Below are 70,301 nucleotides of genomic sequence, written 5' to 3'. Positions count from 1 at the left end.
TGTGCTGTTTGGGCACAACCAGGTAATGGTGAGGAGCAGCGGGGACGATGTCTCTGAAACACACCAGCTCCTTGTTCTGTCGGAGAGGATGGAGAGAGACACAAAGCACGCGTTAACCTACGGGCCTGTGAGTGCAGTGCTGTTGAAACGTGATGGTGTGTACACAATAGGAAGTAGCAGGAAAAATGTCCATGTGTGCATAACGGCACTTCCTCTTCCACTGAAATAAAGTTGCCACTGGGAGGAAGAGTGTAGCCCACCTGGTCTCTTTATAATAATAATAATAATAATAATAATAATAATAATAGTAATAATAATGCTAATACTATTAATATATTCCCTTTGCAATAAGAACGCAGACACGACATGTTAAGTTTAATCAAAGCTTCTTTAAGTGTAACAGCATACCGCATCGGTGAGCGCATAGCGTCAGCTGGGCTACTTTTTGTTACCTCTTTGATAACTTCCGTCTCTTTGTCTTGATTGTGGGCTATCAAACAGAAAACACAAGTTTGATCAAGTTTTGTTCCAGGACTTGAACCGTAGTGGAGTTCCGCCATATTTAGGATCTGGGATCTCGTGTTGAAAGGTAGAGTCGGTAGAGTCTCCTCGCCTCGCCGTTTGTAAACAGTCATTTAGACGCACAGACGTGCCGAAGATTGTCTATTTTTGCGAAGATCCTCCCACGAAACACTGTAGCAACCATAAGACTGTATAAGAACACAATCTTTTACTGGCATTTCAACAAGAAATGAACAACACATATTATAGAGAAATACATGTAATCCATTTAGTTACCTTTTAATAAATGGCAAACTTCTTGTTTGTGATCTTAACTATTACAGCAAGCAGTCAACAGCCGGAATACTGACCTGTGGGGCGATAACAGCTGATGCAAACATGGCTTAAAGGGTCAGTTCACATACACTATCTCGAGCAAGAGAAGTGTAAGTTACATTTTAAGAACAACTCGGTAATTGTTGTTTTGTGACTTGAGCCCACACCATTGCCTACTACATACACGGTACTATAAAGATAACATATAATCAGTCAAAAATACATTTAGATTCAATATGGAGAATATACATTTAAGGTCTAACAAATTAAACTGCAGTGCCTGAAAACAGAGGTGGAGTGAAACCTCTTCATCTTCACTGCAGCTTTTCAGCTTCATTATTCATTTTCTGTTACATCAGGGTCTCTTATGGAACGTGAGTACAGGCAATTCCAGACTTCCTTCACTTGTCCTACAATAACAACAGCATGACAGCATTTGGTCTCTGGTAATATTCAAGACAAATCATTTACATGAATATTTGTAGGACATTAAATCACACTGAAGGGCAAAACAAACCAATTAAATTAACATGTTGAGGTACAAATTTACTAATAAACACAACCCATTATCATATATGTATATACTGAACATTTATTTAAGTTTAAATGTGTTTGCTATAACAACACAATAAATAGATCCTTAGTGATAACACAGCAGTTTTGGATTCACATGAAATAATACTCAACTTCACAGTTACAACACAAGACAACGAAGCTCATTTCCACATGAAGCGATAACTGGTATTAGTGAATAGTATGGCAGGTATCATAACAGTGGTGTCACACATGCAGTCTTGCAGTATCGCATGTTCATGCACTACAAGCCTGTATCAGATACACAAGATATAAATGGACATTTCTTTTCCGTGTTAGTAGATCTGATTTTTTTAGTTGGTGGCATACCAGAGTGCAAAAACAAACCGTCCATTTCAAAGTAAAGCAGAGGCCGACATGTGGTTGGACAGGAAGCTTCCCTCCTGTAGTGGTGATCAAATAACAATCAGTAACAATTTGACATGGAAGCAATGCTCGATTACACCGGTCCACAACGCAGCGCTGACCGTCGATTAATCCTGTAGTGCAAAGGGACGTCACGTTAAACCTCGACGTGTGAGATATGAATTCAATACTGACAAACAGTCATCAATAGTGCTTATTGGGTCCAATCAGAAACAGAAACATTTAACACAACATTTCTATAAAAGTACAACTATTTAAAAAAGAAACACAACTGAGCATTTTTTGTAAAAAATAACAGAATGTAAAAAAAAAAAAAAAAAAAAAAAAAAAAAAAAAAATCTAAAATATTTTATAAAATATAATGAGCTCACAGCAACTGTGAAATTCAAACACAACATATTTGGTCATTGCAAACCTGGCTTTACTACTTGTTTTAGATTATACGGGGAAATCAACACATACAACGTAGTTGTGAGGAAATGCAATGGAACGTTCTCATTCAGGTCATCTAAAACTCGACGATAAGAGAAGAAGACGGCCCTCAGAGAAGTGCAAGACCTCCACTGTAAACAATTACAACATGTCCCTCTGAACCCTTATGGAATGCTGGAGGATCCCAAAACATCTCCCTGGAAAACTCCATTCCCTTTAAGTTTGAAATTCATTCGAAAGATTCTAAACTTCACTTTGTCTTCAGCACATAACCCTGTACGTTCCCATAGATACTAATTACATCATTATTTCTGCACAAATGAACCAAATGCATTATGGGATCCCTTGTTCTTTCATACAGACTTAAAATCTTTCCGGGATAACCTCAGCAGTAACATCAGCAGCCTTCTTCTTCTTCTTCTTCTTCTTCTTCTTCTTCTTCTCTCCTCATGAGCTAATGGCAGTCTGCATGCTGGGAAAGCTGGAGGCATTGACGGATGTCTAAGGCAGCTAATGAACTGAGAGCAACCACATTTTCTCACACTTCCACCTTTGAAGGACGGAGGACCCAGACATGAACTAGGCCAACCTACCTGTGGGTCAGACCCACCTCAAAACAGTACTTTCCAGTCAACGTAACAACCGCACTCGCTTCTCTCGCGAAACATTTAGTGTCAATGTGGGACAGCTAGGTTCGCCTCCAAGCGGTGCGTAATAGACTTGGAGTTGTTTGAAGCTGGGAGTGAGTGCAGGAGTAGCTGGGGAGCAGGTGAGGCTACTCAAAGGTCCAGACCTCCACACTATGGATGTTGAAGTCTTGCTGGACGGAGAGCGGCTGGTTGTTGAAGGTGGCGCATTTGGTGGTGGTTCCTCGGTACAGCTCGGCGTCCAGCCACAGACCCAGCTGACCGCTGCAGAGGAGAGAGGGCGGCGGGTTACAACGGTGGAAAACAGGAGGACATTATCGAAGGGAAAAGCCTTTGTTCAGATTGTGCATTTGTGAAACACATTAGCTCGCTGTTTGTACTTACCCTCCTCCTCCCATCTGAAGAGAATCAGTGTTGCCCTTCACAAAGTAAGAGTTCTCCCCCGTCCAGCGGTACACCTAAAAATCAAGAGCAAACAATGTTTGATATTGTCATTTGTGGAATAGAAACAGGAACCCGAAGTGAGTTCTTAAACCGACTCGATACGAACCTTGATCTCAGGACAGAAGCTGTAGAGGAACGTCTCTCCGGTGCCGTAGCAGTGTTCGCTCACTCTGAAGGGGTGAGTCGAGAAAGCCCCGAATATCTGCGACACGAGTCAGATTCAGATTCGTGATGGAAAGAAGTACCATGAACAAGCTTAAAGTGTTTCAACTAGTAGTTCAAAGTTTTAGGAATATATGAAATGAACCCGACGGCATACATTGTGATTCATTCACTATGTTGTGGCATCAGGAGCTCGCATGCAATGCATCCTGGTACATGTAGCAAACAAAATGCAGTCATCTACCTGGTTATCCATGTCTTTGATGACCAGCAGCACGGGACTGTCCACGTCTGCCAGGCTCCTGTACAGAGTCTTCAGGCTGGTCCCATGTTTGACGGTGCTGTAGGCCAGTCTCCAGGGGTAAATCTGCACACGGGCCGGCAGGCGACTGGCAAGCTGGAGGGCGAGCACGTCATCAGAGTATCAGGCTGACAGATCAGTAACTGAATTTTTCATGTGGTTAGCAGCCAGAAACAAGCGACTGGTTAAATCAAGAAATGACCTTCTCAATGTGCGTGTCCTGCAGCAGATCGCTGGTATCTCGGAGTATGGGCAGAGCATCCAGAGACAGCTCTCCGTCACAGCTGCTGAAACTCTGCCTACGCTTGGCCTCGTCAATGGTGATGATCTTGGGGCAAAACAAGTGTTTGAGAAATCAATGACACAAAGACAAAGCAGGAGCATAAATGAAGCTCATCTCAACACGTCAAAGGTCTCGAGCAGAGTTCAAAAACATGGCATTACTGTTTATGACTGTAATTCTGCTGAGCTCACCTCCCAGCTGCAAGATGCAGGGTCACTGAAGAAGTTGTCAATCATGTCCAGCTCCTCTTTCTCCACCACAACAAAGCCCTGCTCTCGAGCCTCCTTCCCGTACACATCCGGGGACCACTGCACAAAAAATGCATAGAGGTGGTCCACCCTGGAACACACACACACACACACACACACACACACACACACACACACACACACACACACACACACACACACACACGATTGGTCAAAAGCCTATTGTGAGCTTACACAAACTGTAATTCCAGAGAAGGCTCGAGTATCGTCCACCATCGTTGTCTCACCTTTCTTGTGGCACAGCAAACCAGTACTCCGGCTGTTTACCCCGGCCCCCAAATGAGTGGGCGGGACTTAAGGTCCTCCCGGTGGCAAAGGACTTCCTCATTGGCTTCCCCACTTTGAAGCACAGGAACATAGGTGGGATTTTACTCTTCTCCTCTGAGGAGTAAAGCATGTCTGTAGAGAAAAGGAGCATTGTCACATTGAGAAGGAGAGTTTGATTCGTTGAATGCTACACTCCTAATCATGGGTTTGTAATTCCTACCTTCTATTGGAGCCTGTATCCTCTCCAGCAGCCATGACTTCACTTCTGCCTCATAGCTTTTCTTCCGTCTCTCCTCCTCACTGAGTTCAGCCCCACCTGCTGGTCGGTCTGGGCTTTGTTTCTTTGGATTCGAGTCCCCACGAATCTCAGAAGCCTCCTTCAGACTTAATTTCCTGTTTTGGTCGACAGGTGCGCCGATTATTTCGTCGTGTGCACCATTCAGCAGCTGTTCGGTCCCTTTAGGTTTCATATCTTTGGTCTCCTCTTGGTTTGTAGGTCTACCACACGAGTCGCCCTGTTTTTCAGTCTCCGAAGAGAATCGTATTGACTCGCCGGTCTCAATGGTGCTGTTCTGAGCTTCGCCCTCATCCTCTTCATCATCGAGCTTCTCTATAGTTTGAGAAAGAATCGTCTCGTCCTGAAAGTCTCCCCAGCCCGGGCGGCTTGGTCCTAGTTCCGGCAGGTCCCTGCTGACGAGGCTCCGTGTTGTGGAGGACGTCGTCTCCTCGGCCTCTTCAGCGCCGCTGACAGTCGGCTCCAACTCTGTGAATCCTTCGTCTGACGGAGACTTCTCTGTCTGCTCGCCCTCTGTGCTCACAGGTATAAAGAAAATGAAACAGTTCTTTGGAGAGTGAAAAACCTAAATGTGAGAAGTCCTAACCCAGAGTAAAAACAGACTTGGAGTGATTTGATTTATTGCTAATCGGAGCGTGGACTCCCTACAGCCAACCCCAGTGGAGAGAACACATGACGGTACCGGCTTCAGAGAGCGTCGAGTCGATGTCATCCAACACGATCGGTCGCTTCGGATCAAGAGCTTCGTAGCGGCTGAAGGGGTTGAGATCCCGCTCTGATGGCAGCTGCTCCCACTCGCCGGGCCTGTACACAGGACATAAATCCTGGGGTAGGTCTCTGTGGGGTCACGGGTCATCACACAAACCGCACCGCAAACCAGGATGAAAACGAAAAGAGGAAAAAAACAAAAAAGACAAAAAGTCCAGACAGAAATTATAAATGACCAGAATGATACAAAGCAAAATGACACATGTGATGTAAAACAGCAAAATAAAACTATTAATGAGGCACAAACCAAAAATACTGAAATGGAAAAATTACAAAACTAAAACAAGTAACAAGATTTTAAAGTAGACAAGATCCAGCGGAAACAAAGGTACTTCATAAAGAGAGAGAAGTGTTAAAGAGTAAAATGTTAATCTGTGAACATAAAGGGCTTTGTACACTTTCACTCATGAGATGAACAAGAAAAATAGAAACTGGAAGGAGGAACAAGAAAGGAGGAATCAGAGCTGAGGACAGAAGAGGAACCGCTACAAAAGAGGGAAGCGAGGAAAGCGAGACGTTCCGGAGCTCTTACGATGGCAGAGCGTCTTTGAGCTTCATGCGCGACACGTCGTCGTACAGCGCCACAGAGACCACCTCCTCCATGGGGCAGATCAGGCCGTACTCCTCGCAGCCGTGCTCGATCACCAGGGGGTCCGACTTGTGGGGGTCAAACATGATGTTGTTGGGGGTCACGATCAGCACGCCTCCCACCACGCCCTGCAACAGCGAAGTATCGCATCACGTTACCAGAGTCATTTAGGAAATGAAATGTTTCAGCCTTGGTTTTCCAGGCTTCTTACCATGCCGTCAGTGAAGTATTTGCAGCTCATCTTGATGAACTTAACCGTTGCCGGGCTCTCGTCCTCCGAGTTTGGGGAGAGCTCACGCCGGAGGGACTTTGTTGACATGCAGTCTGACGGGCCGTCCTGAAGGAAGGTAGAAGGACAGACCAGAGACCTGGATGTCACGCCGACTACTGAAGAGTTTCATCACCGCGTGTTTCAGCTCTCATCAGCCTTTAAGGCACCAGATCATGATATATTTATTACTCACTTTTCAAAAGTGCCCGAAAGTAGCTTCTTCTCTTGACTATCAAATGCTGGATGATGAAATTACTGCACTTAAAAAAAACTGCTCCCTCATACTGAATTTGTTATCCATCATGGAGGGTATCAGAAATTACATTACGAGAATAATAAAATTGCATCTGAGCCAAAATAATTATTTTTTAACAACACAATAGCAGCAGCCAGTGTAGACGGACAATTTTGGACAAAGCTTGAAAACACACAACAAGAGTTGGATGAGTATAATCAATAGAATTACACCAAATAAAGATCAAAAGTGGATTTCTATGTTATCAATGACTTTCTGAAGGCATGTTGAGAAGAGTTTCATAGTCGGATGTCGGTTCATGTGCCTTTTAACAACGTCTTTTAGAAAGATGTCCCCAAGTCGCTCCTGTAAACTACTGCATAAAGAATCCCTCTTTACTTACGTGTGACGCGTTCTCCGACAGCCCATTTGTGAAGCAGGGATCAGAGGAACTGTGAGACTTTAGGTCAGCTTCTGACTGGCTCACATCAGGGACGAACAGCTTCTGTAACAACGACGATGGAGAGCTAACGGTGAGACGGCGGGAGGAATCACGGAGCGGTGGCCGGCGCTACCGCCGAGGTTCTCACCTGACCGGGGTAGACGCTGCGAGAGAAGAGCTTGTTCAGCTGGACCAGCTTGTTAGGCGTGACGTTGAACTTGAGCGCGATGCTGGTGAGGGAGTCATCGGGTCCCACCTGTAGCGAGAGACAAACTCATTTGAACCGTTCTGCTAATAAGTCAGTATGTTATTTAAAATGTGTTTCCACTGCAGTGGCACTCACAATGAACTCCACTGTCCCTGGTGGTCTCTTCTTCTCCCTCTTGGTCTGATTGTTGCTTTTGCAGCCATCGTCTAGAAGGGAAACAGAAAAAGAGACGCAGACTGAGGATGATCACACAGGGTCTAGATACACTTTCTAAATAAACGTCAAAAATGAAAACGCCATCCATTGAGGGCAGTAAAAAGAAATGTTTATTCCTAAATACCCTGTGGTTCATTGCCTTTTGAGTCAATACCAGTGACCGGTTGTCCCCTGTCATCATCCAGCCTGAAAACACGGCCCACACATTCTGAAGCAGTTATCATAAACACACACACACACACACACACACACACACACACACACACACACACACACACACACACACACACACACACACACACACACACACACACACACACACACACACACACACACACACACACACACACACACACACACACACACACACACACCCTTGTAGTAAACAAGGTCCACAGTCAGCATTTTCTTCTTGCCAAGAACACAGAAGCTATTAGCGTACCACTCCCTGAATGCTAAATTACACTGCTGCCTCTTCAAGGAAAGAGGACATGACGAAGCATTCGACAGCCAGACTCTGGCTGCTCTGCTCTGGACCGAGCATTAGAGACCAGACTGATCTAACGTACGCGGACGCATATATATATATATATATATATATATATATATATATATATATATATATATATATATAACCTACAGAGTTATGTTCTACACTGCAGGGAGTCGTGTTTGATTTGATGGGCTGCAGGTAACAATACTGTGGTCTTATTGAACACATAATGCAGAGTTTACACAGCTGGCTGACCCACTGCATGCATGACTTTAGTCAATTATTACAGTCTGTATGAACGGGGTTGTGGATGATTTACGCTGCAAACAAACCCAGAAGCACATGACAGAATGGTGTATAATGTAGCGTACACTGAATGCAGGTCAGATTAAGTTTATTGTTGTGCAAATATTAAACTATAGATGACCTGACAACTAGCTTATTGATCCGTCACAAAGAACGTATTTCAGTCACTTAATTAATTCAATAGCCTACTGATAAAAAGATATCAAAAATAATTTTCTTTCACATTTAAGAGTCGCAATAATAGCAGAAATTAAGGACTTCACAGCATTTTGATTGTGATTTAACACTTGCACCAACTCTCATGACTCAACCTTTGAGAGTACACCACCTTACATGTCATCAACTGTAAACCAGTACAATGTAAAAAGGTTACACAACTTCCTGTTTAAAACTGCTGAGGTTGTTCCCAACACAGAGAACCCTGTGTAGTAAAAGAGCAGGAGAATAAACATCGACATGATACCACCAGTTGACATGGGACTACAGGGGACTACAGGGGACTACAGGGGACTACAGTGGACTACAGGGGACTACAGGGGACTACAGGGGACTACAGGGGGCAATACAACCAAATAAAAACTTTGACGTGTTGTCGGGGCGTCCATGTATTTCAGTGCAGGTCTTACCCGAGGCCGCATGTGGCTTTGCTGTTATTCTCTGCAGGTCTGTCTTCTTGTTCGGGTCCTTGTCATTTGGGATGTCTGGACAGGAAATCACAGCTGGGTTCTGCTCAGTCACATTCTTTTCCGATTGGCTCTGCTTGAGCTGTCTCCGCCTCTTCAGCCTGAGGGGACGGTCATATATATTAAATGCAAGTAAAATTAAGAAACATGAGTTTAGAAGACTTATGTCATGACAACGTTTACAGGTTGGGCTAACACACTTCATGTATGAACATGTGCACAGGCCGCGGATGGATCACCGAACGGGCCTAGAGAGCAAACCTTCAGGACGCCCCCCTGGCCTTCACCTACAACATCCCGACCAGGAAGAGACTCAAAGAAACATAAAACGACTACAAAGATACACGAAGAGACCAAAACATCTCAACACCAAAGAGATGCAAAACAGCTGCAAAGAGACACAAAGAGACAAACAACCATGAAGAAAAGGGGACAAACAACTACAAAGAGACAGAAAGCAACCACAAAGAGACACACAATGACCACAAAGAGACACACAATGACTATAAAGAGACACACAATGACCACAAAGAGACACACAATGACCACAAAGAGACACACAATGACTATAAATATGTCCGTTGTGGATTAAGACCTTCTGTCCAGGTGCTGCGTTTGTGCTCAAAGTTATTGCATTGAGCTTTAACTTTTCTCTCTCTTTACTTTGCCGGGTCAGCTGTGTTTTCATCTCAGGCTGTACCTTCACCCCTATTAAATCATTGATAGTTCAGGCAATGATGTAATGGCATATCTAGGCGCTGTTGAGGTTCATTAAGGGGGAACTGCGGTGCAGAGGAACCAGGGGTTAGTGGTGCACTTAAGGATAGTGCTGACCCGATGAGCCCCAAAGAAACCTTAAGTGTTGATATGCGTGTGTTAAGAAACGATAAGACCAAATTGATTTATCATCATCATCATCTTTGAGTGATAGGGACAGTGCAGCCCTGCGAAGCCCCAAGCAAAGGAAGAATCAAAGAAAAAGGTAAGAAGTGTTTTTAAGTGTTTGAGCGCTTTGATGGAAAGGCAAGAGTAGGTCGATAAGGCTGCGGACAGACACGGCTCAGGCCTCCCTCCCACTTTAACGGAGCAGCTCACATCTGGTAGTGATGAACTCAAGAATCTGCATGCACAGTCTCAGCAGCACAGCTGGTTTCACTTTGGGTAAGGCGCAGAGCATCTCTCAAGCCTTCGTCTTAACATTTTTCCCTTTTCTCTGACCTGTTTGTAAGCAGCGTATCCAGAACCAACATAATGACGGAGAACGTGAAAAACGAAAAGACAAAAACAATCCAAAAAACAACGTAGACAACGTAACATAAATAATCACAGCACTCGAGTCAAAAGGCCCACCTGGTAGCAGGAACCTTTTCTGTTTTGTAACATGAATGTTTACATGATTTGAGATAATTATGGTTGTTTTGGTTTACTTGTCATTCAAATGTGTTCAAATTGTCGATGTTTCGTATATGTGCAGTTTTGATACAATCTTATTATTGGATGCAACGTTGATGTAACTTTGTTGTTGTTGTATGAAAAAACATTGTTGACCATATGCATTTGATTTGAATATGGACCCAAGGCAACAACTAGTGTGAATCCCCCCAAACAATAATAGACAAACAACTTGGACAACACTGCATTGATTTTGTTCTTTTTAGGTCTAATTTGACTTTGACACCATGAGTTCTGTTGTTTTGCTGAATCAACGTTATCAAGCAGACACTTCCTTCAGGACATCTCTGTAGAGCAGGTCTCATTGAACCTAACCACTGGTGTGCAGCGTTTGGATTCACTAAAACATATAGTTTAGCACCACATGACGCATGGTTGTGGTCTCATTAGACGATAGAACCTCTTCCGACTTCATTTGCAGAGTCCCACATATCGTTAATAAAAACAATAACCAGGATGTCGTGTTTCTCCAAAAGATATATGTCGGAAGTATTTTTTTTACGTTGTTCAGTTCAGTGTTGTTCAGTGTCCAAAAACTGTGATTACATGAGAAGGGTTTCACTTTTGTAAAGCAGTAACAACATGAAAGTGTCACGTTTATGCTCCACATTGACCTTTTCTTCCATCCGTCAGGAAGCGAGGCAGCATGTGGTGCAGCGGGCAGGAGAGCAGCGTGTTCTAGCAGTAGCTGTGCTCAGAGATAAGGAGGATTCCCCTTCCTGACATGTTCTCTTTGTGCCCGTCTGTTCTGTCTATTGGTCTGCACGAGTCTCACTTCTCCACCTCTCACCTTTCCACTGTTGTTTCGCTGCTCCCTCCTGCAGGTACGACCACCGACTCAGCCCAAAGCCTGCAGTCCCGTTAGGATCTAATGCACACTGCTGGTCAAGTAATTAGAGAGCCACTGAGATGTGATGCCTTTTAAAAAAAAAATGAAATAATGTAATATTTCCAACATAAGCCAATCAAATCAATAAAACACAAGACAAATTGCAGGTTTGTCAGCACAGCCTGAACAAGTAACCCAAGACGAGAGAGAATGAAGGCCATTAGGCTCCACTGCATTACCTCACATCGTTTATCACAAGCCTACACTCAACAACTCCAACACTGACAGCACTCAGACGACTTCTCATCCAGCGATCAACTCGTTTATCCATTTTAAAAGGTGACCTTTGGCCTTTATTTACATATGAGCTGTTCGTCAATTGTAGGCTTAAGACAAGAGAAATAAGTGATGTCTGTCTGCCACGCTGTGAAATAGTGTTCATGTAGAACCGGCAGGAGGGATGGAATAAATCAAGCAGAACGAGAACTCTAAGTGTATTTGAAGGATATTTAGACACATTCAAGCCATATTACCGTACAGTGAGTACACACCATTACATCATTCACTCAGCTCTCTTAAAATAAACACCTGTCAGGAGTTATTAATTAGTGGATCGTGCAGTTCTATGTCCCGTCTCATCCGTGAAGACGTCACACAGATTCCTTGTCGTTTCTACGCAGCGCGGCTGTGACGAGGCTCTCCACACACATGTCCTGCTATCCGGTTCCACAACGCTGCCAAAATCACATTTTACAGTCAACATCATCCCTGTGGGTCAAGAAGCTTTGACGCATGACTGGGATTATATGAGGCTGTATTGGCTGGGTGCAGCTCAGACACAGGTGACTTAAACAGCGCCAACACATGCATTGAAAAAGGGTGAAGAATTGTTAATTAGTGAATTCACCTTTACAGCAGATTGTCAAAGTACAAACGACAGTGCAGCACAATGGAAACGCCACAATGTCCGACTCGGAAGACTTTGACTTTACAAGCATATGATACCTGGACTGAGTTACACAGATACCTAACTAAACCTGCATGGCATCTTAAAGAGAGGTCAATATCTATACTCATTATCTGTACTCATTTAATGGCAAATGCCATGTACCACCTTAAGGTGAAAGCAATCTGTCATGAGCACAAGAAACATGCTGAATGTTGGAGCTCAACAATACTTTTGCTGCATGAAAAATGACCTCGAAAGCCAAAACACAAAAAGGCACACAACGAGTCGCTTACCTGGCGAAATATCCCGGCTTCCTGTCTCTCTTCTCCATCAGGCCGGGGTCCTAAATCTGCACGCAGTGAAGCGCATCGATACAAACATCCACCCTCTACACTCCCACTCAGTGCGTCCACGCCAGCGGACTTGAGGAAGATCACCTCTCACGCTTCTTCTTCCTCGTCCTGCAGGAGGAAATGAGCGAGGGGATTAGCAGGCCCGCCCTCCTCACTCAACAACATTCAATTCAATGTGAAAAAGCAATAACTGCTGCTGAAGGCTAATCAGCCCAAAGGGGGAGGGCGATGAGAAGCATGACAATGGCTGACCAACAGCAACAACACATCGGCTCCTAGTTCACGTTGCCACAGCATGCTTCATTACAGCAGTGTGTCTATAATCAGCTGCTTCATTACGACAGTGTGTCTATAATCAGCTGCTTCATTATAATAGTGTGTCTATAATCAGCTGCTTCTGGTCGGAAGTCCCGTTGACGTAAACACGCAGACCGTCCACGGCTCCACTATCTATCAGCTAGCTGCAGCAGGATGAACGCCGGACAGAAACATTCTAAACGCATGTCGCACATCCCCGAAGAGGAGAAATCAGGCTGCTGCACTTCGTCCATGTGTCGCGCTAACATGTTATATAACAGGTAAATGGCGAACCTCAAGACGAAAGGCTACATTCGAAGCAACGTCGCCCCACCTAACGTTACATTCTTCAGTCTGTAGCAACTTGCTCAATTAATTGCTCTGCCTCGGACCTGTTTCGTGGCGTGCAGCGGTGACAACAGACAGACAGCAGCGATGTTGAGTCAATCTGTTCGACCGCGGCAGGCTTAAGCAAACACAGGCACAGTGAGCAAGGTCCAGATTTACAAGTGATTTAACAGCTGCTGCTAACTAGCTAGCCACGTTGTTTACAGGACAATAGCAACCTGGTGGAGATGCTATTGTGATCGGTTTCAGCTGTTATCCGGTCTCTTAAAATGACGCTATCTCCTTCCTGTTCGTGCAATCTGGACCAACGCGGACGCGCAACACTGATGTACGACGACGCATTCAAAACGCGAAATGTGACAGAAAATAGGTGGCTACATTTGCCCCACTTACCTTGCGTTCATCCTCCAGGAGCTAGCGTTGTATCAGAATGAAGCTCCCCTGCACGGCGCCCTCTGGTGTCATGTGTACTGTACAAACACGAGCCCACCACCGGGCTTTACCGTAGACCGTGCACGAGCTAATTAACGTTAGCTAAAGCTAATTTCAGGTCAAGATTAGTTGAAGAGTTGATTGTTGGTCGATATTACACTGCCAGGTGTAGAAAACTATGCAATAGCACATTATATTTTTTATCTGACCATAAGGGCGCTATCAGTCCCTGGTGGTCTAGTGGTTAGGATTCGGCGCTCTCACCGCCGCGGCCCGGGTTCGATTCCCGGTCAGGGAACTACTTTTTCTGCTTGCTAGCCAAAATTTGCGCCCATATAATCTTAAACGGAGCTCAACTGACCGCTTTTATATTAATACGTCACAGATGGACCACTCAGAGAGCTGTATTAGGTCAATCAACCAACTCAAGTTGGATTAATTTATTGTTTTTTTAGTAGCCATTAGCTTGCAGAAAAATAGTAATATCTGCGATTTTTTTGTAAAAATAAAAATTATACTTTTTGCAATGCCTTACTGACATTGCAAATTACTTACATTACTTACTTGACTTTGCCACCACCTGACCGACTCCTAATTCTGCCGCTTGGTGGCGACAGTTCACAACAAATGCAACTAGAAACAAGGGTCTGACCATGAGAAAGAAGTCATGTTGTATCAGCTACAACAGTCCGCAGCCTACATGAAATATATCTCATATTAAAACAGCCTCCACCATGAGAACCCTTTAACATACATGGGCTTTTTTATTTATCTTCACAAGTCAAAAAGAACAAAAAGAACAACATTGAAAACTGTCCGTGTTGATTGAGTAAAGAGTAACGAGAGTAACGCATTTTAATACTGAGAAGACTGTGAGGAACAATTATTAAATGTCTTTTACATTTGCTTTGAATCATGTTTTAAATTTACAGTACATCAACCACAACTCATAATATATATATATATATATATATATATATATATATATATATATATATATATATATATATATATATATATATATATATATATATATATATATATATATATATATATATATATATATATATATATATAATCTAATAATATATCTAAAATCTAATTAAGATATAAATATAATGCAGTGATAATTCCCACTCACTCCTTTCATGAAAGCTTAGTTGTGAACCTGTTTGAGATAGAGACCATGAGATAATGTGTGTTTGTGGAGCTTGGGTCCCAGAGAGCCCTCTTAGGTGGGGCAGACAGAGACCCCCGCTGCAGGCCCTCTCATTGGACGAGGCCGGAGTTAACCAGTTCCTGGCTGGCTATGTATCTTTGCAGTTATTTTGACAGGCGTTATCATTGTGAGAGAGGAGATAAGTTGTCTTAGGGATCGCCATGGCGCCGGTGTGTCCCTCCTCCGTCCTGCTCAGACTCCCATCAACCCCTCTCCACCCCCTCCTCCTTCCCTACCCTGCTTGGAGCAAAGGATTGTTGGGGACTGGTTGGTTGGGAGAAGGGTTTTTGTTGGCAGGGACCCCGGGGCTCTGGGTATCATCGTCCCCCTCTAGGACCACCGAATCGTCATTTGACTCAGCAAATGGACCATTCTATTAAATGTTCTCTCTTGTTCTTTGCTCCTTTTTCCTTATTTCTAATATGTTTCTTGCCAGGTTCTTCGTCTCCTTCCTGGACGCACAGACATGGCTTCCAAAGCTCAAAGATACAACATTAAAAAAGGAAGTAGCACAGTTTAGCTGGATTTAAAGCACTACAAAAAGCCAGGGATGAGCTCTAAACTTGTGACTCTTTAATGTGTAATGTTTTCAAGATGTTACTCAGACAGGGGCTATAAAAAAAACAGTCTATGTCCACATCAAACCACGAGCATACAGTACTCATTTTAGACACTGATATTAGAATCTTTACAGCACTGTCCCGTCAGGGCCCACAAGCAGCTTGGTATAATACTACTGCTACACACACACACACACACACACACACACACACACACACACACACACACACACACACACACACATGTATACGGAGGACTGTATGTGGCAGAGGATGTAAAGAAAAGAAGAAAGGCACAAAAAAATAGGAAGCACACTTTCAGGCCATAAACCTTGATGTTTGTATTTGTGCCACTGCCATGGCATAATGTGTTATTGTTTATGCCTCATAGTGCCATATCCAGCACTCATTTGGATAGTATCTCACTCGTGTCTGCTGTTGCAATAGGACACTTGAACAGTCAGAGTGACTTGTTTTGCCGTGTCAGCGCAGGTAGAGACTCTATCTTGCTTGTATCTCGTAGGACTGTTGCGATCACAGCGGTCTGACCCAGAACAGGCCTTGGAGAGATTTGAAATCATTTTACTCAGACGTCATACACTTCTAGCTTAGGCTACAGCCGCTGATAACTTCAAGTACACTGTGGCAGCAGGAAGCTGCACAACCTAAACATTGAAAAAGGACATGTCACACAAACGATAATTGATAGGAATTATGGGAGCCGTAATTCTCTTCTATGAACCACACCTGTGGAAAGAAATGCAGATTTGCAGCTAGATTTTAGAAAATCTTCCATCAGTGTTTTTATCTGTGTCTTTATGGGAAGACGACTTTTAGGAGATTAAATCTGTGAGAGAGAGAGCTGTTCCCTTTGAGGATGGAGAGCACCACTTAACAGTCTGTGACAGATGTAGCCACACAGCTAAGTGAATCGACTCACAGAGCTAACGTTAGCTTGCTAATGTATTCCATAATGGGATACGGTCAACACAGCTGACATGTCACATGATTTAAATGCTGTTTAATATCAACTATACAGTATCAAATATCTTTGATTATATTTCACATAAACAACACAATGTACATTACATTACAAAACCATATTCTAATAACTCAAAGACCAAATAACAGAGTTGCTAACAGATGTTTAAAAGCAACCGATTTAAGGTTGCTGAAGACCAGAAGACATTCTCTTTGTTCTAACAACACAGCCTCACAGCAGGTCGTGGAACAGTCACACCATTTTAATCTTTTGATTCATGTAGGCAACACTAATTTTTAAAATTAGCCAGGTTAGCTGTCTCTAGACTTTGTGCTAAGCTAAGCTAATTGACTGTTGATTATAGCTTCATATCTACCAGACGTGAATATGATACTCTCAACAAATTGTTGGCAAAAAAGTGACTGAAACTAAGCAGCAGCTCCTGAGAACTTGTATATGACGCATCACGAGCTGCAACCGTCCAGATGTGACGGAGACACATTTATCACTCCCTTGGTGGTCTATGAGAGTCCAGAGTAAGTGAAAGACCACCTTCTAGGTTACCATGTGACGCACACACACACACACACACACACACACACACACACACACACTCACACACACACACACACTGGCTACTTGCACAAGTCATTTAACGAAGACGGAGAGGGGAATGAAAGTGATGGAGACATGGCATGAAACAGCTCCATACTGTATACCATCCAGTGCCACTACACCCACTGTCAATCTGCCAAGTCAGCTGAGGCTCTGCAGCCATGACCTTTGACCCGGGAACTACGCGGTGGGGGAAAGGTTATCAATGTCGGGGTTTTTCCTTCTCGAAGTTAAACGTCCAGACGGTGCAGGAGCCACACCTCAAGGTAGGAGCAGACGGTGAAGGAAACCTAAAGGAGAGATGGACATCAAGCTCTATATCACCCTCTGAAACGCACGCACACACACACACACACACACACACACACACACACACACACACACACACACACACACACACACACACACACACACACTCATCAGTGTTTCTGATCACATGACCATGGTAGGGGAGCAAACAGTGCTTGGTTGTTTAACCTCCTTATCAGTGGTGTTGTAACAAGTAGAGGAACACACAGGCTGACCTCAACACACTCACAAACAAGGAACCTCACCAAAGCTCTGAAACACTGAAGAGACGCATGTTCATTTTCTGAATTTTATAGCCTCTCTTGACGTTCCACAGTTCAAGCTAACAGAGGTCTGTGTTCTGACACTTGATGATGAATACAGATCATGACCTATTAGCTAACATTTCTAATAAATCTCCCTCTGCAGCCCTTAACTCTCCTCTGATCTCATGTGCCATAAAAAGAGAGGCTCGTTCTGTACAGTAACCGTCTCTTTCCAGAAGAAAAAGCTCAGCTCAACTCTTAGATACAACTCAACAAACATACCTGTATGAATTATGACTGGCTGCTCATTAATGATGATTGATTGAAGTCAACTTTTCATGTACAGTATAGGTAGTATTCCTTTGAGAGGCAGAAGATCTACGAGGCTGTGTTGAAGGTAGCTTGAGTGTGTGCTTACTGAGTGTTTACATGTGTACGCCTTCTGATGTGTGCGTGTTCTAGTGTGTGTGTGTGTGTGTGTGTGTGTGTGTGTGTGTGTGCGCTCATACGCACACTCCCACTCTCACACTCAGACTCTCGTTAGACCAAGCCAGCGCCACATCAGTCCATCATCACAGATATGGCTTGTGGTTAGATAGCAGGTCTGGCGGCGCACAAGACATTTTGTCCACTCTGTCATGTTTACTTATAATGATAAGCTATGATGGATTCCCCCGCGAGCTATAGACGCCACGGTGCACACACACACACACACACACACACACACACACACACACACACACACACACACACACACACACACCGATCCACGCACACCGTCACACATTACCAGAAAAAACAGATCGACAAACGTTCAATATTAGCAATAAAAACCAGTCAAAGAAATACATTATTTAGACAAACAGATGTATGGACAGACAAAGACAAAGAGGCCTCAGAAGGTAGTTGTGTTTTCTAATCATCAACAACTAATAAAAAAGTTTTTTTTGAATGATTTGGCACTATGGAGACCGGTCAAAGCGTTGTGGGCACAAGAGAAGGCCAACAAACTGCCAAGTGAAGGGAGTAGATGTGTTTAGAAATGTATTCATTGTGTGATATTTTAAAAAATCGAACAAAGCAGGTCCATGAGAAATGTTTCACAAGCTGAAATGTTTCTATAATTTGGCATAACTAGTGTTAAACTCAGTGAAATCTCAGTATATATACTATGCATCTGGTTTACTCTAAATGAAACGCGGTCGTTGGCAGACTCCATGTTGCACTCTGTGATCTGTTAATCGGCCTGCACAATGTTTCCATCGGGTCGGTTTACTTTAGCCTGGCGTGTGGCCAGACCACAGACTGGCTCACTACGACTGTTCTGGACCAATTAAAGAGACTAATGAGGCCCAAGCTTATCATGACAGAACCAGGCAGCATGAGAGCGGAGGAGACCGCGCTCTGTTGGTTGGAAGCTGATCACGTGACACCTACTGTCTCTGACTGATGACTTGATGATCAGACACTTCTTGTCTGCCTGTGATTCATTTACAACATCTGCTGGTGAATCAATGCCGTCTTGACACTTTTAGACGGAAAATGAAAATTCGGGACACAGAGTTGAGTCTGAGTGAATCTGATTCTGTATCTGATTCTTTCATTTTATGTAACATAGTTACGTTTATTCAACACATTACACTCAGAACTTTGTCGTTATGTTATAACGCAGTGGTTGAGTCGGATGTTATTTATACTTTATTAACTTCTTACTGAATGATTCGGTTGTCACTACACACACATGACACATGCATTTAAGTTGCCCACCAGACATCTGCTACCTGGTCTTGTTGACATTCTGCATGTTGCAACACCAACGATACGTATAGTTCATGTTGATTAATGTACTGAAAGAGTACTTCATGATTCTGATTGTACATTTACTGTATTTCTGCCTAAACCGTTCTTAGAGAGCCGTGGTTACTTGTTCATGAGGCCCCGAGTCCTTTGTTGAGAAAAGCTTTTTGTGCAGATCCAGACTCAACGGACCAGCTCCATGAAGCTCCGTGAAGCTCCGTGAAGCTCCATGACGCTCCATGATGCTCCATGAAGCTCCATGAAGCTCCGTGATGCTCCATGAAGCTCCATGAAGCTCCGTGATGCTCCATGAAGCTCCATGAAGCTCCGTGATGCTCCATGAAGCTCCATGACGCTGTTGGCTTCTCTATCGCTCTGGTTCGGTGAGACTTTGGTCTAGTCGGTTATATTTTGACATCTTGGATTATTAGATTATTGTTATTGTTGTAGAGCATTGTTGGAGCGAGCCTGAGAACGACGGCTTCACTTGAAATGTTGTTCCTATGACAAATAAATCACTTAGTTAGTTTCTGTACAGTTGGAGTAGTTTTGATGCCAGTTCACCGACCAGAAGAACAGCATCTTTAGGCACTAACTTTAATGTCCTGAACCAACCAAAATAATTTCATAAAAATGTCCTGTACATATTTTTCTGCGCACTTGCTGCCAATAAATCATAAATCATTTCTTCATGTTGAATTCAAAGAGCGTCTGCGGTCCGAGCCGTAGACTGAGTCATATGTAGCAGTCTGTTGCATTTGACTTATGCTCCGTTTTAGAGTGCACCATAAGTTCACGCTTTGTTTCCCCTCTTATAGTTCATAGCTATTCATACCCAAGGACACAACAGCCACTGGTGAAATTCAGGGAGTGTGTGTCTGACGAAGAGAGTGAGAGAAAATGACAGCGAGAGGTGGAGGAGAAGAAATAAGCAACTCAGAAACAACGGTCTGATTCTTATTTTACATCTCACCCCTCCTCTCGCTCTGTCAAGGACACTCTCTTCTTCCTCCTACTTGTTCGGCCGAGAAGAGGTCAGAGTAAGTGAGCGAGCAATAGACACACACACACACACACACACACACACACACACACACACACACACACACACACACACACACACACACACACACCGCAACCGTTACAAATCTTCTCCGCCTTATCGAGGAAAACACACTGATAAGCGTGTCTCCACTCCCCATCCGACAGATCCATCTCCGAAAACATCTGAGACACACGTAGGAAAGATGTGGAAATATATGTCTATGTATAACTGGCAGTTTGATGGTTCAATTCCCTCCCATTACTGTAAATGAGTCAAGCCAGAGTTGATCAGTGGAGTAGGGTTGAGTTGGTTTCATTGGGTACACTGATGTTGAGGGATGATAATTAACAAGGTTTAGATGACGTGAGTTGTGTGTGTGTGTGTGTGTGTGTGTGTGTGTGTGTGTGTGTGTTTGCACATGTTGGGAGTGCTGCACCTGCAGCTAATGATGTGAAACTTGCCAAACTCATCTGCTGCAAGCCTCCACGCTCCACTCACTCCCCTCAGATCAAACTTGCACCTGTTGACCTGTACAAACACACTCAGACACACACACACACACACACACACACACACTCTCACACACACACGCACACGCACACGCACGCACACACACGCACGCACGCACGCACGCACGCACGCACGCACACACACACACACACACACACACACACACACACACACACACACACACACACACACACACACCTTTTACAGATGCTATATTCTGGGATGACATTCCAGCACTCAGGGGTAAGTGCCTCCTTAACCTATTGTCAAGCAATTAATTCCCTGGATTCCATGTTTCATGGACCAACACCAACCCTGACATCATACATAATCTGTCATCTGCACTGTCTTATGTGGAGATATGAGCTGACGAATGTAAAAAAGAAAGTAACCTCAGTTTAATCTTCAAACTAAAAGGCATAATATCTGTCATATACAGTTTTATCAGGCTGAGAAGAGGAATTGATTTCTGAGGAGGGAGGTTGAAAACGTGTAACTTATGATGCACAAAGTGATTCCATGAACTTGTGCACTTTATTTTTGTTGAGTGGAAGTAAGAGGTATTGCAGCAAACACGATGGAAGATGACAGAGTACGGTTTTATTGCTACCTCGGGACGTAGTTGATGCAAAAAGACTTTAATAGAAGTGGATGAGAAGATGAGAAATATTCAGCACATGGGAATTTTGATAAGAAACAGCTCATTAACTGAACTATTTATATCTGCTGTGGATGAGATACTTGTGTTTATTTTAGGCTCAAAAGATTGCAGAGTCTATGGAAGATGCTTATAATAGAAAGATGTGAACATATATGAACACGAGCAGTTTGTATGCGTTTAAATGTGCGTATGTTCCCCTTTAGATGTGCTGTAGATGTGAACACATGGATCAGTGTCAGGACTTTAGAAATACTCAGGTACGCAGCAATTTCGAGTAGAAAATCTCAGTTTAAGAATATCCATGAGTACGTTTTTAACTGTAGAAACTCTGCCCAAATTCACCAGAAGTGTGTGCGCTTCCCTGAATTAACCGCACATCCTCACCTCTGCGTGTTTTCGTGGTGGACGTGCGGGGCCACTGGGTCGAGGTGGGCTGGGTCCGCGGTTCCCACAGCCTGTGTGGAGGCAGCCTCAGCCGCGCTATCAGCCTCCGTCTCCGGCCCCCCCCCAGCACCAGCGGGCCCCCCTGACGTCAGTACTGGCCTGATAACGGGATCCGCAGCGAGCAGCGGTGGGGGCGGGAGGGGGAGGAAGGGGGGAGATGGAGATGGAGGGATGAGGTGGAAGGAGAGCGGCCGGCAGGGAGGGAGGGAGGGAGCAAATGGGGTTACACTAACAGAGCCAGCGGTGGATAAGACCCTCAGACAGATAAGACAGAGCCGAGCGTGGAGCCTCTTTTGTTTTCCACTGCTCCTCCTGTCTGGTGGCTTCTCCCTTCTCCTCCTCTCCGACATTCTCTCTTTTTCTCTCCACCTCTTTTCATTTGTTAAATCTTTCTCCTCCACCAATCCATCCCCTCCTTGTCCAAACAGAACTGTTATCGGGCTTGTGCGCCACGACCGTCCCTGGATTGAGGGACCTTTTCTCCTCCCGCTTCCTCATTGTGTTTCTGTGTTCTCCCCGGTGTATTGAGAGCGGGGGAAGCCTCTGACTGACAGCAGAGGACCGCTTTATGACATTGATAAAAAAAAAAAAGGTTCTCACACTCGTTTCCAAATCCTCCGCCCTTCTCTCGTTCTTTCCACATCACACGCTGCATCTCCGTGCACCATTTCACCCTGACAGCCCTCTCTGCATGAACTCTGCATGAACCCTCTAAAGACACCAGGAGCCATTGTTTTGATGATGTCACCTCACCTTCACCTAACCTGAATCTTACCCCTAACCTGCCCCCCCCCCCCCACGCTCAAACAAAAAGCTTTCTCTCTGCAACTAAGCCCTGTGTATCAGCATATTAAACACTGTCTTTGCATTTGTGTGTGTGTGTGTGTGTGTGTGTTCCCTATTTGCTCTTCAGGCCTTCGCTAGCCTGCGGACTTTGGCCACTGCTTATCACAGGGAGAGGTTCTGGGATCCCTGAGTCTTCACTGCTAAAAATACACTTGCTATAGCCCACACACACACACACACACACACACACACACACTCTCTGGGTGTCAGGGGGCGCCCTGCTATGAGGCTGTCAGTCAGACATGATTGGTCAGTGGTGCATTCTGCACATGGGGCCATCTGAGCAAAGCTCACTTGGTTAAAAGGAGTCACTCACAGAACTCCCTTCAAAATATTCTCCATTTTAAAGCCGACATTTGAGGAAGCAGCTGTTATCATACAAGCGTCAACAAATATTCAGACGTTACTTAACCAAGGCGAGTGTGTTGCTTTACTACCAGAGAACACCATCAGAACCGAACGGGGGTTTTGATGGTTGAATTCTTATGGTCTAGCTGGAGTGGTGTGTGTGACGTGTTCACGCTGCTCTTCAACCAGCGTGAACCAAGACTTCAATTCAACACTTCAGCTCGTCACAGAGGAGAACCTGCAACTGAAGAGTTAACAATTTATTCCAAAAAGAAACACACTCCTGGTTAATGGTGTGTGTGTGTGTGTGTGTGTGTGTGTGTGTGTGTGTGTGTGTGTGTGTGTGTGTGTGACAGAGAAAGAGATGGTCTGTGTTGCTGAAGGTGTCTCACTGAGCAGACTTGTGTCTCCTCAGCGAATCCCGGTCCTTACCTATTCAAACACACTTAATCCACAAGCACAACACACAGATACCTTAGAATAACACACACACACACACACACACACACACACACACTCAGTCATACTCTTTAGTTTTCTTCATTATGCTGTTTTGCAAAGTGAGCAGAAAGTGTTTCTTGTCTGCGTCTGTCCCTGCTGACACCATGATATCTGATCAGATTGGTCCACATGGATCCTGTCATGTGATATTGGTAATGATGAAACAGTGATGATCAATAACACCTCGTCGTGTGTCACACGGGCTCATGAAGACGACTCTCAAAGTCCCTTCTGAGGTTCATCCATTCAAGACACTTGTTTGATGGACCTCAACCGACTTTTCTGAATGACTGACTTTAGTGAGCCGGACCTTTCAAATTTGACATTTTACAAAAGTTTGCAGAACAGAATGTGCACAAAAAGAAAGAGATGGTTCTGTTAACTATTGGCTATTTAAAATCAACTATAATGTGTCCAGTCAACAGATACCAGCAGGACTGTCCTCCTGTCTGGCTTCTGGCTGCTGCTCAACATGGTTTTGTTTCTATTCATCGCTGTACTTCTTTGTATTTGAAGCATCATTCGTTTGACTGCTGTAAACCTAACTGCTCCTCAGGGACATCGAAGCTCTCTCAACTCTCGTCACGGAGCAGGTCTCTGTCTGACTAACGCCTCGCTGCTGCTGCTGCTGCGCTCATTCTGACACTGAAATATCAAAACCGAAAATGTGTTCTCTTACGATCCACTAACTTCAGTTCATATCTTACAAAAGCAACATATCCAATGATGTCGTATGGAAGTGCAAGCACTAGTTTTTAAGGTTAATTAAAGTTTTTATCAGGTGAATTTATCAGAATAGATTTTCTATAAATAAGTGCAATGTTCTTGTGGGATCATGTCTCTTTGTGTGTGTGTGTGTGTGTGTGTGTGTGTGTGTTTCCCTGGCCTCTGTTGGTCCATATCGACAGGGTATTCTACCTCCTGGGTTTTCCTGCTTCTCCGTTTGAGGTCTTCTTCCTGGAGCCAGGAGTCTACTAGTCTCAGTGAGCGTGGTTTAGTGTGTGTGTGTGTGTGTGTGTGTGTGTGTGTGTGTGAATGTGTGTGTCCAAAACCAGGCACCAGGAAAGCTGTCCCCGTCTTGGCTGGGGCAGAGATTCAATCATTTGGGGTCGGTGACTTACTTTGGCCCTTCTTCCTTGCACACACAAACGCACACACACACACACACACACACACACACACACACACACACACACACACACACACACACACACACACACACACACACACACACACTCAACTCAGTCTGCTGCTGTCTACCACATACCAGCATCTCTATCTAGTCCCTCACCAACACCTCCTCATTCATACACACTGAAAACACACACAGTTGCACAGAATAGTGGTTATAAACACACACACACACACACACACACACACACACACACACACACACACACACACACACACACACACACACACGCACACACACAGTTGTCATGGGTTCTGGCCTCTGTCACTGTCAGTGATACAGCCTGGCATGTGCAAACACACAAATGAAAACACTCACTGTACTTTACAACAACAGAGAAAAAGGATGAACTCTGTTTGATTTGTTGGACTTTGTGTAGACGTCTCAGTCGGTTCGCTCTGATTAGACTCAACTGTCGGGTTTAGTTCTCCTACAGGGGAAGCCTGGCTGCTTAGTCGAAACTTATCTTGCCCAACTTCTCGTACAACATGTAAAACTACAGAAACACAGGCTGACCCTCTGTAGACGTACATTACCTGGAACCATAAACGCATGAATCATTTCTGACTGCGCTGCTTCTTTAAGCCCTGCCGACTAGCAGAGGCCCACGCCTTGATATTATTAGCCACCAATTCGTGGTTCTGTTATCAGCCAGCAGTTACACATTGATGACAGTTCCCCATTTCCATTGAGGCAATATTGCTCTATTTGCCTTGACTTGTACAAGAGAAAGAGAGGGGAGTGAATCAATACTGCTGTATATGGTTATACGTTATTGTATAGGGTGCATGTACAGACAGACAGAGGTCACCAGACTCAACCCTCTCCTGGTGCATCTATTTAGGTTGATTTAACTGTGAGCTCAGTTCTGTTTTAACCCAGTGGACTCTGTTAAATGATGCTACATGAGCAGAGCTCTCCTCTGAGCTACTTGATTAGCATGTTTAGCTGCACCTGTTGCAGTGGGACAATTTACATCTGGGTCTTTTTTTTAATCATATTGAAATGATCTATTTGTTTGATGAAATGTAAAATATGATCATCATATTATTATCAGGAATTATACCCTTTAATTAATGCATTTCACTAAAGTAAATCCACAGATTGTCAAGAAACTTTTAGACACACACACACACACACACACACACACACACACACACACACACACGCACGGGGCTGTGTTGGCAGCCTGTGTAGAGCCACATTACTCAATGAGCGGCTGTCTTGAGGGAAGTGGCTGCACAATGAAACGGCCTCGTGTGTTTACGTTCGCTGGTGTTGATGACAGGAATAAATCTCTCCTCATGAGGACAACAACCGCCGGAGACTTCCGACTAAAGACGCGTCAAGCATCCAGACTATTTTTCACTTTTGTCATGACCAGAAAAAAAAGAGAGTAAAGGCCTTAATATTGCTTATTAGACGTGAAAAGGTAAACTAACCATGTGATGGAAAGAATGAATGAGTCAAAGGCGTATTTATGTAATATTCATAAATCGGATATTGGTTAACTTTGGGCAAATTGGAATGATGAGACTGCGCACATTTACGTGGTGTGTGGTTCATAACGGCCAGCACGTGTTGACATAAACACATCTTCATCTCTCATCAGAATAATTATGTGTTTGTAAAGCAGCACCGCTGCAAAAAATACCACATCTCAGGTTTCAATCAGGAAAAATAATACGCATATGATTATGATAGTGTAACTATTATTTTAGATAATCATATAAACATTACATCACTGCAATAAAAGTACCACAGACACACAAGAATATTGTGGCGCTATTCCCCAAAAAAAATAATTAAAATGAACAATCAACCAATCACCATTTAGTGAAAGACTTAAACAAGTTAGACCCTAATAGTATTAAATAAAGTATTATTATCTATTTATTAGCGTTTATTCGACAGGCTGATTCATTTCGGATTAACGAAAACATGTTTTAATAAATGTTTAAGAGAGTTGGTTTGGAGGCTTTGATTGGAAACAGCTTCAGGACTTTAACACAAATAAAAGCTGCTTTAATGTTCAAAATTAATTTATTTACAGATGTTCTGAAATCGTTTATGCCAGATATAGAGATTATAAACATACTGTAAAGGGTTCTTATGCAAATTAATTTAATTCATAGATCAAAATATAAAATTCGTTTTTTGTTTTAAGAAATCACAAAAATCCACAAACGAAAAACAATCGATTTTTATCGAATTTAGCAGTCAGGAGGGACATAATGGAGAAAATATATAAATGTATTTATTAAAAAAAAAAAGTCTGGTTAACACTGAAGCCAAGGAACTTCAGCTACCTAAAATAAAATACACGTTTGAGTAAATCATTTTCACATATTTTTGGCTTTAGAGAGAGAGAGAGAGAGAGAGAGAGAGAGAGAGAGAGAGAGAGAGAGAGAGAGAGAGAGAGAGAGAGAGAGAGATGCTGGATCTTGATCAGTCTCTCTCTCCGCCTCCACGCTCTCGTGACTCTTCTCTCAGTTTATTCTTAATTGTCTGATTGTTGCTCGGCTTCGCTTCTTGGGTGCAGATCTGATATTAATTAGGACGACAGAGCCTCGCGGATTGTATTTAATCATATGTATTTGCGTTACTCAGCAGTCCTGTGCGTAACGGCATCCATACTATCAGTATCCATTCTATCGACACGGATGTGCAGCTTCAAGGAGAGGAAATGTATCAGGGCATAATGACCAACCACGGACCCCACTCCTATGAGGCCGGATTTCTGCACAACGCCTCGACGGGCACCTCCCCGGTTTATGTGCCCACGACCCGGGTCGTCACCCCCATGATGCCGGCGCTGCCATACCTCCAGACGCCCGGTGCGTCGCAGCAGAGCAGCCCCGCGTCGAGCCACTCAGCCTGGGCGCAGCCGTGCGCCGACACGGTGCCCTCGTACAACCACTCCCCGGTGTCTCCGCGCTTCGCCTTCTCCACCAGTCCGCCTCTGTCCTCCGGGGTGCCCACGGCCCGGGACACGGCGGCTTCTTACAGCAGCCCGCTAAACATCTCTGCCAACGGGAGGGAGCACTACAGCGCCCGGAGCCTCAGCGGGTCGTATCACAGCCCCTACCCGGCCTACATGAGCCCGAACGTGGGTGGAGCGTGGCCTGCGTCCCACTTTGAGAGCCCAGTCCTCCACGGTCTCCAAACCGGTGCTCCTCATGGCGCAACACGGCACCCAAACATCGGTGAGCAAAACGTTTTTCATTTAGCATTTCTATATTTTGTTGACAAATAAAATGTGTTCTGACTTCCAGACAGAAATGTAAATAATGTCAAACTATGAGCTTCACTGTCACAGCAACAAGAAATAAGTGCAAACCAGTAAAAGAGAGAAGCATGTCCTTTATTTATGTCAACGATGAACGACAATAGGCCCACAGTTTATGGCCATCAAAAACAAACACGAAGGAGGGGAAAGGTTGCCAGGCCTGAAACAAATACGTGTTTGTTAAAAGAACAACAGAGTTCTCCTGAAAACGAAAAATAAATATGCAAGTGAGGTATATAAATAATCTATCTATTAAACTTCAAGATGAAGGCATGTCGTTTATTAGCTGACAGAACACACTCCACATTTATTTAAATTATGATTTTAAAATTACAAATAAATCCATACGTCATTACAATGATACAATACAACACGAGTATTCACGATACAAAGCGAATCAATTAGACGTGCTGGAATTATGACCATGAGTTATTTGTTCATCACACTTCTGCTGATGTCTAACACGTCCAAACGAAACATGGCGCGAGCATGTTGTGTTTTTATTCATAAGGCCCTATTTGATTAAAAGAAGAGTCACCGCGGACAGTTACAGGCTGCACGTGAGGCCGATCATCACTGAGACGTGGTCATCAGTTCAGCGCGAGGCCTGCAGAACCACCAAAGGCCGGTTCCACCTTCTGGTTCTTGATCGCGATTTTTAATTCACTGATGTCTGTTTTTTATTATTAAATGGAAACATCTGTAACTGTTCATAATAATGTTCTATTGGATTCCTAAAGGATACGTTGAACCCGAGAGGATCGTTTGATCTCGCGGTTATTTGAAAGCATTTCTGCTTCTGGTTCTATATGAATTATTCATATTTAATGAATATTAATGAGGCGACTTTTTACACGTAAAAACAATTAAATAACGTCATTGAGTGAAATTCATTCATGCTTTCTTCATTTTGACTTTTATTTTAAATAATTTTGGAAACATACATTTTAATTTAAATACCAAATTGTGTGATGATTTCCTTCATGAATAAACTAAAAACAATAGGCCAGTATCGAGTATTAATGACAAATAATAATATAATATTTAATTTAATACTCAAATGTGAAAAAACATAACACACATGTTTGGTTTATCTTCATGAATGTTGGAGCTTTAGGAAGGAATAATGAACTGAACGTGAACTGATAACAGTTTATATGGATTATGGTTTATGGTTTATGGGTTGTGTTTGGTTGTGGTCTTGTGAGGTCAGATCTGATTAGAAGTGAGTGAAGAATCTGATCCTCACACCTTCATGAAGAGTCAATTATTCAGATACAGTGAAAACACTTTGTATTCAAATAAGCAGCTTTGATGTCAGCATATAACTTGATGATGCGGATGTGAATCTATAGCTGAACTCTGGATTATTATACTATATTCAAACACATTGATTTGTCCGTTTTTTTGATGACTGCTCTACTTTCCTAGCATTAATAATCATCGTTGTGTTTGTTTGGCTCCTGTTTCTTCCATTATCTACATGTTCGTCCTAATCTGAAGGGCCGGATCATTATTAAAGTTATTATCACTTATCATAATTAGTTTTATCTTATTAATAGTTGAGCAACAGACGATTACTTTCTTCGTTTATAGTTTCCATGTTCTGTCTGACGCGCTGCTCTTCAACACGTTTCGTGTGGTGATCATTTGAATAATGGCCTCTTTTAACTGTTTGATCAGCTGTTCGGTGTGATGATATCAGCATTGATCCGCACTGACCTTCATCTGATCACAATCAAACTGTTTACTCACCGCTTCTCTCCAGAGACGCTTCAGGCTTCAGCTCATTGTTTTACACTCACGTGAAACCAAAGCTCAGTGTTTGATGATTATTAAATATGTATTTGTTGGCGTTGAGCCGCGCAGTGAAGGTCTCTGTTGTTCTGTTGGTGAGAAGCTCTGAGAAAATAATCACAATCAGCGTAAATTCTAAACTTAAATTCTTCAAAACATTTGTGAAAATATTTTTTGAATTGTTTAAAATTCACTTGAATTGAGTTTGTATTGATTCCTTATATGACATAGTTTATGAGGGATCATATCTGTGCTGTCACTGACAGGACGATGATGATGATGATGAAGCTTCTTCCTCTGGAGTACAAAATAAAAAACAAACTGACGACTTCAACAGTTTAGTACTTTCATCATGTTGGCCACTAAGTGACGTACATATTCTTACAGTTAAGTAAACATTTAGTGAAAATAAATAAATAGAGTAAAGTCAAATTTAAAAAGCAGTGAGGATGAAATGTATGAAATACAAAATGATAATTATTTAATGTACAAGAAATTACAAGGATGTAAAAACAAGTAAAACTCCTGTACTGAAAATATTATTTAAATAAAAGTATGTATTATTAAAAAAAATACTTTAAGTATTAAACCTGAACGTTTTCAATACAGAAACAATGAATCTGTGAGTTACTCTAATATATTTATCATCATTACAGGATTATTACTACATTAATTTGTCAGAAGAATTTAATCTTGGATGCTGGAGTTGATTTGAACTATTTCATAAACTGATTGGTAGTTCAATTTACAATGCATCATATTATACACACTCATCTTATGTTCTTTCTTTAAAACAAAATGTGTAACTATTTGTCAAATAAATGTTATAAGTGCATAAAGTTGCATCAAACGGAAATGAACTACAAGTACCTTAAACTAGGTAGAGTACAGTACTACAGCATTGAGAAAGGCCCCTCCATTATTATTATTATATATTGTATATCAGTGATGATCATAGGTTTTGCATGTAAAGTCTTATTATCAAACGTCATCAGTGAGCACAGCTGAAGGTCCCGTGTCAGTGTGACGTCTCAGAACAGCAGATAAATATGATACAATGAATATTGTGCTTTTAAACGCTGCACTGTAACGCCTTGTCCACCGTCACCACTGTGACGAAGGAAACACGCAGTTAAAAGCTGCGCGGGACACGTTCAGTCTTCACACATGTCACAGGTGCTTTCACCTTTGTCCCCTTAGCGTCAGCGTCCCCTGATAAAGACACACGCTGACGTTTACTCAGTGGAACGACGTGAAGCTCCATTCAGACACGCGGACGCCGCGGCGCTTCTCTGGTGTATTGTCTGGCGCTGCTGCGTTGTGTTGGCTGCACATGGCTCAAGGTCAGCTCGCCCTGCTGTGTCCGTTTGGCTCCCAGCCTTGGAGGAGGCCTGCACGTGTGTCAGAACACTGCAGCGAGGGAGGAGCCCATGGAGGCCAGATTCATACTTTTGTTTATTCTATATTACTATTTATAATACATATGCACGGTGGAGCGTACGCTTAAAATAATCTGATTTAAATGTGGCTTTTACGGTTAATGTGTGAGCGTTTTGCACATTTCCTTAATCTATTCTCAGCGAACCTCACAGTCGTAGATGAATATAGTCACTTTTACCGTCACCATCAAACCGCTGATTGATGCCTCCTTCCCCTGAAAGGCTAAGTGCTTCTGCAGAGATATGTGCAACATTGCATGAGATGTCATGCAAACTGAGAGAGAGAGAGATACAGACACAAAGTCTCCATTTGAATGTGATGGAGCTCTATTCCGTCTATGTTTCCAGCCGACTCTTATCTGTCGGAGGTGGAAGATAAGGAGGGATTCCAGCCTGCTGTTGGGTGGGCCTTAGACTGCGGCCTGCTCCTCCTGCTGGTGCAGAGATGCTCCTGCATTTGGCAATCAGAGTTTGACGGTGCAAGGAAGTGTTTATTTAGGAGGGTGGAGAACATTGTAATGTGGCATAAAGTCAGCTTGACCAGGATGCATTTGTTTTTGAGTTCATCCACTGCAGTTATGACGGTTAAAGAACTCTTTACATGCATTGAGCAGATCACTGTCCGATCCAGATGAGGCTGAAGGGAAGAGAAAAACGGATGTTTTTGGGCTCATCACTTCTTTCTTGTCGTCCTCCATCAGACCTGTTCGATGACTTTGCTGAGGGCCGAGAGTGCGTGAACTGCGGGGCGATGTCGACCCCCCTGTGGAGGCGGGATGGTACAGGCCACTACCTGTGCAATGCCTGCGGACTGTACCACAAGATGAACGGCATCAACAGACCTCTTATCAAACCTCAACGACGGCTGGTGGGTGACCGTGGAGCAGTGCAGTGTGGATACATTCACCTGCAGTGTGCCTCAGGGAGAATGGATGCATTTAGTTTCTCTGCTTCTTTTTTTAACGTAGAACTCTGACATATTTTATATGCTGCAGTCTGCCTCGAGGAGAGTTGGCCTGTCCTGCACCAACTGTCACACCACCACCACCACCTTGTGGCGACGGAACGCAGAGGGCGAGCCGGTCTGCAACGCCTGTGGGCTCTACATGAAACTCCATGGGGTAGGTGCATCTCTGCTACCACTTTAAGAACATTTATACTTTAAATTAAAACGGATCATTCACATTCTTTTTAAAAACGGATCTTTAGAAATGAGTGGATCCTGTGAATCTGGATCACACCTTTAGGTATTTATCTCTCTCCAGCCTTCATAGACGCTACACTTCTCCTGCTTCTGTCTGCTGTTGACGGCTAAAGGTAAAGGTTATGTATTTGTTCTTGTGTCTTGACAGGTACCACGACCTCTGGCCATGAAGAAAGAGGGGATCCAGACCCGCAAACGCAAACCCAAAAACCTCAACAAGTCCCAAGCTGGTGAGCTTCAAAACCACATGCGCTTAGGTTGGTGCAGATATGTAGATATAGATATTAGATTAAGAAGATGTTACTGCAGCTAAGACGTACTAAAAAAGGCAGGTTTGCGTGTGCATACTGCCTGTGAATGTGTACTGACTTCAGCTCTGGTGCTCCACAGGGACCCCAGGCAGTGATGGGACTCCAGTCACGCCAAGCAGCACTCCCAGGGCCTCCACCACCTCTGAGGAGCCTCGACAGATAAAGACAGAGCCGGACACTCACAGCCTGTACACACACCACAGCGCTCACGCACAGGTCCGACACCTTTTCAGTCACATTTCAGAGAATTGTGAGTCTGTATATTAGAGTCTGTGATTGTGATGATGAAAGAGGTACACGCCCTCAATCACATTCAGCTACAACCTAATAAACACAGAACATAGTACTACCTAAAGGCCTAATGACAAGGCCCAACATGCCCTTTAAGATTAGGATTATAAAACAACAGTTGAGATACAACTATTATGATCCGGATTGAGTATTATATTGCATGTATTATATTGATATTCGTCCCACATGCCAACTGATATGACAATGAAAGGAAAGGTCAAAGTCTCCATCTATGCAGGAGCGATCACGTGACAGACTCCTGTACTGGCCTTCTCACCATGTTCTACTCCATCCCTCTAGATTTCAGCTCTGCCAGCCTACATGGCCGCTCAAGGCGGGGCCATTCCTCTCAAGATGTCCCCTGGGGGCCACGGCGTGTCTTCTGGCTCCAAAGCTGAGCCCTGGAACAACCTCATCCTGGCCTAGAAGACCCGCAACACAGCGTTTCAAAGCACACCGGTTAAAGTCTCCAGAGAGACGAGCGTCTCCAGGAAGCAGACCGCCGCTCTGGATGCAGACGTTCCTGCAGCCTTCACACCGTTCAGCGTCTTCAGTGCAGCGCTTTGGGACGAATGTTTGGGCGGCACAAAAGAAGTGGAGATCTTTGACAGAAGGGCACAGATCCTGTGCGTTCGATGGACTGAATGGAGTTTGTTAAAGAGCAGCACTGTGATTAAACAACTCTTGATGTGAAAACTTTATTTTTGGTCACTCTACCGTTCCAGTGCAGGGCCATTAAGTGACAGATACTGTAGCATAAACCAGTGATAACAGTAGTGACCCGTCTTTATCTCCCAGAGGTATTTTTATTTAAATATATTTGTTTTCAATTTCATATTATTACGGACAGTTTTGCTAAATCATGAAAATAATCACAAGAAGCACACGTTGATGTCAAACGTCTCACCACAGAGGAGTTGTATGAGTGTTCTTAAAGGGTCAAAGGGTCAACTCACAATCAGAACAACGAGATCGTCGCACGCTCATACGGCATCTTCTTGCAGATATGAAATCACAGTGCAATGGAGAAGAATGGAAATTATATTTAAAAAATGTGATACCAGTGATTGTAAAGAACAGGTGTAGTTTCATCTAAGTGCACAAAGAAAAGCTAATCAGGAGCATTTATCATGAACGTACTGTAAGAGAGAATCCCTGAATCCACCAGAGGAACGACCTTAAACACCATCTCCCACTCAGTGGCTTCTTGTTCCTGGCTCTGACCTAACCTGTGTGCCTTTTTGATTTTAAAATGTTAAAAAAAAGACATGTCAGTATGGACACCTCTATGAAAAAACACATGAAAAACTACCTATGCAGCGAGCAAGCTGCACATGATGAAGTCACTGTACATAGCTCCCTCTGCTGACAGGAGAGCAGAAGTGCATCCATAAAACAGCTTAATCTCCTTTAATCCTGCTAGTATTTATTATGAAACCCACGCAGCCGTCTAGCCGTCATCTATAAGCTGAAGGTTGTTTGGCTTTATGTCGGTGCATTGTATCAAAACTGTACAGATTATTACTTTCATTTGCTCGTGACAATCATGGGGCAACGCGAGTAAACGTGAGGCGTCGACACATGCAGTAACCAACAAATATATGAGCATATGTGTAAAAAAACTCCACTCCAGTATAATTGTAATACACCATTTGAGTTATATTGTAAAGACACAGTGAGCGATGTCTCAGTGTGCACTAACACTACCTGATGCCCTCTGTGTGCAACTGTAGCTCTACTGAGGAAACTAATAAAGACAAAAGCATTTTGACAGGATGCAAATGGTATGTATGATATCAAAGTTTGGTGTCATTCACTCCACTTCTAATGCACACCAAACGTGTGTGATGTACGGTACATACAGTATATATATATATATATATATATATATATATATATATATATATATATATATATATAGTCTTGGCTTCTTCATCGTCTTTGTGAAGAGGATGGTTATCGGACAACTTGCGGAGCTTCTTCTGAAAACTGAATCCTTCCAATTTCTAAGTATTCTTTTGTGAACTTTGCAATATCTGTGATGAAGAGCTGGACGGTACAGTGATTGAAGTCGTCAGTCAGCTTCTCCCTGATGAGCTCAGCGTATTTGCTCTGCACCATCTCCTTCCAGCAGAGTTGGAACGTGAGCCTTATTTGATCCTGGATGGCGTCAGATAACTGTGAACTAAAAGCATAATCAAGTGCAAACGCACATCCTCTTTCTAGATATTCCTCAAAGCTTTCACTTTTTTCTGAAAGCAGAACCTGTGCTGCCTCGACCACGGTGTTCGCCTCCTGTGTGCAGATTTCTTTCTCCTCTTCTGGTAAGCTTTCAAACATACAATGCAGATCTTTAAAGTAGCTCTTCCAGTCCTGTCCAGGCACAATGTTTATCAAAGCAAAACTCGCAGATCTCAGGAGGTGTTTCACGGCAGTAAACACAACTTCACATAAGGGATTCATTTCAGCGTTGTCAGCTGCTTTAACGTAGCTCTTGTGGTCCTCGCTCTGATCCATACAGTCCACTTGGCTGTAGTTAATGTCCTTGAAGAGATTTTCTTTAGTTCCTTTGAATCCCCAGCATTTCAAATAACCAATATGAGTCTTGACTCCATACACGCTCCTCCACTCCAGAGCTTTCTGCACCAGGTTCAGCATGCATGCCTCGCTTTTTCTAGCCAAACACGGGCTGTTCATGGTGAAAACGTACACCTTCCATTGCTCTGAGACAAACTCGGACTCTAGGAGTTCCTGCGTTTGTTTGATAATGATGTCCTCGCTGTGTTTTCCGTTGTTGTAATTAGGATAATACGGTCCATACATGACGACCTCTTCTTGTTTCTCAATAACGGCCCACGAATGCTGTTTATCTTCTGCGCCACATTCCTCGGTGATGTCATGGTGAAACTCCAAAAACTTCTTGTTGACGGACTCGTTGAGTGAAATGTCACCGTTGACTTGTCTGAACTTGAGATGCCCCAATACTCTCTTGACGGAGTGTTGTGTGTCGGCCCAGGATGACATCTGCTCCAAGAAGAAGCTCCTGGTTCTCCCTCCGTTCACACGGGCTTCAGGTGTGCAGCTCGTCCTGACACAAAGATATCGCATATAAGTTTGAGCGAATACCACAAAAACACTGTGAAACTGGTGTCATTCATGAATATGTTTTTAAATTTCCAAGCACAAAGTCCAAGTGGACAAGTGCTAACATTTTAAAGGAACAGTTTGACTTATTTGCGTTCTTGAGAGGATAGATTCTCTCTCATGTCTGTCAAAGAGCAGCGTGTGGATCTAGTGGCGTATAGAGGTGAGGTTGCATTTCAACTGAATTCCTCTCCGCTCCCCCCTCCCTATTCATTCCTGTCACAGAACCACAGCGGCCTGCAGGTATCATAAAAACGTGAAACTGTGGACTATGTGAAGAGGACCTGCTCCCTGTGTAGATAGGAAGGAGCCATTATAAGGTAACAAAAACACAACAACTCTAAGATTCACTTTCTGCCAATGAATCCCCCTAAATCCTACACACTGGCTTATATGTGCATATGGTTGAAATATATATATATAGCGTGATTATACTGTGGGAAATATGTGAAAATAATGGTAATAATATACTGTTATACTGTTACTCTGACGCTTTTGCGGCATGACTAAGAGGAAATAAAAAATGTGTCACCTGAAATACCCTCTGTCCCAAAGCAACCCAGCTGCATAAATGAACCTCGACTTTCCTGTTGAAACACGTCGCTTAAGACAACTTCATATGTATATTGTAAGTATACATATATATATATATATATATATATATATATACACACTCTGCATCTCTGTCAGTCTCACCTCTGTGCTGCAGAGTTTTAAGACTGACCCAACACTTCTTTTCATATCCATTAAACGGAGGTTGTTTACGGCTCAACCTGAACAATAACTGGTTGATTATCATGTGGGATCAGAGAACAGGGTATGAGCAGTGGCTGTTGAAATGAATGAAATGCTGTTTGGTTGCAACATTAGTTGATGGTTTCGCTGACAGAATAAAATAATTTCAGAGCTTATGCTTCAGCAAATTCAACAAAAAAGTCAGACACTATGAGGATGCAAGGACAAGTCTGGTCCCCTCTCTGTCATGTTTTTTGTCAAAGGAAGAACTGAGTTTACTCACATGGGAAGGTCAAACCAGACTCCTTCGCTCCGGTATTTCAGGAATCCAATTCAATTGAAAGGTATCTCCTGTTGTCTCTCGTAGGGTCAGAGGAGGACATGTAGACCGTTCTCCTGATTACAAGAGGAACAGCTCTGACAGACAGAGGGGGACGAGGGACAGCTGATGGGTTGCACCTCCAACACGTTCACCTGGAACTGCCTGAGAGTTTGTGACTTTCAGCACTGAGCTCCTCCTCTTGGTAACGCTCATGTAGATATTATCAATCCATGCACACTGTGGATGTAGTGCCTCTTTTTTGGCAAGCTTGTGTGTGTGTGTCTGTGTGTGTCATCAACTGTCTTGCGGTGTCCTCAGCTATCTTTTTTTTTTCCCCGCCAGATTAACAATTTCACAGAAGCTTGCAGAGGAGAAGTAGACGACAAATGGCAACGAATGACATTCTTCTGGTTCATTTCATGGGTCAGGTGCATTCATGGAAGCTGTAGTGTGACACAAACACTGTTGTAGGAGGTTGGCTGCGGTCCATAACCGGTGATGTGGTGATATATTAAAACCATGTTGAACTGATCAAAACAACACCGTGGAGGTTTGATGCCTGCGGCTATCTGCCTCTATAGCAACAACACACATTGTAATCAATCTCCTGTGTGCTTTCATGTGGCTTCTGAGAAATGCTGTCAGCTGATGGAGGAAAACATGTACAGACAGTGTCGCTTTAAGACGACAGCATGCAAATACAGAAGAGGAGACTGATGCTACAACCAGTCATGCAGAGTAACACGTCTGACAGGATCTGGGTGTTTCTCTGCTCTGGGTTTCTCATCGGGTCATGGGTTGTTTCAGAGCTGAAATGCTACAATAAAGGTATTCACTTATTTTACCTAAAATGTCTCAACACATATTTTATGGACTGACAGGAAATGGTATCACGGCCTTCCTGGTGCCCAGAGGATGAATCCCAATGACTCTGGTGTTCCTCTGACTTGTTCTCTTGCATCACTAACAAGTTGTCCATTGAGTGAAATTCCTCAGCTGCCGTTTGAGGAATTGCCATAAAACGTGCTGCAGACGTTCATGTCCCCCTCAGGATGATTTGTAATCACTTTGTGGATTCCCTGACTTGTCGTCTCACGCCATCATCAACATTAGAATGTGTTAAAAGGTCTGGTTTATGAGCAAATACCTTTGTTTACTTTTAATTAAGTTAAAGTTATTTCATCTAATGTTAGCATACTAACACACTAAATTAAGATGGTGAACGTTGATAAACATCTTTTTTTCCCCATTATGACAAAGTCATGACCCAAACTACTTTGCCTTTCATTGGCTTACCTTGATATTCTTACACTAACCCTAACCAACCTTACTTCTCAGCCCTAAACCTAACCAACCCAACCAAAAACCACAACCAGTACTAACCACACGACACGGGCCGAAGGAACGAAAGGAACACGGGGCCGAGGGAAGGACTGAGGAAACACAGGGCTGAGGAAACATAGAGCGGAGGGAACTAAGAGAACATGGGGCCGAGGGAAGGACTGAGGGAACATAGGGCTGAGGAAACAGAGGGCTGAGGAAACATAGAGCGGAGGGAACTAAGAGAACATGGGGCCGAGGGAAGGACTGAGGGAACCTAGGGCTGAGGAAACATAGGGCTTAGGAAACATAGGGCTGAGGAAACATAGAGCGGAGGGAACTAAGAGAACATGGGGCCGAGGGAAGGACTGAGGAAACATAGGGCTGAGGAAACATAGGGTTGAGGAAACATAGGGCGGAGGAAACATAGGGCGGAGGAAACATAGGGCTGAGGAAACATAGGCCGGACCCCCGTCATGGTCATGGGGAGCATGATAGCATAATAGCATTAGCATTTAGCTCAAAGCACCGCTGTGTGTTCAGTCTCAAAGAGCTGCTGTATTGACTGCCACTCCTTTTTACTGCAGAAAAGCATTATGCAATTTAAATACAGGTGCAACACACACACACACACACACACACACACACACACACACACACACACACACACACACAGACAGACAGACAGAGAGACATTTTTCACAGTAGACTTTTGGCATAAGTAGAGGAAAAGCACAGGTGCAACAAATGATCAAAGGCTTGGCTCTATTCAAGTGTTCCAGTGCCAATTGGCTGTCGAGGTGGACACCGTCTCTGCTGGCTCGCTGTCACACTGTCACGGCTTACCGGGACGCTTAGAGCCATCGTTAATGAAATTAGTTGCACCTGTGCTTATGACACGTAAAACAGTCTGCTGTGAAAAGGCTCTATTTCTCAGGGGTCTGTTCCCTGAACTGAACTTATTTGTTGTGAGAGAGAGTTTGATCATCTAGATCTAAAGCATCCCGGTTCTCACTGTGTGTGCGTCAATTGAATCAATTCGTTACGGAGACCCTCATACTTCCAGGCTATTTTGTGCCAGGTATTACATCAGAGAGATTCATTTAGCTTTTGATGGAATAATATACACTGTCACACTCTCCTTTTGCTGTGTGGGTGTTTGTGTGCTACCAGCTGTATTATTGTACAATTCCACATGACAATATTTGTACTTGATAGTGTTTTATTGGTGCCTGCATATATGTGTACATATGTGTGTGAAACTGCAAGCAAGAGAGAGAAGTTAAACTCATTTAAACTCATAACAAAATATATTTTGCAGGCAATTCATACATCAAGTTGTATTTAATTTATGAAAAGTATTCCAACTTCATAGTCTCGTCACTATTTGTAAATATTGTATCCTAATATACAATTCATATTTAAAACGTTAGAGTATATAGTGTATTCTGTAGCTTTATTTATTTATTTATTGTGTATAGTTGATGGTCATAGCATATGTAATATCTAATACATTATATGTAATACACTTTTTTTTTAAAGTTACTTAAACGATGCGTATTCTCTTGTACTTCAGTTGCAGAGATATTACAGTTTTACTGCTTGGGATCAAACAAATGTACTCTTTCATGTTAAGGATTTAATAAATAATCCTAAAAATGATAATAACCTTTATGTATTTGCCTCACAGTTAGTCGAACAAACACAATATATACACAAATAAAGTGTGTGTGTTCATAAAATAAAGCTCAGATGGTGTTTGAACAGTGTGTTCGAACACCTACCAGCTCTCAGTCCCATGATTACATAACTCCAATGAGCAGGTACGGTGTCCCTTAAGGGAGAGTCACGGACCAATCAGAAGCCGCGCTCCACTGCCCGTCTGCTTAGGCGGGGCATCACACCAGACGCTCTGCTCGCTCATTGGACACTGAGCGCTATGACCATGACTCGCCAACCAATCAGAGGCGTCAGTCGATCTGGCGACTCGCCTCGCTCTCTTCATGGTGCCGCTGCTGCTGCTGCATCTCAGCGACGCGTCGCTCTGATGGGGAACATCTCTCCAGGGTCTACACATCAGTCAGTCAGAGGACCAGCTGAAGACCAGAGGCAACATGGACGTCCTGAAGTCACTGGGACACCCGGAAGAGATATTCAACCTGTTCAAATTCAAGATGGGGGGATGCAGAGCCTTCATGCGAAAGTTGGATTATGTGAGTAGACCCTCCGTTTTATTCTGAGAATAAACGTGTCAGATGACTATGAACGCAACATGCAAGACGGATACACTGGTTGCAGTTACAGGTTTGCCTCTCGGATCAAGTAGCGCATGATGGTCCCCCTTTGAACGCACCACAGACCGACACGGGACGTCACATAGGCCTGTTCACAGTCAGGCTGCCCGGTAGTGGATTGACCTAAATGGTAATAAGAGAGTCAGCTCGTTGAACTACTTAGATCTCGCGCTCCCGTGTTGGCTCAGACGTACACAAACAGACATGACCGTTGATTTGGGATTTACGTTACATAATGAGCTTGGACGGTTCAACGCCGGGGATGGATGATGTGCGCATGTCTCACGGCTAATCCCTGTGTTTAACACCAATGTGACCCAGAGAGACAGAGAGACAGACAGAGAGACAGACAGAGAGAGAGACAGACAGAGAGAGAGACAGACAGAGAGAGAGAGACACAAAGACAGACAGACAGAGAGAGATGCATAGACTGCATCATGGTGTGACCAGTGGGTCTTTAGTCGTCCTTTATTGGGGTGGGCAGCATTATTAAGTGAAGCAGACAAAAGTTTAACTGAATTCAACGTGAAGTCTGAGATCCATGTATATCATGTAGCAACTTCCTCAAACAGCTCCTGTCACCTTCAGGGTCCTGTTGTGGTTTAACTCACTCTCTAGCTGTAATTCTCAAGTCGAACCTGCTTTAATCGAGCTCGAATCCAAATCTAATCCTGTTTATTCCCATCCAGCTAATGTTGGTTCTTTGAAAGCAGTCTGAAGAATTGTCTCGAGTAACACTGCGCTCTTATTTTGAAATACAGGCAAGATGAGCAGAGAGTTGAAACCATGATCAACATTCACATCATTGGCTCAGTGATCACGTGATTGCCCTTGTGAGAGACATGACGTGCAAGACATGTGTCGACATAAGTCACATTTGATGTGTTCCTGCATTATTACGGGTGCCGTTTGTGTTCATGTTCTCCACACGTACTGTTGAACAGTTACATATCACCAGAGGTCACGTGGTTCATGTGATTAGAGCTGCTAACAACATTGAGTTATGCAGTTAAAGTAGTAGAAGAAGAAGCAGATTGTGGAATAAACAGCTGGTGTTGTTATGGGTCGAGGTGGGCGGAGCGACGTGATCATAACAGCAGATCTACAAACGCTGCGCAGAGACCCTGCTCAACTGCGCAGCGAGGCGATCAGAGGAGCGCTTCATTTAGCTCCCCCCCTCCCCACAAAGAAGCGTTTTTTCACCTCCCTCGACCCCTCAGCTCGCGTGCCCTCTAGCCTACATGTTTGAAACTCCCCCACCCGCCGTGGCGTCGACATGTTCAGCGTCGTGTTGTAGCTGCGGGTCGTGTCGTGCCGTCAGGTTATTCGTATGGCCGGAGCTTGCTGCAAGTGTCCGGTCTCGCTGTCCTTGTTCAAGCGCTCTCTCTCGGTTGCACCACGGGGCTGCGGGTCCGCTCCTCGGTCGCTCCTGCTGGGCTGGAGGCTAGGTGAGCGGGGCCTGCAGGAGGCCGCCCGACCCTCCAGCGCCCTCCGACCCGCAGGCTTTTACCGACACACGGGCTTCCTCTGTCTCTCCCACCAGGAGTCCATGAGTGAGAGTCTGCGGACCTGCTACCTGTACCTGAACCAAACCAGCCGGAGTTTTGCAGCTGTGATCCAAGCGCTGGACGGGGAGTTGAGGTGGGTGAGAGCTGGCTGCATGGGGGTGTGTCTGTATGCATGCATGCGTGCCTTCTTTCGTGAAGGGCATAACCTGGGGCGTTGGCTGGGGTTGCTTCCCTTTTCGGCACATGCTTTATGTTACTGAGAACAGTTCAGACATGCTTGGATTGGATGCATTTCTCCAGGAAAGAGTCAACAACTAAATGTCGGCATGTCCTGTGGAGACACGATAATGTCTGGTAGCAAAACGCTAAGAAGGCGTTTCAATAGATAGTATAGCCTCAATAAACCACAATGCACTGCAACCCAAGCCTGTTTACCAGTAACAATACACATGTAAATCTCCACTATAATACAATATGTCTGTTGTGTGATGAAGTTGTCTCCTGTCTTCCTGATCCAGACATGCGGTCTGTATTTTCTACCTGGTGCTGCGAGCGCTGGACACAGTGGAGGACGACATGACCATCCCTCTGGACAAGAAGGTTCCCATGCTGAATGACTTCCACACCTACCTGTACCAGGACGAGTGGCGCTTCACCGAGAGCCAGGAGAAAGACCGGCAGGTTCTGGCTGACTTTCCCACGGTCAGTAGCGCTGCATGGTGGTACAATTCAAGTTGGTGTGATGGCATGTGAGGAAATGTCTCAAGCGAAGTCTCTCAGATTAATAGCTGTTATTAATCTGTATCTCTAATCTTCATGTGAACTTGCAACCCAGATATCACTGGAATTCAGAAACCTCGCTCAGGAGTACAGAGACGTCATCTCTGAGATCTGCCACAAGATGGGAGTGGGAATGGCCGAATTCCTGGAAAAGAAAGTGGGATCCATGAAGGAGTGGGACCAGGTAAACCTCAACCTGGTTTTACAAATGTGTTACGACAACATGTGTTCGAAGCACTACAGGGACATGTGTTTAAATGGCAATAAGAAATACACAACTTAACTGTCTGTGGTACCTTTAGAGATGATCAGAGCACTGAGAGACACTGGGATGTGTCTCTCTTCTTCCATCTGTCTTAACAGTGTATTTTCAGACGACGTTGAATAGATGTTTAATTATGGTTGTCACAGTGACTGTGTGTGTGTGTGTTCAGTCATAAGCATGTTGTCATACAGACCGTGCTGTGACAGTAAAAAGTGAGTGTCTCATTCTCTGTGTGCAGTATTGCCATTACGTGGCGGGGCTGGTCGGTATCGGTCTGTCTCAGCTGTTCTCTGCGTCCCAGCTGGAGGACCCCGAGGTGGGGCGCGACACCGAGCTGGCCAACTCCATGGGCCTGTTCCTCCAGAAGACCAACATCATCCGAGACTATCTGGAGGACATAACGGAGGGACGGGCCTTCTGGCCACAAGAGGTACGAACGTGTTCCTTTGTCCCGTTGTGAGAAAATGCTTCTGAATACTTTAGTGTGTTTCTCATTTCCACTGTGCTTTATGAAATGTATTTTATTTTATTTACATTATTATGTGCGTATTGATTTAAAGACACAGTACCGCATGTGATGTGTTCGTACCTTGTTTCCCTTTGCAGGCTTGGAGTCAGTTCGCAGGTCGCCTGGAGGACTTGGCCCAGCCGGAGAAGCTGGAGTCGGCTCTGTCCTGTCTCAACCTGCTGGTCACTGATGCGCTGCGACACGTTCCGGACGTCATCGCCTACCTGTCCCGCCTGCGCAACCAGAGCGTCTTCAACTTCTGCGCCATTCCACAGGTAAGCGCTGAGCCGCTACTCGCCGAGTTCCAACGGTGCAGTGATTTTGATTTGTGTGACCTAATAGTTGAAGAGCTCATTAGTGTGCTGTTAGCTTTTTATCACTTCGGCATGGATACATGCAGTGTCTTAAGGATCATTAGATGTCGTATACCTCACCCATCTTCCCACATTTTTCATTAGACGCTGTCAAGACAAATTAAGTTTCTTTTCTCTCTTTAAGTTCTTCCAGTTAACTAAATGTTGCACCTCTCCTGACCAGGTGATGGCGATAGCGACGCTGTCGTCGTGCTACAACAACCCCATGGTGTTCCAGGGAGTGGTGAAGATCAGGAAGGGACAGGCGGTCACCCTCATGATGGAAGCCACCAACATGAGCGCCGTGCAGACCATCATCTCCCAGTACAGCCAGGAGGTGTGTGTGTGTGTGTGTGTGTGTGTGTGTGTGTGTGTGTGTGTGTGTGTGTGTGTGTGTGTGTGTGTGTGTGTGTGTGTCAGTGTCACATTGGAGCACTTGAACACAAGCCGTCTTGCTCTCCCTCTCTGCAGATTGTACAGAAGGTGTCCCACACGGATCCGTCGCGGGACAAAACCCTGCACATCCTGTCTCTAATCGAAGAGAAGTCCGCCCTGTCGCAGTCCAGCCTCCCCTCCAAGACCCACCACCTGTCGCCCATGTACCTGTCCGCCGCCATGCTGCTCGCCGCCCTCAGCTGGCAGTACCTCAGCACCACTGCAGCGCAGGCGCAGGGCACAGGCGACATGCAGGGACAGTGAACACCATTTGCCCTCACAGACTCAGAAAGCCTCTTCGCCCGCTCCGGAGGTCCGGTTCGCCTCTTGAGGAATCCGAAGGACGCCTTCCCACTTTGTCTCTCTTCATTTCGGCCGTCACAGGACCACGGGCGTATCTAGCAGGGCTGCACAATATGAGCAAAATAAGACCCGACAAATTGCTTGTTGAAATCTAAAAATTAAAGGGAATTATTCCCATCATCTTCTACCAAACCATTGGAACTCTGACCTGTGGAGTTTTCTACTGATGCTCTCTTTCAACTAGCTGCATAAGACCCTTGGGTACGATATCGTAGTCTATGGAGCGAGAATGTTGTGCAGCCCTAACCTGGAGGAGTTCACCGTGATGTGTGGTCATGGTCACCAGCAGAAATAGCACATAGAAACTATTCAGGGCGTTTTGCTGTTTGATGTTTGTGTTGATTGTGCGTTGTGTTTTTTTTTTTTTTTGGTAACATTTTAATTGAGTGAAATGATTCGTCATATTTGAGTACTGTTCTCCGTTAAAGGCACAGTACACACTGCCCCCTGTAGGGAACATGGTGTACAAAACGTGGTCAAATCCAGATTCAGTTTAATTTTGCGTCTTCATTCTTTTCACGTGAAAACAAAGCTACTTAAATGAATTCCACTTGTTTCTACAGGAGGAACACTCAAATGAAAGAACAGCGCCCTCTACAGTAAAGCGCTGCATGTTAGCGTGGAGTGGACAGCGTCTCCTCACAGTAGAGCTTCACATCGACTCCTCAACGTCTGTTCTTTCTCTTTCAACTCTACGTCCTTTGAACCAGGAGACGAGAACGATGCTATTCCAGGGTAGTTTTGATATGGACTGTTTGAATGAGAACAGATGTAAGTTCTGGTACACTTGATGTCTGAAATAAATGCATATTGAGATGGCTAGTTAAAGTGTCCTTAACGCAGCTTTGGTGAGTAGAAAGGCTAGCGCACAGTAACCTTGTACAGAACCAAAGGAGAGCTACAAGCATTGCTATGTAATGTGTCATTTTGATTTGTACATATTTTAACTAAATAAAGAAGTGAAAGAATCTAAACGGTCTGAATGCTGATTGTCATTCTTTGGTTTACAGCCTGTTAATTATTATTAAATGAATTCTAGTTATAGTGAGGTTAAACGCAGTTAAGGATTTATAGATTCCAGACTTTAAAATGATGTATTTCTTTATATTTTACAGCACGGCTTCAAGGTTCTTATATCGGCCTGCTCTTCATTTTTGTTACTTATATTTATGAGATTTTAACCACGAGTGTTCTTGCAGAAATCATAGTGTCATCAACACGAAGCAAAGTAATTAAAATGTCATATTTTCCATCAAGTTCATGATAATTATAAGTTGCACCTGTCACCTGTCTACCTTTGTAACAACACTTTTGTTAGGTCACATGAGATGTTAACTGACAACGTATTCATTTACCAGACATGTGATTCCATAACTTGCTGCTTATAAAAAGATGTGAGAGGACGTGTGTTTTGTTCAGTGAGAGAAAGGAATTAACTGAAGAAAGTCCACTGAAACAACAAACACAGGTAATGATAATCTTTTATAACAATTCAATTTATATATTCAGTGATAGTCGGTGTATATAATAACATTTTTATATTCGAGTTCATTGTCAATAAGAAACAAGTTTAACGTTGTGTATGCCTGGCTTGATGCAGGTTATTATACCAAGAGGTATACTTTAATTCAACTGATATTGTTTTCTGATATTACCACTAGAAATCTGTTGTGATTTAAGTCACAACTGACTATCTAGTGAAAATATAACTCGACCAGTTTGAATTGGTTTGAGCTTAACTATGACGTAAAAAGTATAAAGTTACACACAAACAAATAAATACATTACCTGGAACTATCTCGTGTTCTCTTGTTGCTTTGTACTTTGTTTATGTGCAACACTGTCCAACTTATGATTCTATAACTTGAATTACAACAGATCAAATAATTCCCACATTTTGAGAAGAAAAAAGACACTCCAGTGTGTCCTAATCTGTTACTGTCATAGCCTCGTGATGCTCATGCAGCAATGTCTCATAAAACAGAGACCTCATACTGCAGGTGATCGTGTTGACGTCTGACTGTCCTCTGTCTCGCAGGATGCGTCCACTGGTTCTGCTTTGTGTACTTGTGACCGTCTCCGTCACCCAGGCTCGTCCTCACCTCCCTCATGCCTCCTCAGAGCTGGTTGAGCTCATCAACAAGGCCGACACCACCTGGACGGTGAGTCACTATCTCTGCCGAGAGAGAGAGAGAGAGAGAGAGAGAGAGAGAGAGAGAGAGAGAGAGAGAGAGAGAGAGAGAGAGAGACAGAGACAGAGAGAGAGAGAGCTTTGATTTCTGTAATCTCTCACTTTGACTCCACCACTCTCGCTCCAGGCCGGACAGAACTTTCCCAACATCGACATCAGCTATGTGAAGGGACTGTGTGGGACTATACTGAATGGACCCAAGCTGCCAGAGGTGTAAGTTAGAGTGTGTGTGTGTGTGTGTGTGTGTGTGTGTGTGTGTGTGTGTGTGTGTGTGTGTGTGTGTGTGTCACATGCTTGAATCAGGTGACAGTCAGCAGGTTCATCTAATCTGCAGAGCTCAGTGACCGTCCTCTCTTGTTCAAGGGTTCACAGTACCGAGGGCGTAGAGCTTCCAGACAGCTTTGACGCGCGCCAGCAGTGGCCCAACTGTCCCACCATCCTGCAGATCAGAGACCAGGGCTCATGTGGGTCCTGCTGGGTGAGACAGACCGACAAAAAGACACAACGGCGGTTGATCGGTTGCTCCGTTTGAGGGAAACCAGAAGATATCTTGAACCGGTGTTCCCTTTGATTGATTTCCCACAGGCCTTTGGGGCGGCGGAGGCGATATCCGACAGGTTATGTGTCCAGAGCAGTGGGAAGGTCTCTTTGGAGATCTCTGCTGAAGATCTACTGTCCTGCTGTGATGAATGCGGCATGGGGTGAGTATTTGAGTAACAAAATGAGTGCATTCCAGGTCTTTTTACGACAGTGCCTATGGGGGTTTTATTTTTCTTGTGGACGCAGCTGTTTCGGTGGTTATCCCTCTGCTGCTTGGGAGTTCTGGGCCAAGAAAGGGCTGGTGACAGGAGGCCTGTACGGCTCCAACGTTGGTAAGAGTGAACTGATGTGGGTTTATACAGCCTTTCAGGAAGTAGTTAAAAGGAAGTACAGTCTGAGCTGAACCGATGGCGTGTTTGACAGGCTGCCGGCCCTACAGCATTGCTTCCTGTGAGCATCACGTGAATGGGACTCGTCCTCCTTGTCAGGGCGAAACGGAGACTCCTAAGTGTGAAGAGCAGTGCATTGATGGATACTCGCCTTCCTATCAGAAGGACAAACACTTTGGTACGGACCTCCTAAATGACCTAGCTACTTCCCCTCCCTACTGGGGCTTCTCTGTCACACATCCGTTTTGTTTTCCTCGTCTCCCTCTTCAGGCAAAAGCTCATACAGCGTCCCGTCCAAACAGGAGCAGATCATGACTGAGCTGTACAAGAACGGGCCTGTGGAGGCGGCTTTCTCTGTATATGCAGACTTTCTGCTGTACAAGACTGGTGAGGCCGGCTTGACTTTGTCTCCCGACTAGTACTCTGAAGCTGTATACTGTATGCTGTACACAGAATCCTCTCCTCAACACACGGCAGTATGCCAGCAGGCCGGAGAACTAAATCATTTACTACAACTGAAGCAGGTTCAATTGAAACTTGAAACCTTGTTTGACCTGCTTTATTAGTTTATTGTATACGTTGTCAAAGACACACAATCATTATGCCGGCCATGTTTGAATCCTACTATAGCGGTTCCCGACTAATAAAGCAGTACGTGACACCTTATCACATATTAATAAGGCCTTATTGTGGACATGAGGGGTGAGCAGTTCGACCAAAGAGGGGTTCTTCCTTCTTCATTATTGAGATAGAGGTATTCTGTATACAGCAAGAACAAAATAAGTAAGAAAAGGTCAACTTCAATTTGTGTAACTGTCCTGCAAAATATAAATGTGGAAAACCACCGCTGTTGTCCTTTAAAGCCTTTGTTGTTGCACTCGATGCTGCTCTGCTGTAGGTGTGTACCAGCATGTGACAGGTGACATGCTGGGCGGTCACGCCATCAAGATCCTCGGTTGGGGGGAGGAGAATAAGACGCCCTACTGGCTGGCTGCAAACTCCTGGAACAGTGACTGGGGAGACAAAGGTGAGACAAAACCAGGGTTTGAGACATCATGTTTCCTGGTCACTGACTCTTTATGTTACTCATACATTTGGCAGTGAGTGGTAATAAGTTTAAATCATGCGTTTGTGTCTTCTCATTTCAGGCTTCTTCAAGATCAAGCGTGGAAATGATGAGTGTGGTATCGAGTCAGAGGTGGTTGCAGGAATCCCACTGAACTAGATGAAATGAGTCCTGACTGCAGACCATCGTCTAATCAAGTCAATCAAGAACGATGTAAAGACCTTATTGTGAAAGACACTAAAGGACAAATAGAGAGAGATGTCATGCAATCAACGAGGAATAAATTGTGAAAGAAGAACTTCAGTGCTTGTTTTGTTATTGTTGTAGATAAATCACTTTGTTTAGCTCCAGTTTGTTCTCCAAATTAGATCATTTTTACAGCTTCACAAGTCTGTAATAAAAACAATCTGAAATGGTACAAGTGTGTCTTTTTGAGTTTATATTTGCATGTATGGAGATGTTATTGTCTGTTATGACCGGTGTGTTGTCATCAGGGCAGAACGTGGACTTAACGGGGATCAGGATAAGGACTTTTCCATTCTTACAAAGCTGGAATATGCAGGAAAGAGTTCTCACTCTGCTTCCATTTCTAGGAAACACAATGGGGACACTATTTTTACAGTCAGGTGCAAATTCAAATGTTCAAGAACAATTTTGCTCTTCATGCAACAAGAACACATAACTGATACTTACTTTGCTTAACAGTTTTCAGTTGTTTTTTTTCTGAAACTCCTGCAAGACGTGCAATTATTAATAACACCTAATTAATCTGTAGCAAAGCAAGAAACCCACTTTACTTATGAAACCCCCAACCTTGTTAAAAGTGGTCCAGAATGTGGCGGTAACGCACCTCATACGATTGTTGCCAACCGGCCGGCGTTAAATAACAAAGAAGAAGGGGACAGAACTGCGCATGCGTGCCCGTTAACGTCCATGTTTGTAGTCCGTCTGGTGAACACCCTTAATAACCCATCCTCATCCGTGGTGAAGGCGGACCGTTAACATGAGCTAAAGACGCCCTCTGACATCGGAGGCGTCTGTCTTTGAACATACGATCTTCGGCGGTGGTCTGACAGAAACCAGGAAGCAGCGGCAGCGGTTCCCGGAGGAAACGCCGCTGAATAAAGAGCCCTCCGGTGGATAGCGGCGTTTTTTCTGCCATCACTTGTCAGAGAGGCGATGGGACGTCTGGGAGCAAAGCAGCGGCAGTAGAACACACCGTTACCGTTATAGCTGGTGATGAAGGCAGGTTGTCAGGCATTACTGTACCTACTGTCCCCGTTGTGTCGCTTAAGAGGAGTCATTTAACCTCCCTAAGTAGCGTCAGCTAGCCGGTTAGCTTCTCTTCTGCAGCTAACTAGATAAGACAATAGCGATGCTGTTATCACATTCGGAGCTGTGGAGAACATATTGGGAGTGTGTTTCCAGGCCTTACACGGTGTTCATCTGCTCCCTCACGGCCGCACTGTACTATCTGTGGGGCCGCAAGAGTCAGGTCAGTCACTGTGGTAAAGGTCAGACAATGACCGCGCTACACACTGCTCTTCTTCTGCTCTTCTTCTATTCTTCTTCTACTCTTCTTCTATTCTTCTTCTTCTTCTTCTCTTCTTCTTCTTCTTCTGCTCTTCTTCATCTTTTCTTCTGCTCTTCTTCTGCTCTTCTTCTGTTCTTCTATTCTTCTTCTTCTTCTGCTCTTCTTCTGTTCTTCATCTTTTCTTCTGCTCTTCTTCTGTTCTTCTTCTGCTCTTCTTCTGTTCTTCTTCTGCTCTTCTTCTATTCTTCTTCTTCTGCTCTTCTTCTGTTCTTCTATTCTTCTTCTTCTTCTGCTCTTCTTCTGTTCTTCATCTTTTCTTCTGCTCTTCTTCTGCTCTTCTCATTTATTTAGTCAATATGTGTTTTGTTTGTTTGGTGTTACTGTATTTTATTTATGTGTCCTTGTTTAATATATCTGTCTCTTTTTAAGAACAACCCAACTATAAGTTGTCGATGCTCGATAACATAATTGAACATTAATAATAATAATAATAATAATAAATCATAGATGAAATGGACTATATACTGGACCTATAGTAATACTTGTTGACAGACACATTAATAATCACTTAAACGTGTTGCATTCAGAGTTATTGGTTATTTTCACTATTTGATTGATCGGCTTACCTTCTCAATTAGTCACGTTTTTGGATTGGTCTACAAAATACGATAAACACTTTGAAAAAATGTTAATTGCAATTTCCAAAAGCCAAAAAGCCCCAAAATATTATATAACGTTTACAATGATATCAAACTGTGATAGAGGACCTGCAGATGTTTGCTACTCTAACGAGATGAATGACTTTAACCTGAGTTAAACTTGATCATATGTCATCTACTCATGAGTGTTGGTTTAATACCACGTAATACTCATGTTGTAAACACACACACACACACACACACACACACACACACACACACACACACACACACCCTGCTTTCCAAGCTCCACACTCAGAACACACTATCTGGTGTTATAGGCATGCTTGTCTGTCACAACTACTAATGTCATGAAACCTGTGTTTTGTGGCCTTTTTATTTTTATGTTGTGTCTCCTACTCTCAGACCCCAGCCCTGGTCTCCAGCCAGGCTTTCAGTGCGTTCCTCTACAAGCACTGTCCTGTGGTGGCTGAGCACTTCAGTCCCACTCCGTGGTGCTGGGGAGGCCGGCTTCAAACGCTGGTCTGTGCCGTCCTCAAGTCCAGACCCCCCGTCACCTACCGCAAGTAGGACGAACCTCCTGCGGTTCCCAGTCATCCTGTTATCTTTTCTACAGCATCTATATCTATATATCTATAGATCTATATATATATAGATATATATATATATAGATATATATATATATATATCTATATATATATAGATCTATAGATATATATATATCTATATATATATATATATAGATATATATATAGATATATATATATATATATAGATATATATATATATATATATCTATATCTATATATATATAGATATATATCTATATATATATATATATATATATATATATATATATATATATATATATCTATAGATATATAGATATATATATATATATATATATATATATATATTTGATAGTGTTTAAGTGTGTGTGTGCTAGTAATCCCTTCATCCTTCAGTGAGCTGATAAGTACGGTTGATGGGGGTCAGATTTCTCTGGACTGGATGGACAATAAGGACAGTGCGACCTACCCAGAGTCCTCTACCCGTCCCACAGTGCTGATCCTCCCAGGCCTGACAGGAAACAGCAAGCAGTCCTATGTGCTGCATGCCCTCAACCAGGCCACCAGCCGCGGCTACAGGTCCCCCCCCCCCCCCCCTCTCTTTAACGATGAACTTCTTCAATGTCCAGCAGCTGCTGTAGCTGTGATCACAGACGTGTTTCTTTTTCCTCCAGATGTGTGGTTTTCAACAACAGAGGGCTCGGCGGGGAGGAGTTGCTGGTGAGTGCAATTATTACCTCATAATCTATGACCATGCCAGATTTAACTCTGCTGCTATTTACAAAACATTTTTGAAGAACTAGAGCAAAGAGCGCTCAGAGTGCAGCTGTGACCACCGCTGTAGCGTTTGACTGAAAACATACAAACCTCAACTCCAGACCGCAAGCGCTGCAAATGCATATTTCTCTCAAATTTAATATTTGTCTTACTGTCAAAAGATCCCGTGAAAAGACCAAAGTGAAGTGAGAACAATGAATTGAACAATTTATTGTTAAGTGTATCCAAAGCCTCGTATAGCTTCTGCTGAGTCTGTGCCAGAGATCTCCAAAAATCCATTATTAAGGCGTCAGTGAGCTCTACTGTGGATGGACATTGCCCTGGAATTTCTATTGAGAGACCAACTCAGCGTTGGTTTTGGTCTTTTCACTGGATTTGAAGGAGTTAAAAGTCAAAGTGTGGCTCTTGAACTCGGCGTATAACGCTCCTCCTCTGTCCCTCTGCTCGCTTCAGACGCCCGTCACCTACTGCGCAGCCAATACCTCCGACCTTGAGCATGTGGTGCAGCACATTAAAGGACTTTACCCGTCTGCCCCTGTGCTTGGTGCTGGTGTGTCTTTGGGAGGGTGAGTCGGTGCACGGTGTGATGGTTTCCGAGGGCTTCCATTTCTCTGATGAAAGTTATTTTATGGTGAAATTGATCCCATCTTTGTTTCCTCTCTGCCTTTGCCGTCGTCTTTTTCCTGTACCTGTCCCTCCCGTCACCCCGTCCAGCATGTTGTTGTTAAACTATCTGGCCCGTAAGCGCTCAGACTCCGGGATGGTGGCGGGTTTCACCATCTCAGTCCCCTGGAATGCGCTGAAGTCTGCCGCCTCGATGGAAGAGCCGCTCAACTGGCTGCTCTTCAACAGATACCTCACCGCGGGGCTGTGCAGCGCTGTCACCAGGTCGGATAAGTCGCATCTTCATGAACTCCTGTGGTTAGTTTAAACATGTGTTGACTCGGTTTACTAAGCACATGTTTCTCACAGGCACAGGAAGGTTCTGGAGAAAGTGGTGGACATCGACTATGTCCTGAAGGTACGGGCCGGTCTTTACATTCTGTCATAGTTTCCCCATTTCCTTTTCCAGTGTGCTTGATGTTTTCCTTTCCTTTCCATCTCCTCTGCTCTAGGCGCAGACTATCCGAGAGTTTGACGAACGCTTCACCTCTTTGCTGTTTGGTTATAAATCTTGCACGGACTATTACTTCGACGCCAGCCCGGACAATAAACTCCATAACACAGTGGTTCCCATCCTGTGTCTCAACGCTGCTGATGACCCCTTCTCTCCCCAACACGGTGAGTAATCAACATTAAACCCACTAAACGTTTTTAAAGTCTAGCTCACTAAAATCCTTTCCGATGTGCTTCCTGCTCGCCGCGCAGCCTTCCCGCTGACCACGATCCAGAGCCTGCCGAACGTGGCTCTGCTGTTGACGGCCCGCGGCGGACACATCGCCTTCCTGCAGGGTTTGTTTCCGCGGGGTGAAAGCTACATGGAGCGCCTGTTCGGCCAGTTTGTCCAAGCCGCCTTCGAGCACCCCACAGACATCAGGAAGGCGTGCGGCGTTAAGGACGAGCACCGGGGCTGATCGTCCCGCTCACCCCGCCGCTCTCGTCTGAACTCTGAACTCTAGGATCGCTGCCAGCCGAGGAGAAGATGAAGTCGCTGGCGTCATCGTCACAAAAAACAGCATCGCTCAGCTTTGCATGTCGTCGTCATACCACAGAAACGTTGGGTCTGCTCGATGTGCGCACAGAGAATGACCGACTGTATTGTACAATCATACGACCTCACTGCAGCGATGCTGCCTACCTCCTCCTCTTCTCAGGTTCTCTTCTCATGAGCAGTCAAAGGAGATTTAAAAACAAGCAGTGCATCGCTAAGTCAATGCCTAATGTTGCATCAATACACACGAAAAACATCTATATTTATATATTGGTTTAAAAGAAGTCAGTAGACTGTAAATTGATTTGAATCATGTTTCTCTCTTGGAGCACTGTAGTGTGTTGAAACCAAAATGCACAATTATTGATAGAACATGAGTTTTAAGTTTAAACACTATTTGAAAAATGTAATTTTAAATAGAAATGAACAGAATGTGAAAATAGCAGTGATAGAGATCTGCTGTTTGTGTTCCTTACAGTGTGTAACATTCCTCACAGGATTACCCCCCCCCCCCCCGCTGACAGTCTTACTGAAACTGTTGGTCTCAACCTGAAAACAAGCCGCCATGAAGGAAACACTCACGGCGTTGTAAGATAGCTTCACCGTCCCAGTCAGAAATGTGAAGGTGTTGTGTGCTTGTATATGCTTTTTTGCAGTGTGCTTGGTTGCCATGTAAATTATGCAGAACATCAGAGGTGGAAAAAGCTGACGCTGTAAAAAGTACTTGAGGTATTATGTACCCGCTGTCAATAATTTAATAGCGTTTTTTTTGAATTTGTGCTGTTCTCTGCCTTTTGTTCCCCCACTGATGCACATTGGGTAGTGGGCAAGAGATCCCATCCAGTCGGTAGTTGGAGGTTTAGTCACTGATGAGCTGAATGTCTTAACATTAGTGGAGAACATGTAGAGGGTTTTTATTATGTGAGTGTGTGTAACACCAACAGTGCACTGATGAATCAAACGCATCATTTTATAACGACGACACCAACGGGACTTTATTATTATTATGTTATTGTTACTAGGAGCTGTGTTACAGAAGTGTGAAGCTCACAGCAGCAGATGTTGGTAATTGTTGGCTTTATTTGCTCATCAGCTCTTTGCAGATGTTAACCACTTTCACTTCACTTTAATTGATGTGTTTTTAATGGACAAATCCTTTTGTATTTGTTTCCACTTCCCTTCTGTTGGAGTTCTTTAACCACAGTTCAGACCGTTAGCCTTCATCTGAAAGAGCTTTGGGCATTACGAACAGTCTGTTTGGTTTTTGTGAATTCCACTTGGATTAAAGAATGATAAAAACACAAATTGAAATCTACGTTTGTGATTGAACATCTGGAAGTGGTTGTAAACTGAAGACGTCCGTAGAACTCGGTCTCACAGGTCGTAGCAGCACCTGATCCAGTCTGGCCTGGTTTCTATTAACATAAATCACCATATTGGTCCTAATGGAAGAAAGTCACACACACACACACACACACACACACACACACACACACACACACACACACACACACACACAGCCAGGCACCGAGTTCCCTCCTGTTCCACAGCTGAAATCCGAGAACCTTTTGTCTGTGTCGTTTATTAACCAGACAGAGTATCAATAATTAACTGTGAACAATAAAGGCCCACGCCCTCTGTCACAATGCTAACCCTTCAGCCTCATTTAGGTTGATTTAATGACGCCGGGGCCTGGAAAACATCCAGCGTTTACTCTGTGGAAAAACCTAATGAGGTAGGCAGCGTCCAACTGTGGCAGATATAATCAGAGTTGTCCTGGTTGCCCTCAGCTCCAGCTGTCACGTATGTGAACGTGACTCTCACTGAGATCATGTCATGAAGAGATTGTCTTTGAAAAACTGGATCTTTTTCCTCGGTTTACAAAAATACGAAAGTAGAAGAATTCTCTTCCCCTTTCTGTCATCTTGACTTTCTCATTATTGACTCATGCCTCCACTCTGGTTGTATAATACATCACAGCTAAATGTCGCAGAAATCACAACTCAGCAGTTGTTTTCAAGTCAAAAACAAACCCAGCAGGATACACAGACCTCTGAGAGACAACAATACAATGCATCGAAATCACGCTACAAAAAATCTGGTTCAAATGTGCATTTTGGCAGCTGAGCATAATTTTTTCACACTCCAAATTTAGCTTTTTCCAGTCCATCCTCCTCCTCCTCCTCCTCCTCCTCCTCCTCCTCTTCCTCCTGCCTGTGTACCTCTACCTGGTATGATGGGAGGAGCCTCAGGTCATCGTTAATGATTCAACACCAGAGCTGTTGAGATTGACAGATAGACAACGAGGAAAAGATTGAGGGTGAGACAGAGAGAGAGAGAGAGAGAGAGAGAGAGAGACGAAGAGAAGACAACATAGTAGAAGCTGAAGAGCAGACATGGCAATGCAAGCTGAGAAAGAAGCTGAGAAAGTGTGCGGCGCTAGAAGATGAAGTAATGCTAAAGAGAGGTTGCAGACTGCATGTTTGTATCTGCTCAGGTGTGTCTGGGGGTCAAGCAGGTCTCTGCTATCGAACACAGTGAATACTCCACAGCTGGGAGTGGATCTCGTGAGCGGTTCAGGGTGATCATTCGGCTCCTATGATCCATGCGGCCTTTATAGGCTGGACAGACATTCATCTACTCTCCTGATCCACACACAGCCTGCAGGTGAGTGTGTCGACGTATCACTCGTGACTTTGACAGTTGGATGTCATGGTGCCAAAACGGGACGGCTCCATGTGTTTGAAGTGCAAACGTTGAACTTTTGCAGGCTTGTAAACAGCAGAATAAACCTTTTTTTATTCATGGCTTCTCTCAGAGAGGCGATGCAGTTGTTGTCTATTAAGTGAAAAGATGATGATCTGCATGAGCCAGAAAGCCCAAATATCCAGTGGAAGAGTTCTTCTTGAACACATCATCTCTCCTGTTTTCTATCACAGAGCCTCTAATGAGTATTCCAGCTGTAGTTACACTTGGCCATGAATTACTAATCAGACAGTACGGAGTGTACATTGCCAGTATCAGTAAAATGGTGACCAGTCGGTTCATCATGTGGCTCCTGTGCAGCTGACTAGCAGACAGAAATAACCCCCCCTTTTTAAGTTGTCTCTGCTAATTTCTCATTTCCCGTTCTCTCCTGGAATCAGTTGCTGGATGAATCACTGCTACGATCAACGTTAAACATATCTGTCAAACCCGATAGACTTTCAGAGAAATATCTCAGTATTTTGTAGCCATTGCGTCACCGAAATAAAAGAATAAATGAATGAAAACAGCCGATACACAACCAGCGGTTCTAGTGAGTGGTTCTCCTTCTTTACTTGTTGACCAGCAGGCTCTAAAGGTTCTCATCACAATGAGTTGTCTTTATTTATGGCTGCAATTCAAGCTTTCAAATAATGTTTGCCCACAGAGCTGCCTCTCTCTGTGTGTGTGTGTGTGTGTGTGTGTGTGTGTGTGTGTGTGTGTGTGTGGCAGGTTAATAAAACTCCCCAAGGCTAATTTGACCTTCTAGCATGTAGTTACACGTTTCTTGCTGTTGTTGCTGCTGCTGCCATTGTGTTCCCTGTAACATTGTAAAACCTTCAAACATTCCCTTTCCTGCAACTCAGGCCTGTTGAGTCCTGGCGCTGCAGCTGCATTGTGTCATGTGCTGGACTGGATTATTATGTTGTTGATAGTGAATCATTGGTGTGATGGAAAATATCACATCCAATCTAGGTGACAGCTGCAAAGATTTTCTTTTCAAGAACCCAATGTTCTTATTCAACTCACCTTCTGCCCAGACTTGCATCAAAGACACATCTTCAAAAGTAGAACAGGAGACTTTTTTTTTCTATTGCTCAGCGACTTTATGATTACCTTCAACGTAATGTCTAATCTCAGTGCTGTCCAATGTCCAGGGTGAGGCAGCGGGTAACTGGGGAGGGGTCACGTGACGAGGCAAACAGCTCGTCCACCCGCTGGACTGTGTGTGTGTGTGTGTGTGTGTGTGTGTGTGTGTGTGTGTGTGTGTGTGTGTGTGTGTGTGTGTGTGTGTGTGTGTGTGTGTGTGTGTGTGTGTGTGTTTAGGATATTGGTCCTGTAACCTTGTGTTTGTATTGATCGTGAAGGTTCATTCATTTGTTACTACCTTTGCTCTAGTCTCAAACGTAAACACTACATTTTACAGCGGAGGCTGTTAATGTCACATTATTGCAGAAGCAAACAAACAGGGAGAGCAAAGAAATATCTCTCAGTCTGAAATAAGTGAGCGAATAATGAAGGTTTTTAACAGCGTCTGTCAACAGATCTTTAGCACAAGCTGGCAGGGTGTGCCAGCGCTCAGAAAGCACCCCGTTGACTGTCCTTCATTAGTCTGCATTATTCAGCGGGGCTCTTGCTGTGTGCAGGCAGGGCAGTAGAGTTCAGTGCCTTGGGAAAAAGGCATCAGTAATCAGTATAGTTACATACAGTAGAAATATGATAGAGGGTTTGTGTGTCTGCACACAGCATCTTCATCTTCATCTTCATGTCTGTGTCCCGATGCCTGCCTACCATTGAGCGTGCTGCAGCTAATCTTCACTCCACTGGTTCCTTATCATCTTCATTTCTTTGGATTTTTTTTTAGTCATGGAGAAGCAGCTAGAGGAGCTGAAGCAGCAGCTCGAAAAACAGTGTATGATCAACCAGGAGCTGCAGAGGCAAAACAAAGACCTGGGTGAGTCCAGTCCTATCTCTATTAATTACATCAACGAGTAGCTTTGACCCATTAGACCACACCTCCACGGTTACACTAACACGCTTCTGAGGAATTGAATTGCTCACTATCTGCAACTACTAGAACACCACACACACACATATCGGCTGACATTAGCTCATCCTATATATATATATATACTGTATATATATACTGTATATATATACTGTATATATATATATATATATATATATATATATATATATATATATATATATATATATATATATATATATATATATATATAGTACCGGTGTGTGTTGGCACCAGAGAGCGCTGACAGACTGTCTTATGAATGTTTATGTTAAGACAGAACTTGCACAACGGCAGCATGTTTGGTACATTAAGTATTGTTTTTTCTGCTTTTATTGTCATAGAACAACGACTGCAGGAGAAAGAAAAACTTTTGCAGGAGCTGAACGGTCAATATGATGATCTGGGTAAGAGGCCCCGATAGGCAGCAGGGACATGAAGAAGGCGACCTTTGATACAACATTCAGCAGCAGACATGTACAGTTAATGCATTCCACTGTTTGTCCGTCTCAGAATTTCCCTCTCAGAGCGGTAATGAGATTGAACCGGAGGTCAGGAAGAGCCGTGCGGCTGTCATCGCCTCTGAACCGCTCCCCGAGACCCTGGAGATTACTCGCAAGAGGGTCAAGAAAATGGCCAGGTTGGTAATTAGTCCTGCTGAGGCAGAATATCCCGTTTATGTCAGGCTGCTCAGGGCTTTTTCATTTGCAGCGTTGACAAATCTAATAGGATTTCCTCTCCTGCACGCCAAAGACCTAAAAAATGCATGATGGGTTTGCATGTTGTGTGGGAGCATTTCAAAGACGGCTTCTCTCATCAGCGAGACGAATCTGATCGTCAAAGCCATCCAGAAGAACGACTTCCTGAGCCGCCTCGACGATGAGCAAACCGCCATGATGGTGGATCTCTTAGCGGTGTCCAGCTTCAAACCGGGTGATGATGTCATCAAAGAGGGCTCAGAAGGAGACAGCATGTACATAGTAGCAGGTGGGGACACGTCCCGGTGTCTGTGTGTGTGTGTGTGTGTGTTGTGGTCGTCCTGCTGTGGCTGAGTGTGACGGAGGATTTGAGTTTGATTTGAAAACCCTTTAATTAAACACTTTAATTTAACACATTTCTCCATGAAGCAACTTTCTCTTCCTTCCACCGTTTAGCCGGCGAGCTCCTTGTCACTCAGGCAGGCCGAAGCCTCCGCAGCCTGACCACTGGAGACGTGTTCGGGGAACTGGCCATCTTGTACAACTGCAAGCGGACAGCAACAGTCAAAGGTCAGGCCCTGTGACGGCGCCTCTTGAAGGACATGCAGATTCATTCATTTTCATAGTATCGGTAGAAACAGTGCATGTGTTTTTTTTGTGGTAGCATGGGTTAGTTGTGTTTTTGTATGAGACACTATAAGACAGGACAAATGGTTGCATCTGTGTGGTTTCAATTTTCTTTCATTGAAGTCCATAACAGCCTTTTTTTAAATGTAGGAAAGCCACACAGTTAACAGTCTTAACTGCTCGTCACTTTCACTGGTTGCAGCAAAGACAGCAGTGCGTCTGTGGAGCATGGAGCGACAGACCTACAGGACGATCATCACCAACAAGTCCAAGAAGAAGCGGGAGGAGCTCATGGGCTTCCTGAAGACGTGAGTTTAAGATGAAGACGTTGAATATCCTGTTTGGTGCTTTCCTGTTACGTCACACTGCCGTAGAGTGACTGCTTGACTCAACGGACCATGTAACAGCTACTTCTGTCTCTGCTGCGTCGTTGTCTGTATGCTGACACAGGTCTCACACCCTGAAGGACCTGAATGATGTCCAGCTGTCCAAAATAATTGACTCTATGGAGGAGGTGTGTACTTAGATGTCCCACTGTGAACTATGTGTGTTCCAAGTGATTGTTACTCATGTGAAAACAAAGCAGAAATCCAGTTTTGGTGAGCTATTGAACATTTTCAAATTGTTGCTGACATATTTTAAATCTCAGCAGCCTGAAAGAGGACATTTTCAAGACACTTGGTGTAATGTTTGTGGCTTTGTTGTCCTGTACATTACATTTATTTTCACCTAAGACTTATTTGATAACGTTTTGTATATGAATATGACATGTGGTGTTCTTCTTTAGGTGAAGTACCAGGACAAAGACGTTATAGTTCGAGAAGGAACAGAAGCAAACACCTTCTACATCATCCTCAAAGGAGAGGTGTGGTGTCACATTGTGTGGATGCACACTCTTATTTGAATGTTTCAGACCTCTTCCTCCCGCTCACGTGTGTTTCCCCCTCAGGTCCTGGTGACCAAGAACGTGAACGGGCATCAGAAGCATATCCGTAGGATGGGGAAAGGGGAGCATTTCGGGGAACAGGCCCTCATACGGTAACCATGGCAACACATGCCTCCTGTGCTCCTGTGAGGAGACCTGTGCAGCGTCCACTGCTCTGTGCACCTTCTGCTGCCTGCTGTCCTCTCTGACATTACGGTTTTAACCTGACAGTTATCTTCTAAACGTGAGAAACGAGAACCCTGGATGTTTCCTTAAAATCAGCCAAGTTGTGGTAAATGGTACAAAATCCCAAACATTTTGCAAACAAAAAACCAACATGAAAACCAAAAGCATTGTATGTGATCTAGGGTACAGTAACAGACTCATTGGTTTGATTATATACAGGTGATATTGGCTTTTTAATATAACGAAAATCAAATATCCTGCAGCTAGTGTTCTTTGCCTCTAATCAGCATTTAATTGTTCTGTTGGGAGGTTGTTTAGATGTAGATGTGTGCAGCATAAACATCAATGGATTAATAAATATGCAACGCGGGAATGTGCTGTGAAAAGCCTGTACATCCAGAAACCATGTTCCGGTTTATTCATGTCGAAAATGAGTCCCGTTGCTGCAAAACAAAAACTTAAACACGATGTCATCGATGTCTGACACGCTCAGCATTGTGTATGAGCAGTAATGACACACGGCTTCTCTGAGTTCACGTGTGCAATCTTTCTCCTCCTGCAGGGAAGTGTTGAGAACTGCCACTTGCAGCGCTGACGGCCCGGTCACCTGCTTCTCCATCGACAAGGAGTGAGTCCGGCTCGACGCTCAATGTTCCCGTCCGGTCAGGCTGTAGCTGCCGGGCAGGAAGATCCGTGACAGAATTCCTCCAGTGCATTAGTTCTCCGTCATGTTGTGTTCACTGCATGTTTCACTCACAACGTCTTTCCTTTAGGGTGTTTGAAGAGACGATTCCCATAGAACACCTCGAGCTGTTTGACGAGTACGTACAGCAGAACACTTTTCCTTTCATAACCATGCATCTTTTGAGCCTGGCTGACAACAGTGTGATGTGTAATAGACTGTCCTGATTCATTTGGTTTTCACTCCCAGCTCCAAAGTGCTCCAGGAGGCACAACAAGCTCCAGAAAAGTCGAGGTGAGTGGCTGTAGATGATGAGACTGGATGGATCCAGGCCCAAAGATGAAACACAATCATTATGAATCACATAAGCGAGCTTCTTGAAGTGAAATAGCATTTGTTTAAAGTTATCTGTCTGTCTCGATCAGTCCCGGGTCCACTCTGAGGTTTAAGGACCTGGTCCCGGTGCTGTACCAGGAGGGTCGCTATCAAGGAGATCCGGTCACGCTTGGAGTCGGAGGGTTTGGCCGTGTTGAGCTGGTGAGTGTTTGTCTTGTTTAAGCGCCGTTTCAATATTTGCTGGAATATAAAATGCATTTGTTCCCTTATGAAAAACCATATTGAGACACATTAATAGTTTAGTGATTGTTTTTGCTCCTTTTAAGATGACCACTGTGAATCATGGGACATATTATGCTATGAAGCGGGTCAGCAAGAAGCACATTGTTGCCAAGAGACAGGAGGAGCACATGCTGTTTGAGAAGAAGATCCTTAAAGCCATCCAGTGTGACTTCATCGTCAGGTATCACAGACACACAGTCACCATCATTCAGTCACAGCACATCCAGCTTAATGCACAGATAGGTTGGAGGTGGGAGTTGGTCTTTAATCCAGCTTTTGTCTCTCTCTGCAGGCTTCATGCTGCTTTTAAAGACTCGCGGTACATCTACATGGTCATGGAGTTCTGTGTGGGAGGAGAGATCTGGACCAAACTCAAAGAAGTGTGAGAAAACACAGACAGCAACTCATTTCCTCATTTAGACGTTTGTTCACGCAGAACGTTGGGGTGCGCTGTTGTGTGAGGTGGAATTAGTCCTCAGTGTAAACCAGCGGCATATTATGGGAAACAATTTATTGCTTTTATTACATCTTGAGATCAACACTTAAAACACATACACTGACGTTGCACAGAGCTATACAGCTGCTGCTGTTTCCCACAGCGATCTACAGTGACAACAGTGACATAAACCTCTGCTCTCCAGAGCCGAAGGAAAATATCAGTAACAGAAAGTGATAAGAAGGTCATACATTCGTTTGAAACCAAATTAAAGCGAGCAAAGTTGTTGGAGAGTCTTCCATGTCTGTGATTTCAGGGGGCGTTTCGACGAGCCCATCGCTGTGTTCTGCACTGCCTGTGTGGTGGAGGCCTACGCCTACCTCCACAAGAAGAACATCATGTACAGAGACCTGAAGCCGGAGAACCTGATGCTGGACATAAAGGGCTATGTCAAACTGGTGAGTGCTCATCTGTGTATGTGTGTCCATCTCTGTCCTCTTAACTCACCAGTGTTTTCTCATGCAGTGTGTGTGTGTGTGTGTGTGTGTGTGTGTGTGTGTGTGTGTGTGTGTGTGTGTGTGTGTGTGTGTGTCTTTTTTTGCAGGTGGACTTTGGCTTTTCCAGGGAGTTGGTGCGTGGAGAGAAAACCTATTCGTTTGTGGGTACTCCTGAGTACATGCCCCCCGAGATCATCAAGAACCAGGGACATGACTTTGCAGTGGACTTTTGGTCCCTTGGCATCCTGATCTATGAGCTGCTGGTGGGAAGGTAATACGTCTCCATCGGCCCCTATATGGAAGAAAGCATTTCTGCTGTCCTGTGAGGTTTATATCGGACCAGCACTTATTAATAAATTACCTACGATTACAATTTTCAAGCAAAAGAATGATCGTATGTCACAAGAGAGTCACACACATGTGAACCAGTAGATGGCAGTAGGGAGATGTGTCTGACTTCTGCACAATCCGTTCTCTGCAGTCGCAGGTTCCCAGCAGCAACTAGAAGGTTTTATTTTTGAAAGATTCAAACAACATCACGATTCTCTCTTTTCATCTCGTCAGCCCTCCCTTTTCAAGTTCAGAGCCTCAGAAGATTTATGCCAAAATTTTGGACGGGGTGCTCAAGTACCCACCGTACATGAGTGAGGCAGCCAAGTCCATAATCAGCAAAATGTGCAGGTGAGACGAATATGTTGACTCAAGTTTTATATGATGATAGTTACTCCCAGTGCATGAAATATGCAACACACCTGTATATGAATACACCATCATAATATGCACTTGTATTTTTTATGACTGTTTTGAATGCAAATTTCTTAAAAAGTGGAATGAATAAAACGACGTCTTGTGTTTGTGATCGCAGACCTCGGCCGGGTCAGAGGTTAGGAAACACCAAGAACGGAATCAAAGACGTCCGGCACCACAGGTAACTATGGCAACATGTCACTCGTTTGGGTGTTTGATAGCGAAACGTATGCGACGCCTCATAAACCTTTGTCTTATCGTCTCGTCTCTACTGCTGACTGGCTTCCTCTCTCTCATTGTGTGTGGAGTGTAATCGTTCTTCTCGTCCCTTCAGGTGGTTCAGCAGCATGAACTGGCACAAGCTGCGCGTGGGTCAGCTCGACGCCCCCACAGTCCGGCTCATACGCAAGGCAAGTCACACCTGTAGCTGAGATGGGTTTAAGGAGAACAGAAGCAGAAAACAGGTTCACTCTGCGGACGTTTCTAAGACGTACTGACATTTTAAATCCCTTCAGGGTCAGGTTGGTTATTCACTTCAAACCTCTCTGCACAGACAGGCAGGGAGGGACACGTGTTGTTAATAACTGACTGTGTATTGAATGTATCCACACTAGTTCAATGAGCTATGACTTGTTCCTCCTTCAGGGCCCCAGCTACATCAACTTCGATCGGTTCCCTCTCGATCAGACCAAGGCGGACGAGGAGTTCTCTGGCTGGGATCGTGACTTCTGATGAGGATCACCTACAGGTGGAGCCACGTCACTAATTTGATTATTAAAATTGGAGTGGAAGCCGGTGAAAATGTTTATTCAAGCTTCTCTGTTGTCATAGAGACGCATCATCTTAAGTGGCAGAAATATACAGATGAGTCGAGAGATGAAACGCAGTGCAGGGAGATTGGGCGCCTGATGAAGAGGTGCTGTTGACATCATCCACACAACACTCTTTACTGATTAGAATGAAACACCGTCCATGGGCTCGCTAGTCATGTTGTACAATCAGTGCAGCTCTTACCGAGTCTGACGATACAATTCATACTGATGTCATGTTTGTATTGTTCTGTTGGATCCGTGTTCGTTTTAGAGATAAAACATGCTTAATAACTGCTTTTAGCAAAGTTGGTAAATGCTTTAATATTGTGAAAGACGTTTGTCTTTATTTTTTGTAAACTGCCTTTCTTGAGGAGTTTCTCCTGTTTTTGGATAATCTGTCCCCTTTATGTACGGTATGCAGATTATTTTCAGGCACCTTGATTGTATCTTAAAAAGATCATAGAACGTCCAACATTTCTACTTGACTCTTTAGTAAATAAAAGTGCTCTTTTGTGCTCGAGCTAGCAGTGTTTGTTTGCTTGTGTATCACAATCAAATCCCAAATGTGTGAAACGGTGCACACTTTTTTGTTGTTGTGCCCAAATCCCACACATGGACTAGAGTCAGCAATGAAGCAATGAGGACGATTATCTGAAGGGTGAGACGTCCACAGGTTCATTCTCATTGATTGCAGCTGATTGTTGGGCTCCGGAGGGGACAGCTGTCTGACACGGCAGCAGGAGGAAGGAGTCGCTTTCTTCCTTCCAATCAATGCCGCTGAATTTCCTACTGAGTCTCTTTTTCCACAACAGAAAAAAAAAACCCTCACATCAAAGCATTCATATCGTCCAAAGAGGAAAGATACTTCAGCAGATGTTAGAACACCTTCTAGTGTAGAGTAGAATGCGTCGTGGCTCAGAGGATATTCAGTAGTTCAAAGAGATGAACTCTGCTTTCCTGCATGAGCAGGATCAACATGTGTTTCCTGCATAGTACAGCTTGTGTTATTCTATGAGATTATTTGCTGTCAACAAATCCCATGAATATCATATAGAATAAGTGTATAGAAACAGCAAAATATGAACTTCCTCAATTGCAGAAATAATGTATTTTCTCTTGCTTGAGGTGGTTTTTGCATCTGATGCATTAAATGGAATATGGAAACTTCTTTGCCAAATAAATACTGACACTGAGCACTCTAGATTTAAGGAATGCTAATCATGCTGGAGCTGGGGACTATTTTCAGCCGTGGATGAATACACATTTCCTACTAATGTGCAGCACCGGGATGGTTTATGGTGGATTGACTCACTGACCTAGGTTCCAGGTTCAGTGTGACTTTTTAATCATGTTTGGACAACAATGGATGTCTATGGTTCAGAAGAATGAGACGCTCCTCGTTAGTGGGATTCATTCATTGTTGGTTTTGGTCTTTTAATGAGATTTACTGACTATAAAAACATTGAATACCGCCTGCCTTGATATCTGCAGAAAATGTTTCGGAGCAACATTTAGTAATATAAAAACCTATATTGTTTAATCATATGTATAATTGCATGTTAGAACTGTTGATACATTCATGTAGGTCAGCTTTGATGACCTCGCCCTCACTGCAGTAATCTGTATGAGCAGCAGTGAGAGCTCTATAGCCTCATTCTGCTCTGCAGTTCTTTGAGCTGTCAGGAAGCTCTATTGCTCCATTAAGAGCTAAAAAAACTAAAATTATTACATGATTAAAAGAATCCAATCTGTATTTTGATGTGGATTCTCCTGCATGATAGTAGAAACAGCCATTGACAGTGTTTTTAGTGCAGACGTAAATACGACGCCATCTCTACATCTCAGTGGAGTCAGTGCATCACTGAGTGGAGGTGTGTGTGTGTGTGTGTGTGTGTGTGTGTGTGTGTGTGTGTGTGTGTGTGTGTGTGTGTGTGTGTGTGTGTGTGTGTGTGTGTGTGTGTGTGTGTGTGTGTGTGTGTGTGTGTGTGTGTGTGTGTGTGTGTGTGGGAGGTGTGTGTGTGTGGGAGGTGTGGGAGGTGTGTGTGTGTGGGTGAAAGGGCTAAAGGAACCAAGCAGAGCAGAGGGAGCGTGGTGGTTTTGTAGTGACAGGGAGCGTTGAGTCCAGGTGCTCCCAATCAGCCCCGTGGATAGCTCCGCCTCCCAATCACATGCACCTGTGAGCAAAGGGCAGACAGGGCACAACCAATCACGATAGAGCATTTTCACGGTGAAAATAACGGGATTTTAATTAAATAAGGAGATAAATCAAAATTGGTGAGACCGGGCTGTCCGGTCAGGTGTTATTATACCACTGTTAAAGACGAGAAGACGTGAATAGAAGGAGCGCCAGTCAAAATGTAGAACACATGATGGAAAGATGGCGCTTATGTTTTAGTATTCATGATCAATTTGCCAAAACCTGTTTTCATTTCACTTTATCACATTTTGCTTTTATTGTTACACCAACTTTCCCCTTTTAGTTTAAAAACCTCTTTATTTTGAGGTGTTTTACTTTTTTTTATGGTGTTTTATTTTATTTTTTATGTGCAAATTAAAAACAGTGAAACCGTTGGATGGTTATTGTGTCCTCACAGTTCTCAAACCAAACACCTTCCCTTGGTGACATTAAATCAAAATGTATCGCTGTGTGTGTGTGTGTGTGTGTGTGTGTGTGTGTGTGTGTGTGTGTGTGTGTGTGTGTGTTTCAGTGTGTTGTATCATATCTCACATCAGCTGTTGTCATTTTAATCTTTTCTATTTTTACATATAAAAGCTTCCCGGTCATTAAACCAACCAACAGGGGCCGTGTTGATAGCTGTTCTTTAAGAGTCGTGTTTTCTCTGCTGAGTTAATCAGACTCAGTGTTAACACCTGCTGATTGATTATTGGTGGCACCTGTGTTCAGTCTCTCTGTTTGCTCTCTGCTTTGCTCTGCCTCTATCGTTTGAGAGGTCTGAATGGCTTTCAGTGTAAAGCAGTCTGTGTAGATGCTTAGCTAGTCCTAAAAGTCAGCGTTTCCCACTCAATACCCAGCTCAGCATCGCTGCTTGTTTGTGTCCCCCGTGTGAATTGACATTTTAAAACCTGAGACTGCGGGAAAGCTGGCGTGTTTGTTATGTAAGCTTAAGTATCCCAAGCATGCGGGTTGATGCATCAGCACATTGCTTGCAATAATGAAGCCTTTTTGTACGTGTGTGAGGTTCATAAAAATGCTAATGCGGCGTTCATGCCGAGCCTGTCAGATAAATGGGCTTATGCACCCGCTTCAATCAACAATCTGAATCTGCATTCGCTTTCTGTAGCATTGAGACATATTTTTTCTCTTTACATGGATGATTGTTAGTGTGCAGTGAGGAGCCACCTGGTTAGATAACAAACAAGACTACTAATAGTCTGCTGGCACCTCTGAGACTGGATGGAGCTGCCTTCTGTCAATATCCCAAACGTTTGCCCCAAATTGTGTGAATTCCTATAAAAGTAAAGGAAGATAAAATGCATCTTAAAGAGCTTTGTTTTCTGGCCACTGGAGCAGCAGAACATGACGAACACCTCATGAATGCAAACCTCTTAGGAGACACATCCAGCAAACACGGAGCAATATAATTATTCTTCCAGAGTTCAGAGTTATGTTTTTACCCACCTAGCGAAAAAGCTGTAATTACGTCCAATTAAGTCCAACATTCACTCTAGTCTTTGCTCTGCTTTAGACCTCCACCAACTCCTGAGATACATGTCTGTCTCTTCTGCAACTAAACGCTTCACTACCTTGAGTCTCTAACTTTTTTCTGTCTGCTGTTGAATGATCAGTTCATCGGGTTTATCAGAGCTTTGTCTCTAAATACAGCTGTCTGCAGCGAATGAAATGAGGATGACTAGGGTGAATCAAAACTGTAAACTTGAGAAAAAGCAAAACAACTACAGCTAAAAGATGCTAAAATACCCCATAGAGTCCAGTGAGTTTACAGATGACGTCATTTGATCATTGAGAGAAAACGCCAAAAAGAAGACGCACTGCAACACCAACCCCTCGCTCACTAACTCGCCACTCCTCTCTAAGCGAACACACGTCATGCTATCTGGGAAACATAATCAAATAAAAAAATAGAACTTGAAGGCTAGATATTGACGTGATGCCGTCAGTGAACGGTCTCCCTCGCTGCTCACTTCCCTCCTGTGACAAAGCAGTCATTCCGGTCTGCAGAGCCGGACTCTCGTCTCGTGTCTTGTGTGACATTTCCTGTGAGATTTCCTTCTCTCTGCTTCGCCTTAATGCATCCCGTCTCTCTCCTGAGGGTTTCACTTCATGTGGCTGAAAGAATTGGCAACTTTTATCTAAGACATTTGTTTCCCACCTGATCTTATTGTGACTTTATTAAACTATCTGCTCCACACTGGTAGCGTCACATTTTCCCAGTTGGTTATCAGAAGTCCAGAGTATTGAATTCATTGCAGTCATGAATGGAACCACAGTTGGGTCAATGATTTCACTTGTGCATCTATTGAATACACGGCTCATTAGAGCTCTT

At 43.9% G+C, this 70,301-nt stretch overlaps 5 protein-coding genes and 1 non-coding gene across 12 annotated transcripts in view; 4 read left to right on the top strand and 2 right to left on the bottom strand.

Annotated features, from left to right (window-relative positions):
- LOC137882255 (adenosine 5'-monophosphoramidase HINT3-like) overlaps window positions 1-1,308 on the bottom strand; it is a 2,870-nt gene extending 1,562 nt beyond the window's left edge. Inside the window, exons 1-3 of one of the 2 annotated variants that reach the window (XM_068724451.1) lie at window positions 799-1,308; window positions 453-693; window positions 1-76 (exon numbers count right to left, since the gene is read on the bottom strand). The exon at window positions 1-76 is cut by the window's left edge and continues 42 nt beyond it. In XM_068724451.1, the coding sequence (XP_068580552.1) occupies window positions 1-76; window positions 453-635 (259 nt within the window). In that variant the 5' untranslated portion in view covers window positions 636-693; window positions 799-1,308. Of the gene's footprint in view, window positions 77-452 lie in introns of both variants that reach the window. The other variant, XM_068724452.1, reaches the window with a different exon arrangement.
- A 101-nt stretch (window positions 1,309-1,409) lies between these two features.
- Window positions 1,410-13,807, bottom strand: ncoa7b (nuclear receptor coactivator 7b). Of its 4 annotated transcripts, none has more exons than XM_068724446.1 (17): window positions 13,730-13,807; window positions 12,632-12,799; window positions 9,052-9,209; window positions 7,546-7,616; window positions 7,351-7,458; window positions 7,164-7,265; window positions 6,466-6,591; window positions 6,198-6,382; window positions 5,580-5,734; window positions 4,823-5,410; window positions 4,563-4,734; window positions 4,258-4,405; window positions 3,986-4,111; window positions 3,727-3,879; window positions 3,427-3,522; window positions 3,261-3,334; window positions 1,410-3,140 (listed from the first exon to the last, which is right to left on the bottom strand). In XM_068724446.1, the coding sequence occupies exons 2-17, from the start codon at window positions 12,667-12,669 to the stop codon at window positions 3,005-3,007; spliced, it is 2,436 nt and encodes an 811-aa protein (XP_068580547.1). In that variant the 5' UTR covers window positions 12,670-12,799; window positions 13,730-13,807; the 3' UTR covers window positions 1,410-3,004. The 4 variants fall into 4 exon arrangements, with proteins under 4 accessions (XP_068580547.1, XP_068580551.1, XP_068580549.1 ...); XM_068724450.1 differs by having other exon boundaries at window positions 5,580-5,701; XM_068724448.1 differs by lacking the exon at window positions 13,730-13,807 and adding an exon at window positions 13,283-13,681.
- Window positions 13,808-13,994: 187 nt separating this feature from the next.
- On the top strand, window positions 13,995-14,066 carry trnae-cuc (transfer RNA glutamic acid (anticodon CUC)). Its single transcript has one exon. It is a non-coding gene; the product is annotated as a tRNA-Glu (tRNA).
- A 13,443-nt stretch (window positions 14,067-27,509) lies between these two features.
- Window positions 27,510-35,149, top strand: gata4 (GATA binding protein 4). Of its 2 annotated transcripts, none has more exons than XM_068724657.1 (6): window positions 27,510-28,248; window positions 32,269-32,435; window positions 32,563-32,688; window positions 32,920-33,001; window positions 33,162-33,298; window positions 33,674-35,149. In XM_068724657.1, exons 1-6 carry the CDS (start codon window positions 27,729-27,731, stop codon window positions 33,797-33,799), a joined length of 1,158 nt encoding a protein of 385 aa, XP_068580758.1. In that variant the 5' UTR covers window positions 27,510-27,728; the 3' UTR covers window positions 33,800-35,149. The 2 variants fall into 2 exon arrangements, with proteins under 2 accessions (XP_068580758.1, XP_068580757.1); XM_068724656.1 differs by having other exon boundaries at window positions 32,920-33,028.
- Window positions 35,150-40,895: 5,746 nt separating this feature from the next.
- fdft1 (farnesyl-diphosphate farnesyltransferase 1) lies at window positions 40,896-46,374 on the top strand. Of its 2 annotated transcripts, XM_068724631.1 has the most exons (8): window positions 40,896-41,107; window positions 42,732-42,829; window positions 43,215-43,398; window positions 43,532-43,660; window positions 43,980-44,171; window positions 44,348-44,524; window positions 44,787-44,939; window positions 45,074-46,374. In XM_068724631.1, exons 1-8 carry the CDS (start codon window positions 41,009-41,011, stop codon window positions 45,299-45,301), a joined length of 1,260 nt encoding a protein of 419 aa, XP_068580732.1. In that variant the 5' UTR covers window positions 40,896-41,008; the 3' UTR covers window positions 45,302-46,374. The 2 variants fall into 2 exon arrangements, with proteins under 2 accessions (XP_068580732.1, XP_068580731.1); XM_068724630.1 differs by lacking the exon at window positions 40,896-41,107 and having other exon boundaries at window positions 42,237-42,829.
- A 1,050-nt stretch (window positions 46,375-47,424) lies between these two features.
- Window positions 47,425-66,295, top strand: LOC137882264 (uncharacterized). Its single transcript, XM_068724462.1, is given in 39 exon segments — window positions 47,425-47,562; window positions 47,719-47,804; window positions 47,955-48,069; window positions 48,177-48,292; window positions 48,378-48,463; window positions 48,555-48,698; window positions 48,791-48,907; window positions 49,419-49,547; window positions 49,669-49,744; window positions 50,960-51,081; window positions 52,192-52,345; window positions 52,745-52,927; window positions 53,023-53,068; window positions 53,579-53,691; window positions 53,840-54,013; window positions 54,098-54,146; window positions 54,241-54,406; window positions 54,494-54,694; window positions 59,386-59,475; window positions 59,892-59,971; window positions 60,061-60,191; window positions 60,368-60,534; window positions 60,702-60,815; window positions 61,075-61,180; window positions 61,323-61,386; window positions 61,660-61,737; window positions 61,822-61,910; window positions 62,546-62,611; window positions 62,757-62,804; window positions 62,915-62,959; window positions 63,091-63,202; window positions 63,328-63,464; window positions 63,576-63,665; window positions 64,036-64,177; window positions 64,324-64,487; window positions 64,781-64,897; window positions 65,082-65,144; window positions 65,298-65,373; window positions 65,609-66,295. Coding segments are annotated over 39 exon segments (4,266 nt in total). The 5' UTR covers window positions 47,425-47,439; the 3' UTR covers window positions 65,696-66,295.
- The last annotated feature ends 4,006 nt before the right edge of the window (window positions 66,296-70,301 follow it).

Source organism: Cebidichthys violaceus, unplaced genomic scaffold, assembly GCF_023349555.1.
Source record: "Cebidichthys violaceus isolate CVI_PGR_0920_01 unplaced genomic scaffold, fCebVio1.0.p SCAF_31, whole genome shotgun sequence".
Taxonomy (NCBI): Eukaryota; Metazoa; Chordata; class Actinopteri; order Perciformes; family Stichaeidae; genus Cebidichthys; species Cebidichthys violaceus.
The sequence above is the reverse complement of the archived record's forward strand: the minus strand, read 5'-3'. Positions and strand labels throughout refer to the sequence as shown.

What these genes read in the sequence shown, in the direction of transcription:
- ncoa7b (XM_068724446.1), bottom strand. Translation starts at nt 12,669, where the DNA reads ATGGAGAAGAGAGACAGGAAGCCGGGATATTTCGCCAG. An exon ending in TGTCGGAGAACGCGTCACAC is followed by an intron (nt 6,592 to 7,163) that starts GTAAGTAAAGAG and finishes ACCTTCCTTCAG; the next exon opens with GACGGCCCGTCAGACTGCAT. An exon ending in AATACTTCACTGACGGCATG is followed by an intron (nt 6,383 to 6,465) that starts GTAAGAAGCCTG and finishes TCGCTGTTGCAG; the next exon opens with GGCGTGGTGGGAGGCGTGCT.
- gata4 (XM_068724656.1), top strand. Translation starts at nt 27,729, where the DNA reads ATGTATCAGGGCATAATGACCAACCACGGACCCCACTCCTATGAGGCC. An exon ending in TCAAACCTCAACGACGGCTG is followed by an intron (nt 32,436 to 32,562) that starts GTGGGTGACCGT and finishes TATATGCTGCAG; the next exon opens with TCTGCCTCGAGGAGAGTTGG. An exon ending in ACCACAGCGCTCACGCACAG is followed by an intron (nt 33,299 to 33,673) that starts GTCCGACACCTT and finishes CCATCCCTCTAG; the next exon opens with ATTTCAGCTCTGCCAGCCTA.
- fdft1 (XM_068724630.1), top strand. Translation starts at nt 42,519, where the DNA reads ATGGCCGGAGCTTGCTGCAAGTGTCCGGTCTCGCTGTCCTTGTTCAAG. An exon ending in TTCTGGCTGACTTTCCCACG is followed by an intron (nt 43,399 to 43,531) that starts GTCAGTAGCGCT and finishes CTTGCAACCCAG; the next exon opens with ATATCACTGGAATTCAGAAA. An exon ending in CCATGAAGGAGTGGGACCAG is followed by an intron (nt 43,661 to 43,979) that starts GTAAACCTCAAC and finishes CTCTGTGTGCAG; the next exon opens with TATTGCCATTACGTGGCGGG.